Genomic DNA, 72089 nt, shown 5'->3' with positions numbered 1-72089 from the left:
AACAGGATCTGTTCAGTCTTGTTCCCCTTAAGGGGGCTGGGGTGGGTACGCAAATGCCATGTGGCTCATCCCCCTGCATCTATAGCATTTCAGCGGACTTCGAGGGAGGGCTGGTCTCAGGGCCCGCTGTGGTACTGTGGTTCCCCTTGGTTTCAGGTAATTTTGACCTCTCTCTTTTGTGTCCAGTTGCTTTCTCATGTCGTTGGCACACAGCCTGCTGTTGACTTTTGTTGCTACTTGGAACCACTCAGAGAGTTGATTTGGGATGTTGCGATATTTGGTTACCTGGGGAATTTGTTTGTCCAGGCTTGTTCTGAAAAATGCACCAACAGCCACTCTGGTAAAGGAGATAGTCTTCCAATGACCCTCTTAAATTCACAGATGTGCTCTTTGATGGGGTGGTCCCTCTGCTTTCAGCTGCTGAGTCCCTCTTCTGCATATGGGTCCTCCTCTTCCTCCTCAGATCCAGGCCTCTAGCAGTTGCAGGAAGCCATCTATGTCTTGCAGTTGTGGACCTCTTCTCTTTTGGAGGGCTGCTAGCCATACCCTTGCTTCTCCCTCTAGCCCCTCTGTATTCAACATTGGTCTGAGAGATGCAAAGAGATGCCTTTAGAGTTCTAGGTGGATATCAGCTGAATCAAGGAAAAGAGCTAGCTGGTCTGAGTCCCTGTCAAACTTTCCCCTGAATTGGGGTGGGTCATTAAGCCCTACTCCTCCAACCTCCTGAAAGCTTCTGTATTCTTGCACCTCATTTGGTTGGTCGTCTTCCTCACCTCTAGTTCAGAGGGAGGGAGTTGCCTGCCCTGGGTAGTCTGCCTGATGTATGGGAGGGGCACTGGTTGCAGCTTCGGGGTCCTTCTCCTTCTATTGGGTGAGGAGGGCTGCTGCACTCCAGTCTGCATCTCCTCCACTCAAAAGGATCAGATGTCCCTCCCCTTTCTTTTGGGTGGCATGATGGCCCCTCATCATGAAGGGTGGTCCGGTCAAAATCCTCTTCCTTTTGCTCTATATTGCACTCCCCAGGGATTCCATCTGAGGCTTTAAGAGCCTGGCTTGTGGCCAGTCCCACCTCCAGTCCACCCTTGCCAGCTCGCTTGACACCCTTCCCTGTATCTGGGAAGTAGGGTAAGGGAAGTCAATTAGCCTTAGGGGCTAATTTCCACCAGTACTCATCCTTCCTTGCTTCTGCTGATGAGAAAGGCATCACAGCTTGGCTGTCTGGAGCTTTGATGTCTGGAGCTAGCTGCATACCTCCAGCTGCAATCAGTCTCTCTCTTCAGCCATGGTTGCCTGATTTTCCCTCCAAGCACCCCAAATATTGGGGAGTGCTTGGAGAACCCGGGATTCAGGAAACCTGGAAATCTTGATAGATTTTAAAAGTCAGTTTCAGCTCTCTGTGAAGTTTCCAAAAGGTGACCTAATTAATTTATGAGCCTGAAGACAAAGTTCAAAAGAAATCCATTCATTTATTAGGATCAACATTTTGGCATGTTCTTCCGCAGAGCCGAAACTGATGTCCACTTAATGGCGTCTGAACTTTACCCCTGTAACCCCTCCCACCTGTCTGTGTCATAAATCACATCCACCAACAAGGTGCTGCAGCAGGCTATGAACTTGCACATTTCACACGCCAGCTGTAGAAATATGAGACCTGACTCTGGCCAAATGTATGCATGGCATTCTCCTCCCTTTTCTCTCTTTTCTATGTCAACTTGTTAATAGTCATGGAAACGCTTTACAAGTTGACTTTCATGTGGTTGAATTCTACTCTTTCAGATTGACATATGGTACAGTAGGATGCAATTTTACAAGCATTGATTTGGAAAACAGACAAATGACAGTTTAGTAAGCATATATCAGAGTTGGGATTGGTTTATTAGCCACAGAAAAGACGAAAAAGCTCAGCTTTGGTAAGGTCTCAAACCATATTATTCATTTAAAATTTAAATAAAGGGGAGCCAGAATCCAGTTTTATATAACTCTTTTAGAAGCTGGAATAGGGTAAGTTTTCTACTTATCAAAGATTGGATGCCAAACATATTTAATAAACAAAGAAATAAATATTTATTCTTTTCCATTATGCTTCTCTCTCTCTCTTTTTAACTAAATGATAACAGAGTTTAGGCTAATAACTTTATTGTCATTTCGAACATACACTAATCAGAATACATTAAAATGAAATTTCATTGCATGAAGCTCTCAAAAGGTCACCACCTTAAATTTACACTGCATACTCATGATAAAATAAATAAATAAATAAATAAATAAATAAATAAATAAATAAATAATACATAAATGTATACAAAATTATGTATACATCCACATACATTATATGACACAGAAAACAACACAGTTAGGTTCGGATGTTTGCATGTACCAATTGTTGTATTAAACTTAGTATTTTCATTAGTTGAAACCATCAGTAAAAACTATGACATTTCCTCTTTTAGAAAGGAATTTACCTGCACATTATTGGAATTCAAATGTCCTTAAGACACATATCGTAAAAACATCCCGTTATTTTTTTTAATTTATTAAACACTTTGTTCCATTTTTTAACACAAATATCTTTGAAATATTTCCATATGCCTCTAATCCACTCTTTTTCTCCGTACATGTATACACACAAAAACACACAAACACAAATAATTTTATATACATTTTCAACTACTAATGTGTTAATTCATATTTATTTTTATTCCATACATATTACTCTTTCAATGTGCTAATTTCTATAAAATACATTTTATATCCATCTGTGTATATATGTAATATGTACTTATGTACATATGTTTTGTGTACTTATGACTATTATTCTGTACTATTTTATATTCCATGTATCTTACATTTTCCCCTTCTTATTTATTTATGTGGTTTTATGATTGTTCTCTGATTTCTTAATCTTTCTTTCCTTTATGCTTCGTTATTCTTTGCAGCTTTCCTCTAGCCATTTCTACATAAATTCGATACTGTGATAATCTGATTCTCCTTTATCTTTTATTTCTTTTGTAAGTCTGTCCATTTAAGCGCACTCTAATATTTTTTTTATAACATTTTCCTCTTTTGGTATAATTTGATTCTTGCAATTTTATGCATATATGAGTCTTGCTGCAGTTGTTACATGTAATATTAGGTACTGAATTTTTTTTCTCATGCTTCCCTGTAATTATCCCTAATAAAAATAATTCTGGTTTTAGCTCTATTGATTGTGTAGTTATCTCTTCCAACCTGGATGGAGGTTATGAAACAAATATTATTAAAAGCCATTTAAAACAAATGGTAGGATTCAAAATGTTTACTACCACTTCTGTGGGCCTGGCTTGGTGAGTGTGACATGGCTTGGTGACCATTATCCTGAGTTGGACATTGGATGATCTGGGGTAGACCCATGTTCATTTCATTAGGGTGAGATGGTTTCTCAGATCATCTATTTGCAAATTCTTGATTAATGTAGTAATGTGGAGAAAATCTCTAACATCTACATATTACAGATGACAGGAAAATGGAAAGATTTGTTAAAAATTTCTCTTCATAAGCTGATGTTTATCGTTCAATTCAGGTCTCATCACAATGATAAAACACTTGGGAAGGAAGATGCACACCAATAAGCCAGCACTGGAAGAGATCATGGAGAAGATCTCCACAGCCAAAGTATATTTTCCCCTTGTGCTTAGATACGTTGGAATAAAGCACAGCCAAACACTGCAGAAGACCAACATGCTGAAGGTGATGAATTTGGCTTCATTGAAACTGTCAGGTAATGTCCTAGCCAGAAAAGCAGCAGAAAAACTAACCAGAGCAAGAAAACCCATAAAGCCCAAAACACAGTAAAACATAACCGAGTCTTCATTGCACTCCAAGATGAGTTCTTCAGGTGTTGTGTGTGCATCAAAATCTGGGTACGGTGGGGACTTTATCAGCCACAAAGCACAAACACACATTTGAACAAGGGAGCAGGATAGAAGAATGAAACTGACCTTTCTTCCCCCCACCCATTTCCTCAATCTGGAACCAGGTTTGGTGGCCATGAATGCTAGAACCACAACAAAGGTTTTGGCCAAGACACAAGAAACGGCCACAGAAAAGATGAAGCCAAAAGCTGGCTGTCGAAGGAGGCATACAATTGTATTGGGTCTCCCAACAAATAGAAAAACACAAAGGAAAGAGAGGAGGAGGGAAACTAGGAGAAGGTAGGTGAGATTCCGGTTATTGGCTCTGACGATGGGAGTGTCTTTGTGGTTCACGAAGATTGTGATGACCCAAGTTGTCATCAAGGAAAAGGAAAGGGAAAGAGCAGTCAGGGTGATTCCCAAGGGTTCTTCATAGGACAAAAAAGTGATCTGCTTTGGAATGCACATATTTTTCTCTGGATTTGGATATTGATCTTCTGGACATGGAGAGCAGTCATCCACATCTGAAAAAGGACACATGGATTGGAATTTATACAGTGGATTATAGACAGTGTTGTACCTTCAGGGTTTCATCCCATTAAATTTGGAAATTTCCTACCCTTCTGCTTTGATACTTTCCCCTCTGGACACAGAGAGCAACCATAGCAGCAAAATGACTTCCCTTCTATCTTCTCCTTGCTGTATCCTGTCTCACAGGGATCATTGCACAGAGATAAAGGCAATGCCTATCAATGAATGAAGAAGATACAGAGGAAAAAGAAATTGCTTGGAAAGATATTGTGTTAATATGGAATCAACTGCATAAAAATGGATTGATAAGGAGAAGTAATGTGATTGCACCATTTTAGATGGAATTGGTTTGAAATAACAATTCAACTACCCTTATTGGTATTTATGGGTTTCCATAACCATCACCACCACTCTCCAAAGAAAATTCTTGTGCCTGTCACATAAGAATAGTTGTCACAACTTCTGAATTTCCTGAAGTCACCAGACTGTGGAAATCTACTACACTGGATTGTAGCTTTCACATTGAAGCTATGAAACTATTGTATATAAATAACAGAGGGCCAAGATAAAGGGTTCAATATTTTATATCAACTATCACAAAAGTAATTATTCTTGTGGACAATTTGTCCTTCCCTACAACATTTATACTTTTGTACATTCTCAAATGATGCTGTAAGATTTTCATCGATAAAGACAGTTTTATGCAACATAAATGAAGTGAGACCAATCTAGATTTAAACAGCTAACCTGATTAAATTCTACTGGCCATGTGATTGAATCAATGGAAATATTAAAGAACTTGTCCTCTGGAGCTGTGGGATCGATCCTCCCAACTTTGATCCTAAGAAAGGATTGGTTTGAGAATGAGATCCAGTTGACAATATCATATCCACCAATGAATTGTCCATTTTTATCAAAGGAGATCTTGTCACCAACACTGTTGTTGAATCTGACACTTCTCAGAAAAGAATGAAGCTGAAATACAGAGACAGCCAGTGAGGGACAAAGAGAGGAAAGGACAGAGAAGAGATAATAAACTAATATATTGGAAACATGCATATAGAGGTTTCTTTAAACAGAGAAAATATTAAAACTTTTTTTTTATTTTAGTTGTGGGCCATTATCAAACCCTATGTTTCCCTGAAAATAAGACCTAGCATGTTTTTTACTTGTGCGCTAATATAAACTCTACCGCCAAATAAGCCCTATTTAAGAGCATGCATGACCAGCTGTCTTCCCATTCCATCTTGGTTGCTCGTACTGTAGCAGCCAAGAAGTGAGGTGTGATGGTGCTGGAGCTGCCCCACGTACCCTGCACTGGCTTACCTTAGGGCCCCCACGGCCTCTGTGAGAGTCATTGAGGAAACTTGGGGGTCTTCAAAGAAAAGGGGGGGAATCCAGTTGCCTCTTGAAAAAGCACCTTTGGGACAATGGTGATCAGGATGCCTGAGAATCACCACAGACGTACAGATATGGTTGTCTCTGCACTAATCTATTTATAGGACATACCTGCCACCATACTTGATTGTGAAACTGTTTCCTTCCTTTTTTCACTCTTGTTGCATCCCTGGATTTGGATAAATACAGAGATTTCAAAGCGTGTGCCACACCATAGACTGCGTTGTAAATATTGTAACTGTAGCCACTGATCCGTGTTTCAAACACAGATGTAGGAAGGGACCCAAGCTTCTCCTGTCCAGTACAAGTTACCTGAGATGTCTCTGTTTTTGAACTAGAAAAGAAACAATCAAATGCCTGTTCCCAGAAATCTTTCCGAAAATGATCATGATGGTCATTGTTTGGACTTAGATTGTGAAGAAATTCCTGGAAATCCTGGACTTCTTTAGTGTGGACTGCAAAGGATAAAGCTCCATGTAGGAAATGGATGTCCCAAGATCTATGAAGGGAAAGTGAGGTGAAGTCTGTCTGAGCATTTATAAGCAAAATCTTTGGCTTCTTTGGTATGTCCTCCACTTCTGAAAACCGGAGGAAAGTTCTCAGAATTGTCATGGTCTGAATTTTACCATATAGGATTATCACATTGGCCCTGCTCTTCATGAGAACATGGTATATACGTAGTCCATCATCCATCATATCTGTAAAATCATTATAGAAATCTACCTTTGGTAACTCTGTTATGAACTCAGTACAGATGCCATACTCGGAAAAGATAGGGACCACTTCTTGGACAAATTTCTCTGCTTTCTCATCCTTGACTACAATAATCCCAACCCAGATCCATCTTAAATACTTCAACAGCTCCATGAGGCCCTGATGTTCATGGGATTCTTCTGGAAACATTTGCTGGAAGAAAACTGCTTGAGTCTCTTTCTCTGTGGCTGGAGCAGAGCCATAGGTCAACTAAAGGAAGACAAATAGATGGAAATGTGTAAATGAACCTCCAACACTTTGTACATTCATTTGAGTCTTTGCATTCAGCTTATATACTGAAACATTATGCAACCAGTTGTGTTTATTTAGAAATTAACCAATATGTCCCTCTATGTCGTGAGGTTGACAAAGAGGAAAAGAAGAGGGGGGTCAACCTATTTGCCAAAGCACCTGAAGGTGCAGAGAACCAGATGAATCAGTTGCCTTCAGAATTGTTCTGTGTGCTCCATCCCTGGAGGTTTTTAAGAAGAGATTGGACAACCATTCATCGGAAATGGTATAGGGATTCCTGCCTGGGCAGGCAGTTGGACTAGAAGACCTCTAAGGTCCCTGACAATTCTTAATTTTGTTTCTGGCAGTGGGTAATGATTTTCTAGGGTCAATATCCCCACTGTCTGTTCAGACAGTTATGAGTACTCATGCTGTAATCTTATCAATCAAAAAATAATATCTAGGAATCTGAAGGTTGTCTCCTTTTCTTAAAAAGAAAGAAGCAGACAGTCCTATGGAGAGATATGGCAATATAATAATGAATATCTTCTGCTTCTCTTACCTGAGGAACTTTGTAGATGCACAATACAGCTGCCATGTGAAGAGAGATATCAGGTCCCCCAATCACTGCAGCCAAATTTTTTGGAACCCCACACTTGTAGTTCGGGAGGAATTTCCCGTGAGTGAAAGGCAGTAGCATTGAGGCGAAATAAGTCCAGCTTGGATTATAATAGCTGTTAAAAATATGGAAGCCCAGCGTGACATTGGGAAGGATCTGATGATGTTTATTGATCTCTTTTATAGCGAACACTAAGGCCAGGACATGCTGGTAATTCTGAAAACATATTCTGTAAAGAATTTTAAAAAAACATTAAGAATTGGCTGCTTTATACCATGGCAACTGCAATCCTGCACTATAACACATTTCGTGAAATGTGTCAGGGCAACATCTAGAAACATTGAAATCCAATGACAGAAAAAGAGCTAGTGCTAAATTCAAGGAACTGGAGTTATTTATACTGAAAAACAAACACTAGCTTGAAATTGGAAGTGTTATTTCCTAATAAATGAGAAAGGCCCAATATCAAACAGCAGCTTTAAGCATGGCTGATATCCAGAAGGCACTTCCTGAATTTGGTACCAGAAATCTCAAATGAAAAAGTGATCAAGGGAAACATTCCCTCCCTCCGAATCTTACTGATAATTACATCTTCATAAATGAAGCCATAGTTATAGATATAGATGTAGTTATAGATATTTAGATTGATTTATTATAATTGGAAATTTGTCCTTCTTTTGAAATTTACGTGGGTGCTGAAATTTCACTTCACATAAAATAAACCTAGGCATCTCATTTAAGAAGCTTCTTTCCGGAGCCTTTGTAATGACAGGAAAACATTTCAAGCAATGTTTGATTTAGCAGCACGATCCAGAATTGGAGAATAAATTAATGATGTACTTACACAGATCCCTCCTGAAGTGCCTGAGAAGGATGTTGATTGAAATCAATGGGATCAGAATATGTAGAGACTGCAGATATAATGCCAGCTATGTTGATGTCTCCAAGCTGGTGATATGTGTAATAAATAGGAACAGGATCCTGAAGGTCACATTGAAGGCTAGGATCCTTGCACACCACTTGAAAGATTACTATTAAGAGCAACTCCATGAAAACTAACATCTTACATGAGTTTCTTATTTCTGTATATAGACGCCTCTGTCTGCCAGATCTTTAAAAAGACTAACCTGTTTTTTGAGATGCTTTGAGGGTGCAACATATTATCAAATCAACTCAAAGAGCTTTGGGGCTGTGACCCATGGGATGGGATATCATGGGTATGATAAATAGCAGCCTTCAGAGTCAGATCCCCTGGTTTCCAAGGGGTCCCTTGGGATCCCAAGGAGACAAACTGGCTAATTTCATAATGATAGTTACACAATCACATATGTGAACATGTAAGATCCTCACAGGTTTTATCTCACATGAGACAACAATCAAACCATTGTATCCATAAATGGAAATACAAATGTAACATTAGGCATTGTTGTGTTCTATTTTATTCTATTCTGTTCTGTTCCGTCCTGTCCCGTCTCGTCTCGTCTCATCCCATTCAAACAAACAAATAAACAAACAAACAAATATTTATTATTTGCCATTTAAGAAAAGAAACCTGGGGGTTATCCACACCTCTCCCAGTCACTTTTATTTGCTCAACAATATTCAGGGATCTTTGGTTAAAGGTCTTATTTATTGCATGAATCTCCAATAGTTTCAAAGTAAATACTTATAATCCAGCAAATGTGGAAAGTCCCAAAGATGCACACTTCTCCTTTGGACAGCAGATGGCGATCAAACTTCAACTTGGTACTGCCTCTCTGCATACTGCTGATAGTCCGTTTTTCATTATTTAAAATTATAAATTCAATAAGTAGGCAAAGTTAATAAGAACAAAAATAAAGATATTAAAATTGTGTTAAATATGAATATGGAGGGTGGAATTGTTGAGGAATTGTTGGAAATGTTAAAAAATGCCCGAGCAACATTAAAAGGAAATAAAGAACCATAAATGGAGCCAGAAAAATTGTTGAAATATAAAAAACAGGGGATAGGAGAGGAAAAGACAAGGAACGCAAAGGAACAAGAGTCAAATCAGGTAGTTAAAGAAGTAGAAAAGAAGTATGTATTTAATCAAGATGTGTGTGAAATAGATTAATATTTTTAAATGTGCAAATTAATTATGCAAAATGCTTACTTTATAGAGAACTGAATTTGAAGACACACATTATTTATAGAAATAGATGGAAGGGAAGGGAATAACAACATTGCTAATGTATAAAATAAAAATTAAAAGTTGGAAAATATAAGAAGAAAAGAAGTACAGCTAAAAGTAAAATGGAAATGGAAATACAATGTATATTGGATTATGTAATGTGAAAATGTTAAAGGAGAAAACCGGTCAATACCAGTCAAAAAGAGAACTTTAATTATATAATAAAAAATAAATAAAAAACCTTTGTTTTAAAAAATGAAATTTCATTGCATACAGTTCTCAAAGCTCTCACTGTGAAGTTTCCAAAAGATTACCTAATTAATTTAAAAGCCCTGAGACAAAGTTCAAAAGAAATCCATTCATTTATTAGGATCAACATTTTGGCATGTTCTTTTGTGGAGCCGAAACTGATTGCCACTTAATGGTATCTGAACTTTACCCCTGTATCCCCCTCCCTTCTGTCTGTGTCATAAATCACATCCACCAACAAGGTGCTGCAGCAGGCCATGAACTTGCAAATTTCACATGCCAGCTGACCTGACTCTGGCCAAAGGTATGCATGCCATTCTCCTCCCTTTTCTCTCTTTTCTATGTCAAATTGATAATAGTCATGGAAATGCATTACAAGTTGACATCCGGCTCCCCTCACTTCCCGAAAGCAACCTGTCTGAAATAAAAACAATTTGAGTACAGGTATATAATTTAGGGATGCGTCCCTACCCAAGGCTTGCTAGGATTTTCTGCATGGAATTTTGCTATAAGGCGATCAGCCTGGATATTTCTTCTTTTTACCCAAGATGCCTCTGATAAGGGATAGCCCTTCCACTTGATTAAGTATTCGAGTTATCTCCTGTGCCACTTTGAATCAAGGACTTATTGAACTTCATAATGGGTTTGAACCATTATGATCCCATCGCCCATCCCGGGGTAATGGTCTCAGAATGGATCTGATCACGGGTTTAAAGAGGCTACTATGAAACGCCGGGTGTATCTTCCCCAGCAATCAAGGCAATTTCAATCGCACTGTGACTGGATTGATGATATTTACTATGGGGAATGGTCCCATAAACTTTGGCCCCAGTTTCTTGCTAAGGAGTTTTAATCTCAAATATTTTGTGGAGAGATAAACCTTCTCTCCCACCCGGAATGGCCATTGCGAAGCCCAGTGTTCATCTGCCTATTTCTTATAGGTTCGTGCGGCTTTAGCCAGAGCATTTTCCCAGGTTGCTTTCAGCATCAACATCCAATCAGTCAAACTGACTGAGGAGTGGGGATCCCTTGGATACTCAGGCATTGGGACAAAGTCCATTCTGCTCACTACTTTGAACGGCATGAGTCCTATGCTACTGTTAACAGTATTATTGTATGCAATCTCAGCAAAAGGTAAAAGGTCCACCCAATTGGACTGCTGATAGTTCACGTAGCACCTCAGGTACTGCACTACCACGGCCTTTAGTCTCTCTGCTGCCCCATTGGTGCCAGATGAAAAGCTGAACTAAGAACTTGAGATGACCTAATGGACCACAGGAACTCGCTCCAGAACCTAGCCATGAACTGGACCCCTCTGTTTAAAACCCCTCTGTTTAAAAAGATTTTAAATATGAAAAGACTGGAGATATACATTTTATTAGCATGGTTCAGATTCGGCACTTGAAAATGCTGAACAGCTGACTGTCTATTGGATATTGAGCCAAGGTGGCGCAGTGGTTAAAGAGCAGCACTGCAGGCTACTGCTAGATCAGCAGGTCAGCGGTTCAAATCTCACCGGCTCAGGGTTGACTCAGCCTTCCATCCTTCCGAGGTGGGTAAAATGAGGACCCAGATTGTTGGGGGCAATATGCTGACTCTCTGTAAACCGCTTAGAGAGGCCTGATAGGCCTATGAAGCGGTATATAAGTCTACTGCTATTGCTATTGCTATATTGTGCTTGAGTAAATTTGAAATATATAATTGGTGTAACAGCTTTTTAAGTGGCTTTTTGAGGTTGATTTTTGAGGTTGAAAAAACTTTGGTACATGGGAGTGCAGAATGCTCCTGGGGGCTGGGGAAGACAAAATCTTTTTTTTTTTTAATTTACCTCTTCAAAATCTTGGTGCGTCTTATACTCCGGTGAATCTTGAAACAGTACTTAGTTTCAAAGGCTCTGGAAATTCCAGCAAGATCTTTTGAATTTGGCCCATTTTTCATAAGTAACCCTTACACATGATGTGCACTTGAAAACTACAAGTATTTGCTTTCTTCACAAACAATCCTAAAGTCCTAAACTTGTAAATGAAAAGCTTGTTTGTATTTAACTCCATTTCTTTTTCACATTGTAGTGTGCATATGTATTAAGATGACCACTCAAGAAAAAATTACAATTCATATTTAATCTATATATTTAGTCAGAGTTCTCTATCACACATGAAATATGTCCATACATCAATTTATCTATATGCTTTTATTATCCCCATTTATAATTGCCTTCCAGAAGGAAAAAAAAACTTCTGCTTTATGTTAAATCTCAGATAAAGGACTGTATAAAAAGCCAATCTTCTATATTGCACATTGCTCTCTGGCTTAAATGTGCTAGTGGGGAAGATGTCCAATATCCACATATAAAAGATATCAGGCAAATTGAAATGTTCATTAAAACTTTCTTTTCATGAGCTGATGTTTATCATTCAGTTCAGGTCTCATCAGGTAAACTGTCAGGTAAATTCCTAGCTAGGAAAGCAGCAGAGAAGCTAACCAGAGCAAGGAAACCCATAAACCCCAAAATACAGTAGAACATGACCAAGTCTTCATTGCACTCCAGGATGAGTTCTTCAGATATTGAGTGTGCATCAAAATTTGGGTACGGTATGGTCTTTATCAGCCACACAGCACAAATACACATTTGAGCAAGGCAGCAGAATAGAAGAATGAAACTGACCATTCTTCCCCCCCCCCCCACCCATTTCCTCAATCTGGAACCAGGTTTGGTGGCCATGAATGCTAGAACCACAACAAAGGTTTTGGCCAAGACACAAGAAACTGCCACAGAGAAGATGAGTCCAAAAGCAGGCTGTCGAAGGAGCCACTCAGAGAGTTGATTTGGGATGTTGCGGTATGCAGTTACCTGGGCAATTTGTTTGTCCAAGCTTGTTATGAAAAATGCACCAGCTGCCACTCTGGTAAAGGAGATAGTCTTCCAATGACCCTCCTAAATTCACAGATATGCTCTTTGATGGGGTGGCCCCTCTGCTTACATTGCTGAGTTCCTCTTCTGCATATGGGTCCTCCTCTTCCTCCTCAGATCCGGGCCTCTAGCAGTTGCAGGAAGTCATCTACGTCTTGCAGTTGCAGGGCTCTCTTCTTTTGGAGGGCTGTTAGCCATTCCCTTGCTTCCCCCTCTAGCCCCTCTGTATTCAACATGGGTCTGAGAGATGCAAAGAGATGCCCTTAGAGTTCTAGGTGGATATCAGCTGAATCAAGGAAAAGAGCTAGCTGGTCTGAGTCCCTGTCAAACTTTCCCCTGAATTGGGGTGGGTCATTAAGCTCTACTCCTCCAACCTCCTGTTGGCTTCTGTATTCTTGCACCTCATTTGGCTGGTCATCTTCCTCACCTCTAGTTAAGAGGGAGGGAGGGATTTGCCTGCCCTAGGTAGCCAGCCTGCTGTGTGGGAGAGGCACTGGTTGTAGTTTTGGGCTCCTTATCTTTCTATTGGGTGGAGGAGTGGGGCTGCACTCCAGTCTGTGTCTCCTCCCCTCAACAGGATCAGATGTCCCTCCCCTTTCTTTTGAGTGGCATGAGGCCCCTCATCGTGAAGGGTGGTCCGGTCACAATCCTCCCTCTTTTGCTCTATATTGCACTCCCCAGGGATTCCATCTGGGGCTTTGGGAACCTGGCTTGTGGCCAGTCCCACCTCCAGTCCACCCTTGTCACCTCACTTGAGACCGTTCCCTGTATCTGGGATGTAGGGTAAGGGAAGTCAACTTCAGTTGCCTTAGGGGCTAATTTCCACCAGTACTCATCCTTCCTTGCTTCTGCTGCTTCTTGGAATTGCATCACAGCTTATAGCAATAGCAATAGCAGTTACACTTATATACTGCTTTATAGGGCTTTCAACCCTCTCTAAGCAGTTTACAGAGTCAGCATATCACCCCCACAGTCTGGGTCCTCTTTTCACCCACCTCGGAAGGATGGAAGGCTGAGTCAACCTTGAGCCAGTGAGATTAGAACCGCTGAACTGCAGATAACAGGCAGCTGAAGTGGCCTGCAGTACTGCACCCTAACCACTGCGCCACCTTGACTCCACATTGTCAGGTAGTGCATTCCAGGCATTGACAATTATGTTACTGAAGTTGTATTTTCTGCAATCAATTACGGAGTGATTTGGTTTCCCTCCATCATTCCTTGTGCTGCTCTCTGGGGCTTTGGAAAACAAATGGACCCCCCCCCCTCTTTGTGGCAGCCTCTCAAATACTGGAATACTGCTATCAAGTTCCCCTAGTCCTTCTTTTCTCTACACGAGCCAAGCCCAAATAGATAGCAGTCATCTGAAGTGGCCTGCAGTACTGCACCTTAACCACTGCGCCACCTCAGCTTGGCTGTCTGGAGCTTTGATGTCGGGAGCTAGCTGCATACCTCCAGCTGCAATCAATCTCGCTCTTCAGCCATGGTTGCCTGATTTTCCCTCCAAGCACCCCAAATATTGGGGAGTGCTTGGAGAGCCCGGGATTCAGGAAACCTGGAAATCTTGATAGATTTTAAAAGTCAGTTTCAGCTCTCTGTGAAGTTTCCAAAAGGTGACCTAATTAATTTATGAGCCTTAAGACAAAGTTCAAAAGAAATCCATTCATTTATTAGGCATCCGCCGAGCGGAAACTGATGTCCACTTAATGGCATCTGAACTTTACCCCTGTAACCCCTCCCACCTGTCTGTGTCATAAATCACATCCACCAACAAGGTGCTGCAGCAGGCTATGAACTTGCACATTTCACACGCCAGCTGTAGAAATATGAGACCTGACTCTGGCCAAATGTATGCATGGCATTCTCCTCCCTTTTCTCTCTTTTCTATGTCAACTTGATAATAGTCATGGAAACGCTTTACAAGTTGACTTTCATGTGGTTGAATTCTACTCTTTCAGATTGACATATGGTGCAGTAGGATGCAATTTTACAAGCATTGATTTGGAAAACAGACAAATGACAGTTTAGTAAGCATATATCAGAGTTGGGATTGGTTTATTAGCCACAGAAAAGACGAAAAAGCTCAGCTTTGGTAAGGTCTCAAACCATATTATTCATTTAAAATTTAAATAAATGGGAGCCAGAATCCAGTTTTATATAACTCTTTTAGAAGCTGGAATAGGGTAAGTTTTCTACTTATCAAAGATTGGATGGCAAACAAATTTAATAAACAAAGAAATAAATATTTATTCTTTCCCATTATGCTTCTCTCTCTCTCTTTTTAACTAAATGATAACAGAGTTTAGGCTAATAACTTTATTGTCATTTCGAACATACACTAATCAGCATATATTAAAATGAAATTTCATTGCATAAAGCTCTCAAAAGGTCACCACCTTAAATTTACACTGCATACTCATGATAAAATAAATAAATAAATAAATAAATAAATAAATAAATAATACATAAATGTAAACAAAATTATGTATACATCCACATACATTATATGACACAGAAAACAACACAGTTAGGTTTGGATGTTTGCATGTACCAATTGTTGTATTAAACTTAGTATTTTCATTAGTTGAAACCATCAGTAAAAACTATGACATTTCCTCTTTTAGAAAGGAATTTACCTGCACATTATTGGAATTCAAATGTCCTTAAGACACATATCGTAAAAAAATTCCGTTATTTTTTTTTGTTCCGTTTTTTAACACAAATATCTTTGAAATATTTCCATATGCTTCTAATACACTCTTGTTCTCCGTACATGTGTACACACAAAAACACACATACACAGATAATTTATATACATTTTCAACTACTAATATGTTAATTCACATTTATTTTTATTCCATACATATTACTCTTTCAATGTGCTAATTTCTATAAAATACATCTTATATCCATCTGTGTACACATGTAATATGTACTTATGTACATATGTATTGTGTACTTATGACTATTATTCTGTACTATTTTATATTCCATGTATCTTACATTTTCCCCTTCTTATTTATTTATGTGGTTTTATGATTGTTCTCTGATTTCTTAATCTTTCTTTCCTTTATGCTTCTTTATTCTTTGCAGCTTTCCTCTAGCCATTTCTACATAAATTCGATACTGTGATAATCTGATTCTCCTTTATCTTTTATTTCTTTTGTAAGTGTCCATTTAAGCGCACTCTAATATTTTTTATAACATTTTCCTCTTTTGGTATAATTTAATTCTTGCAATTTTATGCATATATGAGTCTTGCTGCAGTTGTTATATGTAATATTAGGTACTGAATTTTTTTTCTCATGGTTCCCTGTAATTATCCCTAATAAAAATAATTCTGGTTTTAGCTCTATTGATTGTGTAGTTATCTCTTCCAACCTGGATGGAGGTTATGAAACAAATATTATTAAAAGCCAGTTTAAAACAAATGGTAGGATTCAAAATGTTTATTACCAGTTCTGTGGGCCTGGCTTGGTGAGTGTGACATGGCTTGGTGACCATTATCCTGAGTTGGACATTGGATGATCTGGGGTAGACCCATGTTCATTTCATTAGGGTGAGATGGTTTCTCAGATCATCTATTTGCAAATTCTTCATTAATGTAGTAATGTGGAGAAAATCTCTAACATCTACATATTACAGATAACAGGAAAATGGAAAGATTTGTTAAAAATTTCTCTTCATAAGCTGATGTTTATCGTTCAATTCAGGTCTCATCACAATGATAAAACACTTGGGAAGGAAGATGCACACCAATAAGCCAGCACTGGAAGAGATCATGGAGAAGATCTCCACAGCCAAAGTATATTTTCCCCTTGTGCTTAGATACGTTGGAATAAAGCACAGCCAAACACTGCAGAAGACCAACATGCTGAAGGTGATGAATTTGGCTTCATTGAAACTGTCAGGTAATGTCCTAGCTAGAAAAGCAGCAGAAAAACTAACCAGAGCAAGAAAACCCATAAAGCCCAAAACACAGTAAAACATGACTGAGTCTTCATTGCACTCCAAGATGAGTTCTTCAGGTGTGGTGTGTGCATCAAAATCTGGGTATGGTGGGGACTTTATCAGCCACAAAGCACAAAGACACATTTGAACAAGGGAGCAGGATAGAAGAATGAAACTGACCATTCTTCCCCCCACCCATTTCCTCAATCTGGAACCAGGTTTGGTGGCCATGAATGCTAGAACCACAACAAAGGTTTTGGCCAAGACACAAGAAACTGCCACAGAAAAGATGAAGCCAAAAGCTGGCTGTCGAAGGAGGCACACAATTGTATTGGGTCTCCCAACAAATAGAAAGACACAAAGGAAAGAGAGGAGGAGGGAAACTAGGAGAAGGTAGGTGAGATTCCGGTTATTGGCTTTGACGATGGCAGTGTCTTTGTGGTTCACGAAGATTGTGATGACCCAAGTTGTCATCAAGGAAAAGGAAAGGGAAAGAGCAGTCAGGGTGATCCCCAAGGGTTCTTCATAGGACAAAAAAGTGATCTGCTTTGGAATGCACATATTTTTCTCTGGATTTGGATATTGATCTTCTGGACATGGAGAGCAGTCATCCACATCTGAAAAAGGACACATGGATTGGAATTTATACAGTGGATTATAGACAGTGTTGTACCTTCAGGGTTTAATCCCATTAAATTTGGAAATTTCCTACCCTTCTGCTTTGATACTTTCCCCTCTGGACACAGAGAGCAACCATAGCAGCAAAATGACTTCCCTTCTATCTTCTCCTTGCTGTATCCTGTCTCACAGGGATCATTGCACAGAGATAAAGGCAATGTCTATCAATGAATGAAGAAGATACAGAAGAAAAAGAAATTGCTTGGAAAGATATTGTGTTAATATGGAATCAACTGCATAAAAATGGATTGATAAGGAGAAGTAATGTGATTGCACCATTTTAGATGGAATTGGTTTGAAATAACAATTCAACTACCCTTATTGGTATTTATGGGTTTCCATAACCATCACCACCACTCTCCAAAGAAAATTCGTGTGCCTGTCAGATAAGAATAGTTGTCACAACTTCTGAATTTCCTGAAGTCACCAGACTGTGGAAATCTACTACACTGGATTGTAGCTTTCACATTGAAGCTATGAAACTATTGTATATAAATAACAGAAGGCCAAGATAAAGGGTTCAATATTTTATATCAACTATCACAAAAGTAATTATTCTTGTGGACAATTTGTCCTTCCCTACAACATTTATACTTTTGTTCATTCTCAAATGATGCTGTAAGATTTTCATCGATAAAGACACTTTTATGCAACATAAACCAATCTAGATTTAAACAGCTAACCTGATTAAATCCTACAGGCCATGTGATTGAATCAATAGAAATATTAAAGAACTTGTCCTCTGGAGCTGTGGGATCGATCCTCCCAACTTTGATCCTAACAAAGGATTGGTTTGAGACTGAGATCCAGTTGACAATATCATATCCACCAATGAATTGTCCATTTTTATCAAAGGAGATCTTGTCACCAACACTGTTGTTGAATCTGACATTTTTCAGAAAAAAATGAACCTGAAATACAGAAACAGCCAGTGAGGGACAAAGAGAGGAAAACACAGAGAAGAGATAAGAAATTAATATATTGGAAACATGCCTATAGATGTTTCTTTAAACAGAGAAAATATTAAAACTTTTTTTAAATTTTAGTTGTGGGCCATTATCAAACCCTATGTTTCCCCGAAAATAAGCCCTAGCATTTTTTTTACTTCAGCACCTAATATAAGCTCTACCCCCAAATAAGCCCTATTTAAGAGCCTGCACAACCAGCTGTCTGCCCATTCCATCTTGGTTGCTTGCTGTGCAGCAGTCATGAAGGGAGGCGTGATGGTGGTGGATCTGCTCCACGTACCCTGCCCCATGTACCCTGCACCTTAGGACCCCCATGGCCTCTTTGAGAGTCATTGAGGAAACTTCAAAGAAAAGGGGAAAAATCCAGTTGCCTCTTGAAAAAGCACCTTTGGGACAACTGTGATCTGGATGCCTGAGAATCACCACAGACGTACAGATATGGTTGTCTCTGCACTAATCTTTTTACAGGACATACCTGCCACCACACTTGATTGTGAAACTGTTTCCTTCCTTTTTTCACTCTTGTTGCATCCCTGGATTTGGATAAATGCAGAGATTGCAAAGCGTGTGCCACAGCATAGACTGCATTGTAAATATTGTAACTGTAGCCACTGATGCGTGTTTCAAACACAGATGTAGGAAGGGACCCAAGCTTCTCCTGTCCAGTACAAGTTACCTGAGATGTCTCTGTTTTTGAACTAGAAAAGAAACAATCAAATGCCTGTTCCCAGAAATCTTTCCGAAAATGATCATGATGGTCATTGTTTGGACTTAGATTGTGAAGAAATTCCTGGAAATCCTGGACTTCTTTAGTGTGGACTGCAAAGGATAAAGCTCCATGTAGGAAATAGACATCCCAAGATCTATGAAGGGAAACTGAGGTGAAGTCTGTCTGAGCATTTATAAGCAAAATCTTTGGCTTCTTTGGTATGTCCTCCACTTCTGAAAACTGGAGGAAACTTCTCAGAATTGTCATGGTCTGAATTTTACCATATAGGATTATCACATTGGCCCTGCTCTTCATGAGAACATGGTATATACGTAGTCCATCATCCATCATATCTGTAAAATCATTATAGAAATCTACCTTTGGTAACTCTGTTATGAACTCAGTACAGATGCCATACTCGGAAAAGATAGGGACGACTTCTTGAACAAATTTCTCTGCTTTCTCATCCTTGACTACAATAATCCCAACCCAGATCCATCTTAAATACTTCAACAGCTCCATGAGGCCCTGATGTTCATGGGATTCTTCTGGAAACATTTGCTGGAAGAAAACTGCTTGAGTCTCTTTTTCCATGGCTGGAGCAGAGCCATAGGTCAACTAAAGGAAGACAAACAGATGGAAATGTGTAAATGAACCTTCAACACTTTGTACATTCGTTGGAGTCTTTGCATTCAGTTTATATACTGAAACATTATGCAACCAGTTGTGTTTATTTAGAAATCAACCAACATGTCCCTCTATGTCGTGAGGTTGACAAAGAGGAAAAGAAGAGGGGGGTCAACCTATTCGCCAAAGCACCTGAAGGTGGAGAGAACCAGATGAATCAGTTGCCTTCAGAATTGTTCTGTGTGCTCCATCCCTGGAGGTTTTAAAGAAGAGATTGGACAACCATTCATCGGAAATGGTATAGGGATTCCTGCCTGAGCAGGAAGTTGGACTAGAAGACCTCCAAGGTCCCTCACAACTCTTAATTTTGTTTCTGGCAGTGGGTAATGATTTTCTAGGCTCAATATCCCCACTGTCTGTTCAGACAATCAAAAAATAATATCTAGGAATCTAAAGGTTGTCTCCTTTTCTTAAAAGAAAGAAGGACACAGTCCTATGGAGAGATATGGCAATATAATAATGAATATTTTCTGCTTCTCTTACCTGAGGAACTTTGTAGATGCACAATACAGCTGCCATGTGAAGAGATATATCAGGTCCCCCAATCACTGCAGCCAAATTTTTTGGAACCCCACACTTATAGTTCGGGAGGAATTTGCCGTGAGTGAAAGGCAGCAGCATTGAGGCGAAATAAGTCCAGCTTGGATTATAATAGCTGTTAAAAATATGGAAGCCCAGCGTGACATTGGGAAGGATCTGATGATGTTTATTGATCTCTTTTATAGCGAACACTAAGGCCAGGACATGCTGGTAATTCTGAAAACATATTCTGTAAAGAATTTTTTTAAAAAATTAAGAATTGTCTGCTTCATACCATGGCAACTGCAATCCTGCACTATAACACATTTCGTGAAATGTGTCAGGGCAACATCTAGAAACATTGAAATCCAATGACAGAAAAAGAGCTAGTGCTAAATTCAAGGAACTGGAGTTATTTATACTGAAAAACAAACACTAGCTTGAAATTGGAAGTGTTATTTCCTAATAAATGAGAAAGGCCCAATATCAAACAGCAGCTTTAAGCATGGCTGATATCCAGAAGGCACTTCCTGAATTTGGTACCAGAAATCTCAAATGAAAAAGTGATCAAGGGAAACATTCCCTCCCTCCGAATCTTACTAATGATTACATCCTCATCAATGAAGCCATAGTTATAGATATAGATGTAGTTATAGATATTTAGATTGATTTATTATAATTGGAAATTTGGCCTTCTTTTGAAATTTACGTGGGTGCTGAAATTTCACTTCACATAAAATAAACCTAGGCATCTCGTTTAAGAAGCTTCTTTCCGGAGCCTTTGTAATGACAGGAAAACATTTCAGGCAATGTTTGATTTAGCAGCACGATCCAGAATTGGAGAATAAATTAATGATGTACTTACACAGATCCCTCCTGAAGTGCCTGAGAAGGATGTTGACTGAAATCAATGGGATCAGAATATGTAGAGACTGCAGATATAATGCCAGCTATGTTGATGTCTCCAAGCTGGTGATATGTGTAATAAATAGGAACAGGATACTGAAGGTCACATTGAAGGCTAGGATCCTTGCACACCACTTGAGAGATTACTATTAAGAGCAACTCCATGAAAACTAACATCTTACATGAGTTTCTTCTTTCTGTGTACAGACGCCTCTGTCTGCCAGATCTTTGAAAACATCAATCTGTCTTTTTGAGATGTTTTTTAGATACAAATAGGGGGTGCAACATACTATCAAATCAACTCACAGAGCTTTGGGGCTGTGAGCCATGGGATGGGATATCATGGGTATGATAAATAGCATCCTTCAGAGTCAGTTCCCCTCATTTCCAAGGGGTCCCTTAGGATCCCAAGGAGGCAAACTAGCTAATTTCATAATGATAGTTAGACAATCACATATGTGAACATGTGAGGTCCTCACAGTTTTTGTCTCACATGAGACAAAAATAAAACCATTGTATCCATAAATGGAAATACAAATGTATCATTAGGCATTGTTGTGTTCTATTTTATTCTATTCTGTTCTTTTCTGTTCAGTTCCATTCCATCCTTTCCCTTCCCATCTCGTCTCATCCCATGAAAACAAACAAATAAACAAATAAATATTTATTCTTTGCCATTTAAGAAAAGAAACCTAGGGGTTATCCACACCTCTTTCAATCACTTTTATTTGCTCAAAAATATTCAGGGATCTTTGGTTAAAGGTCTTATTTATTGCATGAATCTCCAATAGTTTCAAAGTAAATACTTATAATCCAGCAAATGTGGAAAGTCCCAAAGCTGTGTACTTATGCAAAATGCTTACTTTATAAAGAACTGAATTTGAAGACACATGTTATTGACACCTTGAGGTTCCAGACGGAGCTTGGGGTTATTCCTGATACTCTCGCCCACAGTTCGGTGGAGACTCTGGCTGCTGCCTGGTACTCGGCGGCATCGGAGTCTCTTGACCGGATTGCGCCACTACGGCCACTCCGGGTCAGCGGATCCCGGAGACCTCCTTGGTTCACCGAGGAGCTCCGGGAGAAGAAGCGCCGGAGGAGACACCTAGAGCACTTGTGGAGGTCCGATAAGTCCGAGTCGAACCGAGCACTATTAACAACTTGCACCAAGGATTACATCAGGGCACTTAGGGCAGCAAAAAGATCTCATATTGCCACCTTGGTTGCGTCCGCTGAGTCCCGTCCAGCCGCCCTGTTTAGGATAACCCGTTCCCTCCTAAATAGGAGGGATACGGGGGAACCCTTGCAGGGTAGAGCTGAGGACTATGCCCAATTCTTAGCGGACAAAGTTGCTCGGTTTCGGTCGGACTTGGACTCCACCGCTGCAGATCCAGCCGGGACACAAGAGGATCACTTGGCAAACCATCTCTTGGTTGAGTTTCAGGATGTTGCCTCTGGGGATGTGGACAAGGCCATTCGAGCTGTGAGTGCCTCCACCTGTATTCTGGACCCGTGTCCCTCCTGGCTGGTTGCCAACAGCAGTGAGGTGACACGTGGCTGGATCCAGGTGGTCGTAACCGCCTCCCTTTGGGAGGGGCACTTCCCCGCTGCACTTAAAATGGCGGTGGTAAGACCCCTCCTGAAGAAACCATCCTTGGATCCAGCCATTTTAAATAACTACCGTCCTGTCTCCAACCTTCCCTTTGTTGGGAAGGTTGTTGAGAAGGTGGTGGCCTTCCAGCTTCAACGGGCCTTGGATGAAGCTAGCTACCTTGACCCCTTCCAGTCCGGCTTCAGACCCGGTTACAGCACAGAAACCGCTTTGGTCGCATTGACCGATGATCTCTGGAGGGCCAGAGATGGAGGCCATGCGTCCATCCTGGTTCTCCTTGACCTCTCGGCGGCTTTCGATACCATCGACCATGGTATCCTTCTGCGACGACTGCGGGAGGTGGGGGTGGGAGGCACTGTTTTGCAGTGGTTCTCCTCCTACCTCTCGGACAGGTCACAGTCGGTGTTGGTGGGGGGGCAGAGATCGTCCCTGAGGCCCCTAAAATACGGGGTGCCGCAGGGTTCGGTCTTATCCCCCCTACTATTTAACATATACATGAAACCGCTGGGCGAGATCATTCGGAGGCACAGGATAAAATACCATCAATATGCGGACGATACGCAATTGTATCTGTCCGCCCCGTGCCAACTCAATGAAGCGGTGGACGTGATGAACCAGGGTCTTGAGGCCGTTAAGAACTGGATGAGCGCTAACAAACTGGTACTCAACCCGGACAAGACCGAGTGGCTGTTGTGTTTCCCTCCCAACAATTTGGCTAATGTTCCATCTATCAGGCTGGGGGGTCATATTTTATACCCCTCAGATAGTGTTCATAACTTAGGAGTCCTCCTGGATCCACAGCTGACTCTCAATCATCATTTGTCGGCTGTGACCAGGGGGGCATTTGCCCAGGTTCGCCTGGTCCGTCAGTTACGACCCTACCTGAATCGGGAGGCTCTCACAACAGTCACTCGAGCCCTTGTGATCTCTAGGCTGGAATACTGCAATGTGCTCTACATGGGGCTGCCCTTGAAGTGCATCCGGCGACTGCAGTTAGTTCAGAATGCGGCCGCGCGAGTGATAGTGGGCGCACCGCGGTTCGCCCACATAACACCCATCCTCCGCGAGCTGCACTGGCTACCTGTTGATCTCCGGGTGCGCTTCAGGGTGCTGTTGACCACCTTTAAAGCCCTTCATAGTAGTGGATCTGAGTACTTGAGAGACCGCCTTCTGCCGATTACCTCCCTCCGACCGATAAGATTGCACAGACTGGGCCTCCTCCGAATCCCATCCGCCAGTCAATGTCGACTGGCGACTACACGGAGGAGAGCCTTTTCTGTTGCAGCTCCGACCCTGTGGAATGATCTCCCCGTTGAGATACACACCCTCACCACCGTCCAGGCCTTCCGCGCAGCCCTCAAGACCTGGCTCTCCCAACAGGCCTCGGGATAAGTCTCTAATTTGCCCCACCCGAGTGTTGAATGTTGAATGCAAGTTGTGATTTTATTACTTTATTATGTTTGTATATTGTTTATTTCGATTTGCACCCCCTCCCTGGTGATTGTAAGCCGCCCTGAGTCCCCTCAGGGAAAAGGGCGGCCTATAAACTCTAATAAAATGAAAAATGAAATAGAAATATTTATTTTATTTATTTATTATTAAAATTTATATGCTGTCCAATCCCGAAGGACTCCGGGCGGCTTACAAAAGAAGAAAGAAGAGAAAGAAAAGGAAAATAAGAAAAGGATAGCTTAAAATTCACAGGACACACACATTCCTTCTAATCGGGGCTGGACCTTAACAATGAGATCAACAGCCCCAGGCCTGCTGGAACAGCCAGGTTTTAACAGATTTCCTGAAGGCCATGAGAGTAGGTAAGGATCTCTGGGGGTAGCTGATTCCAAAATAGATAGAAGGGAAAGGAATAACAACATTGCTAATGTATAAAATAAAAATTAAAAGTTGGAAAATATAAGAAGAAAAGAAGTACAGCTAAAAGTAAAATGGAAATGGAAATTCAATGTAAAATGAATTATGTAAAACCGGAGAAAGTATGAATTATGAATTATGTAAAACCGGAGAACACTCTATTCAAAAGAGAATTTTAATTATATAAGAAAAAAATAAAAAAACATTTCATTGCATACAGCTCTTAAAGATCTCACTGTGAAGTTTCCAAAAGATGACCTAATTGATTTACAAGCCCCAAGACAAAGTTCACAAGAACTCCATTCATTTATTAGGATCAACATTTTGGCATGTTCTTTTGTGGAGATGAAACTGATTTCCACTTAATGGCATATGAACTTTACCCTTGTATCCTCCCTCCCTTCTGTCTGTGTCATAAATCACATCCATCAATAAGGTGCTGTGGCAGGCTGTGAACTTGACATTTCACACGCCAGCTGTAGAAATATGAGACCTGACTCTAGCCAAAGGAATGCATGGCATTCTCCTCCCTTTTCTCTCTTTTCTATGTCAACTTGATAATAGTTATAGAAATGCATTACAAGTTGATATCTGGCTCCCCTCACTTCCCAAAAGCGACCTGGGTGAAACAAAAACAATTTGAGTACAGGTAAATTATTTAGGGATGCGTCCCTCCCCCAGGCTTGTTGGGATTTTCTGCATGGAATATTGCTATAAGGCGATCAGCCTGGATATTTCTATTTTTTACCCAAGATTCCTCTAATAAGGGATAACCCTTCCACTTGATTAAGTATTGGAGTTATCTCCTCTGCCACCTTGAATCAAGGACTCATTGAACTTCATAATGGGTTTGACCCCTTATGACCCCATCTCCCAGGTACTCCCAGGGTAGTGGTCTCAGAGTGGATCCAATCACGGGTTTAAAGAGGCTACTATGAAATGCCAGGTGTATCTTCCCCAGCAATCGAGGCAATTTCAATTGCACTATGACTGGATTTATGATATTTACTAAGGGGAATGGTCCCATAAACTTTGGCCCCAGTTTCTTTCTAGGCAGTTTTAATCTCAAATATTTTGTGGAGAGATAAACCTTCTCTCCCACCCAGAATGGCCAAGGTGGCGCAGTGGTTAAATGCAGCACTGCAGGCTACTGCTAGATCAGCAGTTCAGCGGTTCAAATCCCACCGGGATTTGACTCAGGTGGGATTTGAATCCCACCGGTTGACTCAGCCTTCCATCCTTCCGAGGTGGGTAAAATGAGGACCCAGATTGTTGGGGGCAATATGCTGACTCTCTGTAAACCGCTTAGAGAGGCCTGAAAGGCCTATGAAGCGGTATATAAGTCTACTGCTATTGCTATATTGAAGCCCAGTGTTTATCTGCCTGTTTCTTATAAGTTTGTGCGGCTTAACCAGTGCTTTTTTTGACATTTTCGCAGGTTGCTTTCAGCATCAACATCCAATCAGACAAGCTGACTGAGGAGGGGGGATCCCTTGGATACTCAGGCATTGGGATGAAGTCCATTCTGCTCACTACTTTGAACGGCGTGAGTCCTGTGCTACTGTGAACAACATTATTGTATGCAACCTCAGCAAAAGATAAAAGGTCTGCCCAATTGGACTGCTGATAGTTCATGTAGCACCTCAGGTACTGTTCTACCATGGCGTTCAGTCTCTCTACTGCACGATTGGTGCCAGATGAAAAGCTAAACTAAGACCTTGAGATGACCTAATGGACCACAGGAACTCCCTCCAGAACTTAGCCGTGAACTGGACCCTTCTGTCTGAAATAATTATTTGAGGTACTCCATGCATTCTGTAGATATGCTCCTCTGATGTCTAGTTTGGTGAAGACTTTTCCCTTGGCCAGATGAGATAGTATGTCTTGGGGGAGGGGTATAGGCTATGTACGCACCCCCCATTTATCCCTCGAAAGTCCACACACAATCTCATAGTTCCATCTTTTTTTTCTTTGAAGAGGACTGGCGACTAGTGGCTTGGCTGCCTCGATGAACCCCTTTGTTGGTTTTTGTTTATGTATTTGCACATTTCCTGGGGTATCATGCGTGCAGTTTGGACTTGAGTAGTTTTGCCCAGGGTATTATTTCAATAGCGCAGTCTGCCTCATGGTGGGGAGTTAGATCATCACACTCGGCCTCGCTGAATACTTCTGCAAGATCGTGATACTCCCTCAGGATCTGTTCAGCCTCTGGGGTTTTGTCGGATGTGGTTGTTCTGTTGGTTTTTTGGGGGGGTTCCTCTTTTGGTGGTGTTTCTGCTTGCTGGTGTGGGAGGGATTGGGGGGCCCTTGATATCCTAAGTCTGCAGGTACCCCCTTGCAATCAGATGGTTGGTCCACACTTGTGTAGCCAGGAAAGTCCCAGTATAACTGCGTCTGTCATTTTGGGGGCTGTTAAGAATCGAATTACTTCCCAGTGATCCGCTAGCTCTAGCCTCACTGGTTCAGTCAGGTGGTTGGCACAGGCTCCTCCCATTAGTGACCCATTGACCTGTTCAAACCAGATTGGTTGGGCCTGTCTCTGATCCCCAGTTTCAGGACTTTGGTCAGGATGATCAAGCACCTAATGCAGCCTAAGTCTATTAGGGCTTGAAAATTCCCCTGGTTTCCTGGTTTTTGGGTTATGAGGCATATTGGAAAAATGAAAGGGTGAATTGGTTCACCCACCATTGGGTCATTTTCTCCCTTGTCCTCACTGTCATAGGATTCAGGTGACTGGTTGTCATTGCCCTGGGTTCCACCACTTTCATCTGAGGTGGAAGGGGCGTCTGAAGCCTGGAGGGCTTTCCGAGACATGTTGGTGGTCCATTTGGGGCCTTGTTCTCGACATAAACTTGCCGATGGGTCTGCCCTTGGTTTCACGGCTGGGGTGGATACGCAGATGTCATGTGGCCCATCCCCCCACATCTGTAGCATTTCAGCAGACTTCGAAGGAGGGCTAGTCTCAGGGCCCACTGTCATGCTGTGGTTTCCCATTGGATGGGTGGTTTCAGGTAAGGTTGACCTCCCTCTTTTGTGCCCAGTTGCTTTCTCATGTCATTGGCACACAGCCTGCTGTTGACTTTTTTTGCTACTCGGAACCACTCAGAGAGTTGATTTGGGATGTTGTGGTATGCAGTTACCTGGGCAATTTGTTTGTCCAAGCTTGTTCTGAAAAATGCACCAGCTGCCACTCTGATAAAGGGGGTAGTCTTCCAATGACCCTCCTAAATTCACAGATATGCTCTTTGATGGGGTGGCCCCTCTGCTTACATTGCTGAGTTCCTCTTCTGCATATGAGTCCTCCTCTGCCTCCTCAAACCTGGCCTCTAGCAGTTGCAGGAAGTCATCTATGTCTTGCAGTTGCGGGGCTCTTCTCTTTTGGAGGGCTGCTAGTCATTCCCTTGCTTCTCCCTCTAGACACCCTGTATTCACCATGGGTCTGAGAGATGCAAAGAGATGCCCTTAGAGTTCTAGGTGGATATCAGCTGAATCAAGGAAAAGAGCTAGCTGGTCTGAGTCCCTGTCAAAGTTTCCCCTGAATTGGGGTGGGTCATTAAGCCCTACTCCTCCAACCTCCTGTTGGCTTCTGTATTCTTGCACCTCATTTGGCTGGTCATCTTCCTCACCTCTAGTTGAGAGGGAGGGAGGGGTTTGCCTGCCCTAGGTAGCCAGCCTGCTGTGTGGGAGAGGCACTGGTTGTAGTTTTGGGCTCCTTCTCTTTCCATTGGGTGGAGGAGTGGGGCTGCACTCCAGTCTGTGTCTCCTCCCTTCAACAGGATCAGATGTCCCTCCCCTTTCTTTTGAGTGGCATGAGGCCCCTCATCGTGAAGGGTGGTCCGGTCACAATCCTCCCTCTTTTGCTCTATATTGCACTCCCCAGGGATTCCATCTGGGGCTTTGGGAACCTGGCTTGTGGCCAGTCCCACCTCCAGTCCACCCTTGTCACCTCACTTGAGACCGTTCCCTGTATCTGGGATGTAGGGTAAGGGAAGTCAACTTCAGTTGCCTTAGGGGCTAATTTCCACCAGTACTCATCCTTCCTTGCTTCTGCTGCTTCTTGGAATTGCATCACAGCTTATAGCAATAGCAATAGCAGTTACACTTATATACTGCTTTATAGGGCTTTCAACCCTCTCTAAGCAGTTTACAGAGTCAGCATATCACCCCCACAGTCTGGGTCCTCTTTTCACCCACCTTGGAAGGATGGAAGGCTGAGTCAACCTTGAGCCAGTGAGATTAGAACCGCTGAACTGCAGATAACAGTCAGCTGAAGTGGCCTGCAGTACTGCACCCTAACCACTGCGCCACCTTGACTCCACATTGTCAGGTAGTGCATTCCAGGCATTGACAATTATGTTACTGAAGTCGTATTTTCTGCAATCAATTACGGAGTGATTTGGTTTCCCTCCATCATTCCTTGTGCTGCTCTCTGGGGCTTTGGAAAACAAATGGACCCCCCCCCTCTTTGTGGCAGCCTCTCAAATACTGGAATACTGCTATCAAGTTCCCCCTAGTCCTTCTTTTCTCTACACGAGCCAAGCCCAAATAGATAGCAGTCATCTGAAGTGGCCTGCAGTACTGCACCCTAACCACTGTGCCACTTCAGCTTGGCTGTCTGGACCTTTGATGTCTGGAGCTAGCTGCATACCTCCAGCTGCAATCAATCTCTCTCTTCAGCCATGGTTGCCTGATTTTCCCTCCAAGCACCCCAAATATTGGGGAGTGCTTGGAGAACCCGGGATTCAGGAAACCTGGAAATCTTGATAGATTTTAAAAGTCAGTTTCAGCTCTCTGTGAAGTTTCCAAAAGGTGACCTAATTAATTTATGAGCCTGAAGACAAAGTTCAAAAGGAATCCATTCATTTATTAGGATCAACATTTTGGCATGTTCTTCCGCAGAGCCGAAACTGATGTCCACTTAATGGCGTCTGAATTTTACCCCTGTAACCCCTCCCATCTGTCTGTGTCATAAATCACATCCACCAACAAGGTGCTGCAGCAGGCTATGAACTCGCACATTTCACACGCCAGCTGTAGAAATATGAGACCTGACTCTGGCCAAATGTACGCATGGCATTCTCCTCCCTTTTCTCTCTTTTCTATGTCAACTTGATAATAGTCATGGAAATGCTTTACAAGTTGACTTTCATGTGGTTGAATTCTACTCTTTCAGATTGACATATGGTGCAGTAGGATGCAATTTTACAAGCATTGATTTGGGAAACAGACAAATGATAGTTTAGTAAGCATATATCAGAGTTGGGATTGGTTTATTAGCCACAGAAAAGAGAAAAAAGCTCAGTTTTGGTAAGGGCTCAAACCATATTATTCATTTAAAAATTAAATAAGGGGAATTGGATTTGGATTTGGATTTTATTCAATTTGTAGGCCGCCCTATTCTCCGAAGGGACTCAGGGCGGCTGAACAAAGCCAAGGGAGGGGAAATTACAAAAGTAAGACAAAGACAACAGACAATACAAACAATTTAAAAGCAAATTCGAGAAGGGGGGAACTCAACCCCAGGCTTGCTGGGACAGCCAGGTCTTCACGGCCATCCGGAAGGCCTGAAGGGTGGAGAGGGTCTGAATCTCCACAGGGAGCTCGTTCCAAAGGGCCGGGGCAGCCACAGAGAAGGCCCTCCTCCGGGTAGTCGCCAGCCGACATTGGCTGGCAGATGGAATACGGAGGAGGCCTAATCTGTGGGATCGAATGGGTCTGTGGGAGGTAATCGGCAGAAGGCGGTCTCTCAAGTACCCAGGTCCAATACCATGTAGGGCTTTATAAGTAATAACTAGCACCCTGAAGCGTATCCGGAGACCAATCGGTAGCCAGTGCAGCTCGTGGAGGATAGGTGTAACGTGGGTGTATCAGGGTGTACCCACAATCGCTCGCGCGGCTGCATTCTGGACCAGCTGGAGTCTCCGAACACTCTTCAAGGGCTGCCCCAGAAGCCAGAATGCTGGAATAGGGTGAGTAAGTTTTCTACTTATCAAACATTAGACGGCAAACAAATTTAATAAACAAAGAAATAAATATTTATTTTTTGCCATTATGCTTCTCTCTCTCTTTTTAACTAAACGATAACAGAGTTTAGGGTAATGACTTTATTGTCACTTCGAACATACACTAATCACTATACATTAAAATGAAATTTCATTGCATACAGCTCTCAAAAGATCACCACCTTAAATATACTCTACATATACATGATAATAATAAATAAATAAATAATAAATACATAAATTTATACAAAATTATGTATACATCCATTATGTATACGACACAGAAAACAACATAGTTAGGTTGGGAATGTTTGCATGTACTAATTGTTGCATTAAACTTAGTATTTTCATTACTTGAAACCATCAGTATAAACTATGATATTTTCTCTTTTACCTCCACATTATTGGAATTCAAATGTCCTTAAGGCACATATCGTAAAAATATCCGGTTATTGTTTTTTAAACATTTATTAAACACATTTTTCCATTTTTTAACACAAATATCTTTGCAATATTTCCATATCGGTATGCCTCTAATATACACTTTTGTGCATATATGATTCTTGCTACAGTTCTTACATGTAATATTAGGTATTGAATTTTTTTCTCATGGTTCCCTGTAATTATCCCTAATAAAAATAATTCTGGTTTTAGCTCTATTGATTGTGTAGTTATCTCTTCCAACCTGGACGGAGCTTATGAAACAAATATTATTAAAAACCATTCAAAACAAATGGTGGGATTCAAAGTGTTTACTACCAATTCTGTGAGCCTGGCTTGGTGAGCGTGGCGTGTCTTGGTGACCATTATCTTGAGTTGGACATTGGATAATCTGGGTAGACCCATGGTCATTTCATTAGGGTGAGATGGTTTCTCAGATCATCTATTTGCAAACTCTTGATTAATGTAGTAATGTGGGGAAGATCTCTAACATCTACATATAACAGATAAGAAGCAAATGGAAAGATTTGTTAAAAAATTCTCTTCATGAGCTGATGTTTATCGTTCAATTCAGGTCTCATCACAATGATAAAACACTTGGGAAGGAAGATGCACACCAATAAGCCAGCACTGGAAGAGATCATGGAGAAGATCTCCACAGCCAATGTATATTTTCCCCTTGTGCTTAGATAGGTTGGGATAAAACACAGCCAAACACTGCAGAAGACCAACATGCTGAAGGTGATGAATTTGGCTTCATTGAAACTGTCAGGTAATGTCCTAGCTAGAAAAGCAGCAGAGAAACTAACCAGAGCAAGAAAACCCATAAAGCCTAAAACACAGTAGAACATGACCGAGTCTTCATTGCACTCTAGGATGAGCTCTTCAGGTGTTGTGTGTGCATCAAAATCTGGGTATGGTGGGGACTTTATCAGCCACACAGCACAAACACACATTTGAACAAGGGAGCAGGATAGAAGAATGAAACTGACCATTCTTCCCCCCACCCATTTCCTCAATCTGGAACCAGGTTTGGTGGCCATGAATGCTAGAACCACAACAAAGGTTTTGGCCAAGATACAAGAAACTGCCACAGAAAAGATGAACCCAAATGCTGGCTGTCAAAGGAGACACACAATTGTATTAGGTCTCCCAACAAATAGAAAGACACAAAGGAAAGAGAGGAGGAGGGAAACCAGGAGAATGCAGGTGAGATTCCGGTTGTTGGCTTTGACGATGGGAGTCTCTTTGTGTTTCATGAAAATTGTGATGACCAAAGTTGTCATCAAGGAAAAGGAAAGGGAAAGAGCAGTCAGGGTGATCCCCAAAGGTTCTTCATAGGACAAAAATGTGATCCGCCTTGGAATGCACATATTTTTCTCTGGATTTGGATATTGATCTTCTGGACATGGAGAGCAGTCATCCACATCTGAAAAAGGACACATGGGTTGGAAATTATACAGTGAATTATTGACAGTGTTCTACCCTCATGGTTTAATCCCATTATATTTGGAAATTTCCTACCCTTCTCCTTTGATATTTTTCCCTCTGGACATACACGGCAACCATAGCAGCAAAACTTCTTCCCTTCTATCTTCTCCTTGCTGTATCCTGTCTCACAGGGATCATTGCACAGAGATAAAGGCAATGCCTATCAGTGAATGAATGAATGATATTTTAAGATACAGAGCAAAAAGAAAATGCTTGGAGAGATATTGTTTTACTGTGGAATCAACTGCATAAAAATATGGATTGATAAGAAGTCATGTGATCACATCATTTTGAGATTTAATTGGCTTGAAATATTAATTCATTAAATATCTACAATTATTGGTATCAATAGCTTTCTTTATCCATTAACCTCAGTCACCAAAGATATTTTTTGTGCTGGCTATATAACAATATCCTGTTTCCCCAAAAATAGGAGCTATCCCGAAAATAAGGTTTTTTATTGATGCACCTAATATATCCCTACCCCCATTATAAGCCCTACTTAAGAGACTGTGCAGCTGGTTGTCTGGCCCACACAACACATAGCAGCTTACCACAGGGCCCCTTCAGCCAGGCCATCCATGCCCTGACACCCTCCTCTTGGTGCCAGCACTGGCAGCCATGTGCAACAGGAGCCCACATGGTCCACTCCTTCTTCTTCCTCATGGCTGGAACAGAGCAGGAGGCTAAGTAGTGTGCTGGTTCCACAACCACAAGGGAATGCAGATGTCAAGGCATGGAGAGCTTGGTTGTCGGAGCCCTGAGGTAAGCTAGTGAAGGGTGCATGGGGCAGCTCCACCCACCCATCTCACCTTTTGGCTGTGGTACAGATGTGTCACTTGGCCTCGTGATCCATTGTGACCATGAGGAAGCAGAAAACCGGGGCTGGCAGTCACGTGGGGTTCTTCCAGTTGGGACTGTCAGAGCCGCTGCCATGAGGCAAATCATGTGTCAGGGCACAGGTGGCCTGACTCAGTGACCCCTGACATAAGCTGGTAAAGAGCGTGTGGCAGCTTCACGCCCCCACCTCACCATGGTAGCACAGGTGTATCATGTGGCCTCCTGCCCACTAGCAAGCAGAAGACGTCGGCCTACTGTATATGGAAAAAAAATAAGACACTCCTCCAAAATAAAACCCAGTCGTGGATAGTTTGCTCAACTTCCGGATTTTGAAGTCACCAGACAGCTGAAATTTACTACACTGGATTGTAGCTTTTATCTTAAAGCCATGAAACTATTGCACATAATTAACAGAGGGCCAAGGTAGAAGGTTCAATATTTCATATCGCCTCTTACAAACGTAATCATTCGTACGGATAATTTTTTTCCTTCCCTAGAACATTTACACTTAGGATCATTCACAGATGGTGCTGTAAGACGTTCATCAATAAAGACACTCATGGAAGGGAGACCAATCTGGATCCAAACAGCTAACCTGATTAAATCCTGCGGGCCACATGAGGGAATCTACAGAAATATTGAAGAACTTGTCTGCTGGAGCTGTGGGATCGATCATCCCAACTTTGATCCTAGTGAAGGATTTGTTTGGGAATGTGACCCAGTTGATAATATCATATCCACCAATGAATTGTCCATTTTCATCAAAGGACACCTTCTCACCAACACTGTTGTTGAATCTGACACTTCTCAGAAAAGAATGAAACTGAAAAACAGAGACAGCCAGAGAGGGACAAAGAGAGAAAATGATAAAGAAGAGAGAAATATTTTATGCATTCAAAGCACACATATGGATGTTTCTTTAAACAAAGAAAATATTAAAACATTTTTAAATATTTTAGCTTTAGGCCTGTGTCAAACAAATAACATAACAATCATTCCAACAGAGGCAAAGGTCAGAATGCTGGAAAAAAATAGAATAGCAAAATTAAAAAACCAGCAAAAAATTAATTAGCAGTTAGTTTAAATGCTAAAGCCTCATAAGGTGGATGACTTCTGATAAATACATAAGAAATACTAGGATGTATATAGCTATAAGCCATGGTGGCACAGTGGTTAGAGTGCAGTATTGCAGGCTACTTGTGCTACCTGCCGGCTGCCTGCAATTTGATAGTTCAAATCTCATCAGGTTCAAGGTTGACTCAGCCTTCCATCCTTCCAAGGTGGGTAAAATGAGGACTCAAATTGTTGGGGGCAAAATGCTGACTCTGTAAACTGCTTAGAGAGGACTGTAAAGTACTTTAAAGTGGTATGTAAGTCTAAGTGTTTGTTGCTATAAAAGTTAAATGGTATTCTTACTTATAAACAGCATTGTACTTGCTGTAACCATGCTAAGGTTTGATTTGGATTATTGCAGTTACAATCCAACAGACTAGAAACAAGATAATAACAAGATAAAACAAAATGTAATTGAAAAGGTTTATGTTTATCTGTGTATACACTCTCTCTCTGTCTCTGACTGTCTCTCTCTGTCTCTCTCTCTCTGTCTCTCTCTGTCTCTCTCTCTCTGTCTCTCTCTCTCTGTCTCTCTCTCTGTCTCTGTCTCTGTCTCTCTCTCTCTCTCTCTCTCTCTCTCTCACACACACACACACACACACACACACACACACACACACACACACACAAGCAAACAAACTTTCCAGTTACACTTATCCTATTATTGTCTTACACATTTGAATATATTATATATAAGGGAATGTAGCCCATTCCTTATGGTTCACAGAATATATTGCAAAGGTGCTTTTTCAAGAGGCAACCTGATACCAATAGTATCTGAACTGAGCCGAGGTGGCGCAGTGGTTAGGGTGCAGTACTGCAGGACACTTCAGCTGACTGTTATCTGCAGTTCAGCGGTTCTAGCCAAGGTGGCGCAGTGGTTAAATGCAGCACTGCAGGCTACTGCTAGATCAGCAGGTCAGCGGTTCAAATCTCACCGGCTCAGGGTTGACTCAGCCTTCCATCCTTCCGAGGTGGGTAAAATGAGGACCCAGATTGTTGGGGGCAATATGCTGACTCTCTGTAAACCGCTTAGAGAGGCCTGAAAGGCCTATGAAGCGGTATATAAGTCTACTGCTATTGCTATTGCTATTGCTATTAACTGCTATTGCTATTGCTATTAATAGTAATGTGGGCAGTCCTACAAGATTTTGCCTATAGATTCAAAACAATAAAGAAAGCAGTTTGGAAGAATCACTGTGTGCCACCAAGAAACTTTTGTCCAATGCTGTCAATTTCATGGATAGAAGCACATTCTAAGAAATGGAACTGTAATTTTATAGAATTCAATTTGCAATTTTAAAATACGTTTATCAATATTTCAGTTGGTTAATCCATTACTACCTCTCTGCTTTAGACATAAGGTCAATCCTCCTAGAGAATATTGTTTGTTTGAGTTTATGAGCAGACCATGCAACTACAGATATGGTTCTCTCAAAGGTGCTTTTAGAAGATTCAACTGGACTGCCTTGTTTTCCTTGAAGGGATTTCACTTCTCATCCAAGAATGCCTTCAGTTCTAAGTGAATGGTGGGGAATGGAAGGATTTCCATTCCTTGCAGTTATTTGGTCATTTGCGCTCTTTCTGACAGTCATTGAGAACACTTGGAGGTCTTCAAAGCAAAGCAAAAAGTCCAGTTGCCTCTTGGATCGGGAGGCACTTCAAACAGTTACTCACACCCTTGTCACCTCAAGTCTGGATTATTGCAACACACTCTACATGGGGCTACCCTTGAAAAGCGTTCGGAGACTGCAGTTAGTCCAGAATGCGGCCGCGCGAGCAATATTGGGTGCACCGAAGTACACCCACGTTACACCTGTCCTCCGCGAGCTGCACTGGCTACCAATTGGTCTCTGGACGCAATTCAAGGTGTTGGTTATTACCTTTAAAGCCCTACATGGCTTAGGGCCAGCGTACCTTCGAGACCGCCTACTGCCACATACCTCCCAGCGGCCAGTAAGATCCCACAGATTGGGCCTCCTTCAGATGCCGTCAGCCGGACAGTGTCGGCTGGCGGGCCCCCGGAGGAGAGCCTTCTCTGTGGCTGCTCCAACTCTTTGGAATCAGTTACCCCCAGAGATCCGGACCACACCCACTCTCATGACTTTCAGGAAAGCTGTAAAAACCTGGCTGTTCCGGCAGGCCTGGGGCTGTTGACCTCACTGTTGAGGTCCAGCCCCGATTAGAATGAATGTATGTGGTGTTGCGATTTTAAACCATTTTTTCTCTTTTTTGTAAGCCGCCCGGAGTCCTTCGGGATAGGGCGGCATATAAATTTTACAAATAAATAAATAAATAAAATAAAAAACAACTTTAGGACAGTGGTGGGATTCAAATAATTTTACAACTGGCCCTAAAGACCAACTGGGTAAGGGTGGCTGGGTGGGCATGTTACTGGGTGGGCATGTTACTGGGTGGGCATAGCCAACTCACTCACATCAAGAGGTGCCTCTCTGCGCCTGGCCCTGCCTCACCTCTCCACTCTCAGCCATTCCTTGTCACACCTGGTGTCTCCTCTCCTCAATTTATGACCACAATTGAGCCCAAAATTTATGTTGCTAAGTGAGACATTTATTAAAGGAATTTTACAATACAATACAATAGCAGAGTTGGAAGGAACCTTGGAGGTCTTCAAGTCCAACCCCCTGCCTGGGCAGGAAACAAACCCAATTAGAATTAACAATAATTTTTTTAAAAAAAATTGAATTAAAATTAACAATGATCAATAATTTATTTTGTTTTGTTCAGGCCAGGCTGGCTTGCTGGAAAAGCCAACTTTTTAGGGCGCGTCAGAAGGACCGGAGGTCGGGGATTATACGAAGCTCCGGGGGCAGCTCATTCCAGAGGGGAAACGCTCCCAGCTCTCCCCCTGGGGGTCACTAGATGACACTGTCTGTCTGACGGCACCCTGAGGAGACCAACTCTGTGGGATCGCACTGGACTGTGGGAGGCTACCGGTGGCAGTAGATGGTCTCGCAGGTATCCTGGGCCTAAGCCATGGAGCGCTTTAAAGGTCATAATTAGCACCTTGAATTGCACCCGGAAGACAACCGGCAACCAGTGCAGGCCGCTTAAAAGGAGTGTAACATGGGAGCACCTAGGTGCCCCCATGATAATCCGCGCAGCCGCATTCTGGACCAGCTGAAGCCTCCGGGTGCTCTTCAAGGGCAGCCCCATGTAGAGAGCATTACAGTAGTCCAGGCGAGAAAGTACAAGGGCATGAGTGACTGTGCACAGAGCATCCCGATCCAAGAAGGGGCGCAACTGACGTACCAGGTGAACCTAGTAAAAGGCCCCCCTGGTCACAGATTTGGGTGATCCGGGTCGAACCGGCAGCAACCCACCTCTGGTTGTTACTGTGAAAAAGTCACTTTTTAGTGCCATTGTAACTGTGAATGGTCACTAAATGAACTGTTGTAAATCAAGGATTACCTGTACAAAAATCCAAATAGCTTCTTTGCTTGCAAAAAGCTGCCCTAAATACCAATCATTAGATTAGAAATGGGGCAATACACACTGAATATCAATGACAGTGGCAGCCACCATAGAGGCCTTAAATCATGCTGTCTGAATGCTTTCCTTTTCATCAGCAATAACTGCAATCGTGTGCCTTGAGCATTCCGAAGCAAAGCAAGAGACTCCAATCCCAAAGGTGCTTTTTCAAGAGGCAAGTGGAGTTTCTGGAAACCAAAAAGGTCCAGTTGCCTCTTGAAAAAAAGCACATTTGGGACAACCATGAATGGATGACTGGAGAATCCCCATAGACAAGAGACTCCTGTGCTCAGTGAATTGACATTTCCACTCAGGAGAAGCAATCCTTAGATCCATTTGCACCACTTAAAGATACCAGCTGGTCTCTTGAAAGATTGTGTTGGAGGGAAGAGACACAACTTGAAAAATGTTTTTTTTTCTAGGCAGCATTGCTTCACTCGATCCAGCAGGCAGTGGCGGTCCAAAAAGATTATCTCATTCCTTTTCCATCAGTGGGGGTTGGGGGGAGACCTCCCAAAGCTACTTTTGGAAGAAACAAAAAGAAGCCAAAGACTAGCCAGAACCTCTCCATTTTTTCAGAAGATTACAGATCAAGGGAAGAAAGTGGCTCAAGATAACCCCCTCCCAACCTTAATTGAAGATGGAGGACACAAGGTGTGGCTGGGAGGGGATTCAGCCATGTTGGAAATACACCCCAGAAAGACAATGCCAGGAACCAGTAAAGCAGTGGGTAAAACAAGCCTTCCCCTTTTAAAAGGTCACGCCCTGGAATAAAAGTACCAAAAAAGGGGGGGGGGGAACCTCCAGAGAAGCTGCTCAGGCTATAGAATGTCTGAACCAGTGTTGGGTTGCAGGCAGTACACCCCGGTACGGGTGTACCAGAGTCTGCCCGGAGCACCAGATACCGTTCCGTTACAGTGCTCCGGAAGACCCAGCCACCCGCCCGAGGTCCTTACCTGTCCTTTAAAGCCTTCGGCGCTTCCGCACACATGCATGGCGCATACAGCACCTGCACAACGCTCCGCCGAGCAGCTGGAGCATTGCGGCGACTTGCGAAACCATCGCTGGCAGCTACGACGCATGCGCGCGCTGTGTGTCAATGACTACTTCAGCTTCAACCGCAATAATACAGATGGCATTAATTTGCTTACAGGACATACCTGCCACCACCCTTGATGGTGAAACTGATTCCTTCCTTTTTTCACTGTTGTTGCGTCCCTGGATTTGGATAAATGCAGAGATTGCAAAGCGTGTACCACAGCATAGGCTGCGTTGTAAATGTTGTAACTTTGGCCACTGATGCGTGTTTCAAACACAGATGTAGGAAGGGTCTCAAGCTTCTCCTGTCCGGTACAAGTAACCTCAGGTGTCTCTGTGTTTGAACTAGAGAAGAAACAGTCAAATGACTGTTCCCAGAAATCTTTCCGAAAATGATCGTGACGGTCATTGTTTGGACTTAGTTTTTGAAGAAATTCCTGGAAATCTTGGACGTCTTTTGTGTGAACTGCGAAGGATAAAGCTCCATGTAGGAAATGGATGTCCCATGATTTATGAATTGGTATTGCAGTGTAATCAGCCTGAGCATTTATAAGCCAGATCTTTGGCTTCTTTGGTATGTCCTCCACTTCTGACAGCTGGAGGAATGTTCTCAGAACTGTCATGGTCTGAATTTTACCATATATTATTATCACATTGGCCTCACTCTTCATGAGCTCATGATATACACGTTGTCCTTCATCCAGCATATCCGTAAAATCATTATAGAAATCTACGTTTGGTAACTCTGCTATGAACTCAGTGCAGATGCCATACTCTGAAAAAGTAGGGACCACTTCTTGGACAAATTTCTCTGCTTTCTCATCCTTGACTACAAGAATCCCAACCCAGATCCATCTTAAGTACCTCAATAGCTCCATGAGACCCCTAAGTTCGTGGAATTCTTCTGGAAACATTTGCTGGAGGAAAACTGCTTGAGTCTCTTTCTCCATGGCTGGAGCAGAGCCATAGGTCAACTAAAGGAAGACAAACACATATGGAAATGAAAAGCAGGGGTGAAATTCAGCAAGTTCATACAGATTCCATAGAACAGGGGTCTATGATTATTCACAGTTTGGAGAACTGGTAAATAGTACCACTGCCTGGCCCCTCCCCTCTCCCTCACTCTTTTTCATGCCTCGTCTGCCTAGCATCATGGCTGAGGCACAGCTGTTGCTGCTGCTCCCTGGTTCCTTTGCTTACCTCGAACATGCAGCCTAGCTGATCTCTGCCTGGGGAGACTTCCTTTGCTTCTCACCTAGCTACCAGCCCTGTTGTTTTTCTCCTCCTCAGCAGCGGGGCCCATGGGAATCAATCCTGAATTCTGGTGGGCTGGATGAAGGTATGAAGGGCTTGGCTCCCCAGTGCTTCCTCGCCCCGTTTAAAAACTTTGTTCAGTTTTCAGAATTTGCTGTACAAGGGCAGGAATGATTCCCGCAGACCCCACCGCTGTTTGAGTAGGGAGGATGATGTTGAGGGGAAAAAAAACTACAAAATTTTGCGCCAGGTGGCTGGCCGTGCAGTGGCGGCTTGAATGGCCCAGAAGTTGTGCTTGCTGCAAATCACCAATGTTGGCACAAAAGCCTTGGCTGCAGCACTGCTCCAACAAGCAAGCCCAAGACCAAGCTGGGCTGGTTGCTCCATCCCCAGCACCAGTTGGGCAATGCTGCGGGGAGGGCCATTGAGTGGCCGTCGGCTGTGCGGATCTTTGCCGGTGGCCAGCCAAGTGGGGAATCACACGATCTTGGCTCTGCAGTCGCAAAGCTGCATGACAGTGGCCTCCCTGCTCAGCCCTGGCCAGCAATCGTACGGTGCCCACACCAGCGTGCCAAGAGAAGCAGAGAAGGTTGCCCCTCGCAAGCAGATAGGTAGCAAGCGTGCACCACACCGTGGGAAAAATGACAGGCTTTTTCTCCCGCAAAGCCTGCCACAGCTTGTGGGAGGTGCGTGAAGAGATCAGTGATGCTCAGGAAGTGGAACGTTTTTGTCTCCCTTCACAGTGTAGCTTCTAAGAAGGCAGCCAGACTGCAGTGTCCTAAGGGTACTTCTACCTGGAAGAAGGAGGGACCATAAAGATACAGACTGCAAGGAGGGAGTGTCGTGGCGATACTGCAGCTTTTCTGGTTACTCCAGATTAGCTGTTGAATCCGGGTCACCTGGACGGTGTGAATCAGACCCAAGCTGTCCCAGTGGGGGGTAGGGGAAAGCCCTGTGAACCCAGAGACACCCACAAATCCTCTGGAGATCCAAGGGAAACCAAACAGCAAAGATAATGATAAATGGAGAACTGACAGACTCTACTGAAATAAAGAAAGGGGTGAGACAACGTTGTCCACTATCGCCTCTGTTATTCGTCTTAACATTAGAAGTCCTAAAGAGAAACATTAGAGAAGAAAAAGACATAAAAGGAATGAAAATTTCAAAGGGAGAATATAAATTGCAGGCATTTGCAGATGACCTGGTCTTCATCTTAGAGCGTATTTAAGAGACTTAAGGAGTTGGATAAGATTTTGTTTGGCGGGGATAAGAAAATGTTTTCGAAGATCTATCAATTTTTGACCTGCCAAGGGGTTAAAGAAGAGATGGATAAAAGCCTCCTAATAGCATGGGAGAGAAATTTTGGCTATGAGATTGAAATGGGTAAATGGTGGGATCTATGGAGTAAGACTATTAAATTCACGATATCTACAGCGTTTAAAGAAAATATATACAAGGTAGTTTATAGATGGCACTTTCCCCCAACAAGGTTAGCCAAAATGTTTCCTGGGCTATGTTGGAAATGTGGAAGAAGGGATGGCACATTCAACCATGTCTGGTGGTCCTGTATTGAGGTCACGAAATACTGGAGAAAGATTCAAAACTGGCTAAGAGAGGTTACCAGGGCAAGTATGGAATGGAAACCCGAGACTTTCTTACTAAACATAAAACCAGAAAACATGAATAAATCTATATGGCATTTGAGCCTACATATAATTGTGCCCGCAAGAATAACCTATGCGCAATTTTGGAAATTTAGTACCATACCATCGGAAGATGCCATAATTAAAAAAAGATCTATGAATATGCAGAAATGGACAGAATGACGGGTTGGCTGAGGGACAAAGGAGAAATGGAACATTATCTTAGCTGGAATCTATAGTATATGTGGCCGACAAAGAGAACAGCAGGGACTTAAAACTGGGAAAGTTAAATAGCAGCTGTTAACAATGGGAACTAAAAGTGAAGGTGGGTATTGTAATAGATCCCTGAATTTTGTAATGAGAAGATGCCGGTTAGAGACTAAACAATGAGGAAGGAAAAAAATGTTGGGCTCTGAATGACTGTCACCGGGGAGGGGGGAGGGGAGGGTTTGTATGTTTAAGGTGTATTTGTATTTGTATGTCTTATAAAAAAAATGTATAACCAATAAAGATTTTTTTAAAAAAAAAACAAGACAATGGACAACCATTGATATGAAATGGTATATGGTTACCTGCTTGATCAGGGGTTGGACTAGAAGATTCCCAAGGTCCCTGACAACTCTTAATTCAGTACCGGGCATTGGGAAATGTTTTTTCTATGCCCAGAATCCCCACCATCTGTTCAAAGTTATGAGTATTCATGTTACTACGGCAATTGTATCAAGCAAAAAATAATATCTAGGACTCTGAAAGTTGTCTCCTTATTTTAAGAGAAAGAAGAGGTATGGCAATTTAATAATGAATATTTTCAGCTACTCTTACCTGAGGAACTTTATAGATGCACAATATAGATGCCATGTGAAGAGTGATATCAGGTCCCCCAATCACAGCAGCCAAATGTTTTGGGACCCCACACTTGTAGTTAGGGAGGAATTTGCCGCGAGTGAAAGGCAGAAGCATTGAGGCAAAGTAAGTAGAGCTTGGACTTGAATTGCTGTTAAAAATATGGAAGCCCAGCGTGACATTGGGTAGGATCTGATGGTGTTCATTGATCTCTTTTAGAGTGAAAGCTAAGGCCAGGACATGCTGGTAGTTCTGAAAACTTATTCTGTAAAGAATTTTAAAAATGCATTAAGAAATGTCTGCTTCACACCATGGCACCTGCAATCCTTCACATTTCGGGGCATGTGTCAATGCGACATCTAGAAGCATTGAAATCTGACGGCAGAAAAAAAGCTAGTGGTACTTTGAATCATCCCTTGAGTTATTCCCTTTCTTGTTAATTTATTCATTAAGATAAAGATAAAGGTTCTCCTCGCACATCTGTGCTAGTTGTTCCCAACTCTAGGGAGCGGTGCTCATCTCCGTTCCAAAGCCGAAGAGCCAGCGCTGTCCGAAGACGTCTCTGTGGTCATGTGGCCAGCATGACTAAACACCGAAGGCGCATGGAACACTGTTACCTTCCCACCAAAGGTGGTTCCTATTTTTCTACTTGCATTTTTACGTTTTCGAACTGTTAGGTTGGCAGAAGCTGGGAGAAGTAACGGGAGATCACTAGCTTATGCAACAGGACATGCTGATAATTCTGAAAAAGTATTCTGTAAAGAATTTTTAAAAATGCATGATATGGGATAATTGGCATAGATGGATGGAGCAAAGAAATAAAAAAGCAATGAAAGAATAGAATAACTCTCAAAAATAATAGTTATGAGTAAAACAAGGGGGTCATGATTGGTGAAATCAAATCAGGACGATAGCTGGCATATAGACAGTAGAATGCTAGAGAAAAAGGAAATGATATGAAACAAAAATGAGTTTGTGGAAATACCATCCCCAAGAAAACATAAACTGGGATTTGAAAGAGACACCTATAACAATAGAAAAAGAAAGGAAGGGAAGAAGGAAGGAAAGGAGGGGAGGAAGGAATTAGAGAATGGAGGGACGAAGGAATGGAAAGGAGTGGAGGGTAGAAGAGAGAGAAAGAGAAGGAGAGATAGTAGGAGAGGAAGAAGAAGTGTGGAGGAGAGGTAGGGGAAGAAGAAAGAGGTAGGGAGAGTTGGGTGGAAGGGAGAGAAAAAGAAGGAGAGGAGGGAGGAAGAGAAAGAAAGAGAAGGAGAGAGGGTAGGAAGGAGAAGAAAGAGGATAGGAGTAGGGGAGTGGTAAGGGAAGGAAGAAAGGGATGGAGAGGAGGAAGGAAGTAGAGAAGGAAGGGGGAAAGAAAAGAAAGAGAAAATAAGGTGGTGTCATAGCAGGTGCGAAGGATGGTAAACAAAGCATTCCAACTATACCTTATAACCTTTTAAATGGAATAATAATAATATAAAAATGGCAAAGAAAAAGAATAACTATGTGAATGTATACCTATAACTATGTAAGAGAATAAATGACAGTAAAAATATAAAGCACAATATAGGTAAATAATATTTGGTCATAAGTAGCTAAGTATAAATAAATAAAGAATTGTACATAAAAATGGATAACGAACAAGGATATTATGAACGCAAGATAGAAATGTATAGTAGGGAAAACACTAACTGCAAAGAAACCGATTCGGAACTGCTGTATGATAAACGATGGAACTTATTGTTCCTATGTCGTTTTAAAGTCATGTGTTTGTTTCTGTTGATGTGCTTATGTGTTTAAAATAAAAATTTATTAAAAACAAAAAAAGAATAGTCTGCTTCATACCATGGCACCTGTAATCCTGCACTGCAACACATTTCGTGGAATGTGTCAGTCCAACCTCTAGAAACATTGAAATCCAATGGCAGAAAAAGAGCTAATGATACTTAGAATCACCCTTGGGGTGATTCAGTTTCTTGTCAATTTATTTGTTAATTTTATCTTATTTCAGTTTTTGTCAGATGATGGACGTGTATTTAGCCCAAGCATGTTCAAACTCGGTTAAGGATGATTGATCAATTACCTTTGCTTGGAAGTTCCTTCCAAGCTTCCATGAATTAATAGAAGTTCCTTCCAACTAAAAGTGAACCTAGGTATTGTAATAGATCCCTGAATTTTGTAACAAGAAGATGCTGGTTAGAGATTAAACAATGAGGAAGAAAAAAATGTTGGGCTGTGAATGACTGTCACCGGGTTGCGGGGAGGGGGGGAGGGAGGGGAGGACTTGTATGTTTAAAGTTGTATTTGTATGTCTTATTTAAAAAAAAAAGTTCTTTCCAAGCTTCCATGAATTAATAGAAGTTCCTTCCAAGCTTCCATGAATTAATAAAAGTTCTTTTCAAGCTTCCAGTACACTTTCTATGAAGCAATACTTTCTAAAATGACTTTTGAATTTCACTCCAGTCAGTTTGAGCCGAGGTGGCGCAGTGGTTAAATGCAGCACTGCAGGCCACTTCAGCTGACTGCAGTTCTGCAGTTCGGCTGTTCAAATCTCACCGGCTCAAGATTGACTCAGCCTTCCATCCTTCCGAGGTGGGTAAAATGAGGACCCAGACTGTGGGGGCAATATGCTGACTCTGTAAACTGCTTAGAGAGGGCTGAAAGCCCTATGAAGCGGTATATAAGTCTAATTGCTATTGCTATTGCTATGTATCACTATGCTTTTGATTTTTGCTTAGTATTGAAAACACTGCCTTCTAAACCTTATTCACACCCTTAATCTGTTTAAAGTGTTCCATCATGTCCCCCATTTCCCTTCTGTCCTTCAGTCTGTAGTACACATTCAATTCATCCAAACTCCCTGATAGGTTTTATCCCTCAGACCCTGAATCATTTTTGCTATCCATCTCTAGAATGACTCAATCTTATTTTATTTATTTATTTAGTTTGTCAAACATGTATGAGATATAAACATGGAGACAAATGAATGGGTTCAAATAAATGGGGACAATAGGAGAGGGACGGTAGGTACGCTGGTGCGCTTATGCACACTCTCTTACCGACCTTTTAGGAATGGGATGAGGTCCACGCTAGACAGTATAAGGTTAACGTTTTGGAGGTTTGAGGATGTAACAACAGAATCGGGTAGTGCATTCCAGGAGCCGAGGTGGCGCAGTGGTTAAATGCAGCACTGCAGGCTACTTCAGTTGACTGCAGTTCTGCAGTTTGACTGTTCAAATCTCACTGGCTCAGGGTTGACTCAGCCTTCCATCCTTCCGAGGTGGGTAAAATGAGGACCCGGATTGTTGGGGGCAATATGCTGACTCTGTAAACTGCTTAGAGAGGGCTGATAGCCTTATGAAGTGGTATATAAGTCTAACTGCTACTGCTATTGCTATTGCTATTAACTACTCTGTTGCTGAAGTCATATTTTCTGCAATTGACTTTGGAGTGGTTTACCTTTAGTTTATACCAATTGTTTGTCTGAATATTATTGCAGTTGAAGCTGAAGGAGTCACTGACAGGTAGGATGTTGAGCAGATAATTTTGAGTACTATACTTAGGTCAGACCTTAATCAGCATAGTTCCAGGTTCTCCAAGCCCAAAATTTCAAACCTGGTGGCATAAGGGATTGTATTGTGAGCAGAGGAGTGGACGACTCTTCTCGTGCAATATCTCTGGACTCGCTCGAGTGTATTAATGTCCGATATACAGTGCAGATTTCAGGCAGATGAGCTACAGTATATTCGAGAATAGGTCTGGCAAAAAATTTGTATACTTTAGTTTGCAGTATAATGTTACCAGAGAAGAAGCTTTGCAAAATTAGATAAAGAACTCTTAAATACCTCTTTGGCAATGCTGTTACAGTGAGCTTAGTGGCTTAGATCGTCTGGGGCGAGCACTCCTAGGTCTTTGAGTGAGTGAGGGGCAGCTTGTATTTGGCGTTCTGATTTTTGTTGCCAACGTGTAAGACAAGAACATTTGTTGGTTGAGATTTGGAGTTGCCAATTGTTTGACAAATTCAGACACATAGTCAAATTTGCTTTGTAGGACAGAAGTATTGTCAGCAGTGTTAAATAGTTTTGTGTCCTCAGCGAAGATATCTTGTCAATATCTTTTTTTTTAAGTCAGAAACTGTATTTATTTATTGTATTTATTACGGGCTCTTGGTGGTGAAGAATTAAAACAGAAGTACATATATAATGAAACAATAACCCTTAAAACCAGTGGTGGGATTCAGCCAGTTTGCACCGCTTCGGGAGAACTGGTTGTTAACTTTCTGAGCAGTTTGGTGAATTGGTTGTTGGAAGAAATCATTAGGGCAGAGAAGCAGTTGTTAAATTATTTGAATAGAGAGATAGATGATAGATGATAGATGATAGATAGATAGATAGATAGATAGATAGATAGATAGATAGATAGATAGATAATGATAGGTAGGTAGGTAGGTAGGTAGGTAGGTAGGTAGGTAGGCAGGCAGGCAGGCAGGCAGGCAGGCAGGCAGGCAGGCAGGCAGGCAGGCAGGCAGGCAGATACCAAATGTTATCAACCCTCCAAAAACCAGAGAGAAAAAAGCAACTAGGTGAACTAATTCTACATTGTTACTAGCTACATCAAAAGAATGTTGAAAGTCCAAAAGTACAAAACCAGTGGTGGGATTCAGCCAGTTTGCACCAGTTCGAGAGAACCAGTTGTTAACTTTCTGAGCAGCTTGGTGAACTGGTTGTTGGAAGAAATCATTAGGGCAGAGAACCAGTTGTTAAATTATTTGAATCCCACCACTGCTTAAAACTATCCAAATTTTTCATAAATTACTACAAACAAAATTCCTAATGGATATATTGGTAGCTAACCTTAAATAAGTACCCTGTGAAACATCTTCCCTCTTAAGGTTTTTCTTTTAAAAATATCTTTTTTTAAGTGAGGTGTCCAAAACTGGATATACCATTCCAAATGGCATCTGACTAAAGCCCTATATAATGGGATTAAAAGTAAAGGTTCCCCTTGCTCATATGTGCTAGTCGTTCCCGACTCTGGGGGACAGTGCTCATCTCTGCTTCTAATCCGAAGAGCCAGCACTGTCTGATAACAATTCCGTGGACATATACAATATAATACAATACAATAGCAGAGTTGGAAGGGACCTTGGAGGTCTTCTAGTCCAACCCCCTGCCTAGGCAGGAAACCCTATACCGTTCCAGACAAATGGCTATCCAACATCTTCTTAAAGACTTCCAATGTTGGGGCGTTCACAACTTCTGGAGGCAACTTCTGTTCCACTGATTAATTGTTCTAACTGTCAGGAAATTTCTCCTCAGTTCTAAGTTGCTTGTCTCCTTGATTAGTTTCCACCCATTGCTTCTTGTCCTACCCTCAGGTGCCTTGAAGAATAGTTTGACCATTCTCTTTGACTGTATGGCTGGCATGAGTAAACCAAAGGTGCACAGAACACTGTAACCTTCCCACCAAGGTGGTCCCAATTTTTCTACTTGCATTTTTACATGCTTTTGAACTGCCATGTTGGCAGAAGCTGGGGCAAGTAATGAGAGGCTCACTCCATTACACAGCACTAGGGATTTGAACGGCCAAACTGCCGAGCTTTCTGATTGAGAACCTCAGCGTCTTAGCCACTGAGCCACCATGTCAAGGGGATTAGGATCTACTTTTCCCTGCTCTTGTTCCTTCTAGTGATGCATCGATCTTTACTCTTCAGCCCAGATCCTGGAAAATGCAAGGCAAAATACTAGCACACATGCACAAGTGCAAACACACACCCTCTCCAGGAACTGGATATATTTATACTACAAAACAAACACTGGTTTGAAATTGGAAGAGCTATATCTTAATAAATGAGAAAGGCCCAGTATCAAACCGCAGCTTTTAAGAATGGCTTATATCCAGAAGGAAATGGCTGGATTTTGATACCAGAAATACCAAATGAAAAGGCTATCAAGGGAAATATGGTCTCCTCTCCAGATCTTAGTCATCATCATCATAAATGAAGCCACAGTTACAGATATCTGATACATGTAGTTATAGATATTTAGATGTTGTTTGTTAGAATTGGAAATTTGGTCTCACTTTGAACTTTACGTGGGCGCTGAAATTTCACTTTACATAAAATAAACCTAGGTGTCTCATTTAAGATGCTTCTTTCTCGGGGTTTTGTCATGAGAGGAAAACATTTCAAACATCACGGTCCAAAATCTGACAATAAATTAATGATGTACTCACACAGATGTATCCTGAAGTGCCTGAGAAGGATGTTTTGTGAAATCAATGGGATCAGAAAATGTATACATTGCAGTAATAATGCCAGCGATGTTGATGTCTCCAAGCTGATGATATGTGTGACGAATCGGAAGAGGCTCCTTGTGGCCACATTGAAGGCTCGGATGCTTGCACACCACTTGAGGCATGACTATTAAGAGCAACTCCATGAAAACTAACATCTTCCATGAGTGTCTTCTTTCGGTGTACAGAGGCCTCTGTCTGCCAGAAGATCTTTGAAGTACATCAGATCAACCTGTCTTCTTGAGATGCTTTTCAGACAGAAATAGAGGGTGCAACATACTATCAAATCAACTCACAGAGCTTTAGGGCTGTGAGCTATGGGATGGAATATCATGGGGACGATAAATAGCATCCTTCGGAGTCAGTTCCTCCTTTTCCCATGGGATCCCTTAGGATCTGGAGGAGACAAACTGGCTAATTTTATAATGATAGTGAGACAGTCGCATATGTGACCATCTTAAAAATATGTAAGGGCCTGCTGCGGCCTCTTGGGACAGGAAGACATGAGCAAGAAGACAAAAATAAAACCATTGTATCCGTAAATGAAAATACAAATGTAATATTAGGCATTGATATTGTTCTGTTCTATTCTATTCGATTAAATATTCTATTCCATTCCATCCCATCCCATCCCAAAACTTTTATAAAAGTTTTATTTTTTATTTTAATACATCTCATTGCGTGAATGGTTTGATTCCTGGGTGTCATACATTTGAATACATATAAACATAACATAGCTTCATCACTTCCGGGCTCTTTCGCTCTGTTCAAACTTGGCGAAGGAGCGCTGGGAAGCCTTCCAAACAGACCGCAAAAAAACTTTTGGAAAGGGACCCTGGAAGAGCTCAAGATCTGCAGGGCCTGAGGAATTCCAGATAGCTGGGGGCTAACACTTCGGAGGTTCGTTTTAGCCCCGCAACGCTTTGCAGCCTTCGACCACCCGGCTGCGCAAGGACGGCGACGCTGACGCTGACGGTCAGCGTTTTTTCTCTTTACCATCCTGCACGCCTGGATGTTCCTGGCGCTGCCCGTCCGACCTAGTGAGCCCCCTGATGAGATAAGGCTTCGTTGTTTATCTTGGCAGCCGTCTCCTGAGCAGCAGAGCGGCAGTAGTTGAAACTGGAAGGAAAACGCGGAGGGAAGATGGCGACTTCAAACAGCTGATCCGCAGCACTTTTACATCTCGGATGCCTCTTCCCTAGCCAGCCTGCTTGAACTTGTTCGCGCTGAAGGACTAGTGAGCCCTGATGAGCCCTAGTGACTGGTGAGCCTGGAGGGTTTTAATTTTAATCAACTTCTCCTTAAAGAAGAAAGCGTTGGAAGCTTATTGAGACCTTAAGCTTTGGCTGTGCTTGTTGCTGCCTCAGACGCCCCCCCCCCTGGTTCTATCTTGCTCACCCTGCTATTTGCTATCTGCCCCTACGGCTTTAGGAAAGACCTGGCCGTTTCGACTGACTGGTGTGCTTGCTAGGGTGGGGAAGAGGACGACCCTCTAAACCCCCTGAACTGAGCCCTGTGTCACTGCGGCCTTCTCCGGACATTGCCCTTTGCATCCCGCTCCAGCCACTAGGGGAGTAGGATTGTGGCTGAGTTGGTGTGAGAGTAATGGGGGATGGCGACCATGGTGGCAGAGACTGGGCTCCAAAAACATCAGCACTTCCCTCCTCCTCTGCTAAAGTGGCTCAGGCTAGTTCCAAACCTTGGCCCCCTGGATTGGGACACTTACTCATCGTTAAGACTGCCATCTATGAATTACTGGACTTTCTACTTTTTACATCTTGCCCTGCCTGCATACGGCCGCCTTGTATATTATCCATTTCTGATCGGGCGGCCAAGAACGTTTCCCCAGGACATAGGAGGGGAGAGAAACGGAGTACCTCTCCCCCCCCTTTTCATATTGTTACACATCTAATTGCGCAATTTCTTTAAATAGTATGATGAGTGTATGGGATTGGTTGTGATTGAATGAATGGCCCACTTTTACTATCATATTGTTGTAAATTTTTGTGTTTTTTAACTTTTACGTGGGGACTGTTTGGGGGAATGCATGGGTATGTATGATTCGGAGGACCTGCCGGGAGATGCGGGGGCCATGGGGGTGGTTGAGGGGACCAGAGACACGGGAGAGGGTCGGGGTATTACGGTCGTAACAGGGAGGGGCAGATATGGCGGGGACTTTAGGGCTGGCCATTACCGGGGAAGGAGGGTTCGCTACATCACAGAGATCCCTCCTTCCGGCCCTATGAGTCCCACTCCGAGACCAGATGGCGCAAGTAGTCAGGACCCTGGACTCAGGCTGCTGTCGCTAAATGCCAGGTCTGTGGTACATAAAGCTCCTCTCGTCCGGGACTTAATTTTAGACGAGAGGGCAGACCTGGCATGTATTACTGAAACCTGGCTGGGCCCAGAGGGAGGAGTCCCCCTTGTAGAGCTGTGCCCAGAAGGATTTCAGGTGCTGCACCAGCCGAGAGCCCAGGGAAGGGGTGGGGGTGTGGCCGTTGTTATCCGGGAGTCGTTAGTTCCTCGTAGGGTCGCTGCTCCGGAGCTTGTCGGGTGTGAGTCCCTGCTGATAAAGTTGGACCTCAAGGGTCAAGTGGGTCTGCTGTTAACGTACCTGCCTCCCAACAACGTTGCAGCAGCCCTCCCCTCGCTCCTCGAGTCGGTAGCCGAGCTGGCAATTGAGTTCCCTAGGTTGATGGTCCTGGGGGACTTTAATTTGCCTTCGCTCGGCGAAAACTCTGATGGGGAGCAGGAGTTCATGGCTTCCATGACAGCCATGGGCTTGACCCAAGTAATTCGGGGCCCAACCCATTCGGCGGGTCACATGCTCGACCTCGTATTCCTCTCGGAGCAGTGGATTTGTGATCTTGGTCTGAGGGGTAACGACATCATACCCCTGTCGTGGTCAGACCATTACCTACTGAGGCTCGACTTCCGGAGACCAAACCCCCACTGTAGGGAGGAGGAACCGACCAGGTGGTTCCACCCCAGGCGACTTATGGAACCGTTAAGGTTCCAGACAGAGCTTGGGGTTATTCCTGATACTTTCGCCCACAGTCCGGTGGAGACTCTGGTTGCTGCCTGGCACTCAGCAGCATCGGAGGCCCTCGACCGGATTGCGCCACTACGGCCCCTCCGAGGCGGCAGATCCCGGAGACCCCCTTGGTTCACCGAGGAACTCCGGGAGATGAAGCGCCGGAGGAGATGCCTAGAGCACCGATGGAGGTCTGATAAGTCTGAATCGAACCGAGCAATGGTAACCACCTGCACCAAGGAGTACACCAGGGCACTTAGGGCAGCGAAAAGATCTCACATAGCCACCTTGGTTGCGTCCGCTGAGTCCCGCCCAGCCGCCCTGTTTAGGATAACCCGCTCCCTATTAAATAAAAGGGAAGCGGGGGAACCCTTGCAGGGCAGAGCTGAGGATTATGCCCAATTCTTAGCGGACAAAATTGCTCGGTTTCGGTCGGACTTGGACTCCATCCCCGCAGTTCCAGCCGAGGCACAAGAGGATCAAGTAGAACATCTCTGGGTTGAGTTTCAGGATGTTACCCCCGGGGATGTGGACAAGGCCATGAGGGCTGTAAGTGCCTCCACCTGCGTACTGGACCCGTGTCCCTCATGGCTGGTTACTAACAGCAGTGAGGTGACACGAGGCTGGATCCAGGCGGTTGTGACCGCCTCTCTTCGGGAGGGGAACTTCCCCGCCGCACTGAAAGCGGCGGTGGTGAGACCCCTCCTAAAGAAGCCATCTCTGGGTCCAGCTGTTCTTAATAACTATCGCCCAGTCTCCAACCTTCGCTTTCTTGGGAAGGTTGTGGAGAAGGTGGTGGCCTTCCAGCTCCAACGGTCCTTGGAGGAAGCAAACTATCTCGACCCCTTCCAGTCCGGCTTCAGACCCGGTTACAGCACAGAAACCGCTTTGGTCGCATTGACCGATGATCTCTGGAGGGCCAGAGATGGAGGACATTCCTCCATCCTGGTCCTCCTTGACCTCTCAGCGGCTTTCGATACCATCGACCATGGTATCCTTCTGCGACGACTGCGGGAGGTGGGAGTGGGAGGCACCGTGTTGCGGTGGTTCTCCTCCTACCTCTCGGACAGGTCGCAGTCGGTGTTAGTGGGGGGGCAGAGATCGTCCCCTAGGCCCCTAACTTATGGGGTGCCTCAGGGCTCGGTCTTATCCCCCCTACTATTCAACATCTACATGAAACCGCTGGGAGAGATCATCCGCAGGCACGGGATCAGATACCATCAATATGCGGACGATACTCAATTGTATCTGTCCGCCCCGTGCCAACTCAATGAAGCGGCAGACGTGATGAACCGAGGCCTTGAAGCCGTTATGGACTGGATGAGGGTTAACAAGCTTGTGCTCAACCCAGAAAAGACCGAGTGGCTGTTGTGTTTCCCTCCCAAAGATTCCACCAATATTCCATCTCTCAGGCTGGGGGGTCAAATTCTATACCCCTCAGAGAGGGTTCGCAACTTGGGAGTCCTCCTGGATCCACAGCTATCGTTTGACCACCACTTGACGGCTGTGACCAGGGGGGCATTCGCCCAGGTTCGCCTGGTGCGCCAGTTGCGACCCTACCTGAATCGGGAGGCTCTCACAACGGTCACCCGGGCCCTTGTGACCTCTAGGCTGGAATACTGCAATGTGCTCTACATGGGGCTGCCCTTGAAGAGCATCCGGCGACTTCAGCTAGTACAGAACGCGGCTGCGCGAGTGATTGTGGGTGCACCTCGGTTCACCCACATAACACCTATCCTCCGCGAGCTGCGCTGGCTACCTGTCGAGCTCCGGATGCGCTTCAAGGTGTTACTAGTCACCCATAAAGCCCTACATGGTAGTGGATCTGGATACTTGAGAGACCGCCTTCTGCCAATTACCTCCCTGCGACCAATAAGATCACATAGATTAGGCCTCCTCCGTATTCCATCGGCCAGCCAATGCCGGCTGGCAACTACAAGGAGGAGGGCCTTCTCAGTAGTAGCCCCGACCCTTTGGAACGAGCTCCCCGTGGAGATTCGTACCCTCTCCACTGTCCAGGCCTTCCGCACAGCCCTTAAGAACTGGCTAGCCCGTCAGGCCTGGGGACAAGGATAGCCGCCCCTCCCGAATGATGAATGTATGTTGTTTACTATTTTATTATATGTTCTATGTCAATGTCTGTATTCCCCCTCCCTGATTTTATGTGAGCCGCCCTGAGTCCCCTCAGGGAAAAGGGCGGCCTACAAATATTAATAAAATAAAAAAAAAATCAAATCAAAAATTATTCCTGATAATTACATTTCATTTTTCACTTTTGATTTTACTAGCCTCCCCTTTCCCCCACTTCCCCTATCACTCTAATATTCAAAGACATGGTGTTTCCTTTTTTCATTATTCCATACTTCAGTATAGACTTCTAGCATCAATCATGATATTTCAAGCATTTAGTGCATATCCATTCATATCCATATTTTTCAATTTCTTCAATTCTTATAATTCTACTATTAATGCTCATATTTACATTAAAATATAGATAGATAGATGATAGATGATAGATGATAGATGATAGATGATAGATGATAGATGATAGATGATAGATGATAGATGATAGATGATAGATGATAGATGATAGATGATAGATGATAGATGATAGATGATAGATGATAGATGATAGATGATAGATGATAGATGATAGATGATAGATGATAGATGATAGATGGATAGATGGATAGATGGATAGATGGATAGATGGATAGATGGATAGATGGATAGATGGATAGATGGATAGATGGATAGATGGATAGATGGATAGATGGATAGATGGATAGATGGATAGATGGATAGATGGATATGGATATGGATATGGATATGGATATGGATATGGATATGGATATGGATATGGATATGGATATGGATATGGATATGGATATGGATATGGATAGATATAGATATAGATATAGATATAGATATAGATATAGATATAGATATAGATATAGATATAGATATAGATATAGATATAGATATAGATATAGATATAGATATAGATATAGATATAGATATAGATATAGATATAGATATAGATATAGATATAGATATAGATGATATAGATATAGATATAGATATAGATATAGATATAGATATAGATATAGATATAGATATAGATATAGATATAGATATAGATATAGATATAGATATAGATATAGATATAGATATAGATATAGATATAGATATAGATATAGATATAGATATAGATATAGATATAGATATAGATATAGATATAGATATAGATATAGATATAGATATAGATATAGATATAGATATAGACAGGGACGTGCAGTCACTGGAGGCAGGGGAGGCTGGTCCCATGAGGAAAAGGAAAGAATTTTTAAAATAATTAAAAAGGCCAAGGTAGTTGCTGCCAGAGTCCAAGTCACAGTGACTCTGAGTCTGCTTAGTGCTAACTGTAGGGGGAGGCGAGAGAACTATGGGCCTCCTTTGCATAAGGAATTTTTTGCCTTTAGAAAGTTAAGCAAGGGTTAAAAAGCAAAAAATTCCTTATGGAAATGAGGCACGTGATTCTCTCGCTTCCTCCTGCAGAGGGCACTTTGTTTAGAGGCTTTTTTAAAACATTTAAGCAGAGTCATCCACGTGGTGACTCTAGCAGTAACTATCCTAGCCTCCCTGGCCCTGGCTAGACCAATTCTTGCATTTTTGATGCAGCTGGAAGGTATGTGAGTCAGAGGGAGGGGGCAGGGGGCAGGAATTCAAAATTATTTGTAATGTAAGTAATTGTAATTTGTTTTTATTATGTGTGTGTGGTTTTTTTTTTACCCGCCTCTGCTGGCACGTGGGCTGGCACATTTTTTTATTATTTTTTTTTTCATTTTTCATTATCTTTTTTTTTTTTTTTTAAAGTGCTGGCATGCCTTCCGGGCCGGCCATTCAGTGGGGCATGCTTGATGTGCTCCATCCGAGCAGGCAGAGCGGGTGAGGGAGGACTGGAGGTGATGGGCGGGTGGGCGGGCTCAGCAGTGCCACTGCACCGGCAGAGCCAGCCTGAGGGACGAGGGATGGCTGAGCCTCCAGGGCGGCAGGGCCCCAGCAGCAGGGCTTTAAAGTCCCGGCGCCATCCACCATACAACGGGACCAGCGTTGGGACTTTAAAGTCCTGCCACCGGGGCCCTGCCGCCACTTTAAAGCCATGCCCCCCCCCGGGCACCAACTGCTCCAGTGAGGCTTCCAGCTCCATCTCGGCGGGCGGAGAGGGCGAGGGAGGACTGGAAGCAATGGGTGGGCGGCGAAGCGAGGCTGCTCAAGCGGCTGAGGACGGCGTTGGGACTTTAAAGTCCTGCCGCCGGGGCCCTGCCGCCACTTTAAAGCCATGCCCCGCAGGCACCGACTGCTTCAGTGAGGCTTCCAGCTCCATCCCCGCGGGCGGAGAGGGCGAGGGAGGACTGGAAGCAATGGGTGGGCGGTGAAGCGAGGCTGCTCGAGCGGCTGAGGCATGGCTTTAAAGTGGCGGCAGGGCGCCGACTGCTCCAGCGAGGCTTTCAGCTCCATCCCGGCGGGCAGAGAGGGCAAGGGAGGACTGGAGGTGATGGGCGGGCAGGCTCAGCAGTGCCGCTGCACCGGCAGAGCCAGCCTGGGGGACGAGGGGTGGCTGAGCCTCAGCCACCTGAGCAGCCTTGCATCGCTACCTGCCCTCCAGTCCTCCGTCGACCTCTCCACCCACCGGGATGGAGCTGGAAGCCTCGTTGGAGCAGTCGGTGCCCGGGGACATGGCTTTAAAGTGGTAGCAGAGACACGGCATCAGGACTTTAAAGTCCCGGCACCGTCCACCTTAGAGCGGGTCCCGGTCCTGCTCTATGGCGGACGCGGCACCAGGACTTCAGCGGGGCTTTCGCGCTTGCCTCACCGGCCATGAAGCTCACTGGATATAGATATAGACAGACAGACAGACACACACACACACACACACACACACAGACACACACAGACACATAGAGACACACACACAGAGATACACACACAGAGACACAGAGACACCCACACACACATATATTCATAGATTTTCACGGGTGTAGGTATGGTGGTCTTTTCCCGTGTAAGATTGAGATTGTCTTGGCAACGTTTCAGCGAGGTCTCACTCGCCATCTTCAGGCTGGGTATATATAGCCTGTCTTTATCTAAACTCAATTTTTTTTCTTTCTAGCTTTTCACTGTTAATCACATTTTTACATGGGTTTTTTTTTGGGGGGGGGTAATCTTTCACTCCTTATAATTCTACTATTAATACACTTATTTTGATTGGTATGTATCCTTTCTTTATCTAATCTAATCTATTCTATTTTATTCTTTCATTCTATTCTAATTTCTAAATTCAATATTCTCTTCCAATTTTATACTCTACTTACAATTCTTTAGTCTGGAGTATCTAGTCTAACGGGATGAAATTTTCCTTTCTACTACACTATGCTGCACTATTTTCTACTCTCCCTTGCTTTGCTTTGCCTTGCCTTGCATTCCATTCCATTCCGTTATTTTTTTTAATCCATTCTTCCAGAAATGTGGGTGCTTATTGCACCATTTGGTTTCCATGTTGTTGAATTCTACTTTTTCAGGTTGGCACATGATGCCGTAGAATTCTACTTTAGAAAGACAAACGACAGTTTAGGAAGCATATACAGTATCAGAGTTGGGATTGGTTTACTAGCCAATGAAAAGAGGAAAAAACTCAGCTTTGATAAGGCCCCAAACCATAATATTAAAAATTAAATAAACGGAAGCCAGAAAGCAGTTTTATTTAATTCTCTTAAAAGTTGGAATAGTTTGAGTCAGTTTTGTACTAATCAACCGTTGGGTGGCAAACAAATTTAATAAACAAACAAACAAACAAATATTTATTCTTTGCAATTCTGCTTCTCTGTTTTGTTTTAATGAAATGATAACAGAGATGATGTTAATCAACCAGACTTCTCTGCAGCCTTAGAAGCAGCATATAAAACCATAGGACTTCCCACAGAGATGCGAGAAAGCATCAGATAAACTACCATACCACAATAGAATAGAGTAATAACTTTATTGCCACTTTGAACGTACACAAATCAGCATACATTAAAATGTAATTTCCTTGCATACAGCTCTCAAAGGGTCACCACCTTCAATATACACTACATGAACATGATAAAGTACAATGTGTGTCAGTGGTGGGATTCAAATAATTTAACAACTGGTTCTCTGCCCTAATGACCAGCAGGGTAGGTGGGGCTTGGTGGTCATGTTACTGGGTGGGCATGGCCAATTCAACATCACTCACGTTGATGGGCGCTTCACCTTAGCTGTTACAATGTAATAAGGGATAACCAGAGAGGCAATTTCTGTAAGCAGGGCAATAAAGAGTAGGCTAGAAACAACACCAGAATGTGTCCCTGCCTTCCTTATAGGATTAGCCCTGTAAAGTGGAAAAAAACAAAATGAGATTTCTTCCAACAACCGGTTCTTCGAACTGCTTAGAAAGTTACCAACTGGTTCTCCCGAATAGGTGAGAATTGGCTGAATCCCACCATTGGTGTGTGTGTGTGTGTGTGTGTGTGTACACACACGCAAAAAGTATGTATATATCCATACATAATATGACACAGAAAAACAACACAGTTAAATTCGGATGTACGCGTGAAGAAATTTTTGTATTAAAATTAGCATTTTCATTAGTTGAAAGACTAAGTAAAATCTATGATATTTCTTCTTTTAGAAAGGAATTATCCTGCACATTATTAGAATTGCAGATGTGCTTAAGGCACGTAATCTAAAAATACACCATCATTGTTTAATGCACTGTCAACAAAGAGAAGACCAATTGGATGGAGGTTATGATACAAATATTATTAAAAACCAGTCAAAACTAACTGGTTAGAATGGAAGAAGCCGATGACATCTCATCCCAGGGTGTTGGATAATATCAGCAAGTGCAACATCGTTCTTAGTTTTCCTACAATGGCACTCTACCATCTTTTGGCACTTTTCAACACCTTCTTCTTCTTTGTATACCAGGGGGCGTTTCAGGACCAATGGATCAGAAAAAGGCACACAGAGTGGTCCTGTCTAGGGCCTTGCTTGCTTTCTGATTCCATTTGTGACAAAATCCTCCACATTGCCATGAAGCAGAACCTCCGGGATATCTTCCAGCTCCTTCAGAAACCCAAGTTAGTTGTCAAGGGTGAACTATTCAAATAGGTGAGTGTTCTGTCCCCCCCCTTCACGGCTCATTAACAAGCGCAGGCAGGCAACTTAAAAGGAAGTCTTTCTTTATTAGTTCTCAGTTCAAACTGGCTTTGAGCCCAGAAATAACATAAATACAAGTCTCCGACAAGAATGCAAAACAAAAGACTCTTACAAGCACTTCACTTCTTCCACAGTCTTCACGGATCAGGTTTACATGAAACACCAAAGCACTTATACAAGTGTAATAGGCATAAATCACGATTAATCATCAAGCAATGTTGTACCAAACAAGAAACACACGAAGGAACGACGTTGACTCCAGCAACTGGAGCGTGGCAGCATCCGTCCTTTTATCTCCAAACTTCCTCCCACAAGCCCCAGCTGCATACTGAATCTTGTATCCCGAAAAAACGCACAGCAGAACTGCTGAGTCACAACAGGTAAGCATTGGAAAATCTTACAGCCACCAGGGCCTAGTCTGGCCATGACAGGGAATACTGAGAGATCCACCAGGAGATGAAGTTACTATTGCTCTGAAAAGAAAATAATATCTGGAGTATGACCATGATCCCGAGTTGGGCCTTGGATGATCTGGGGTAGACCAATGGTCATCTCATTGGGGTGAAATGGTTTCTCAGACCACGTATTTGCAAACTCTCTGGAAATTCCAGCCAGATCTTTTGAATTATCCCATTTTTTATAGGTAAGCCCTATGCCATGTTCCGGCAGTCATGTTGAAGAAACCAATAAAGAGACAAGTTTGTTTGATGCAAGGTTTTTATCTCTCTCTAGCAATCAAATGTTAACCAGCACTGAATGACAATGATACAAAGGTAAAAAAAAAAAAAAAGTCAGTTCTAACCAAGTTAACACCATCACCATATATATATCATAACCACATCCAGTTCCACCCACAAATCCACCCAGATGACACCCCTAACCATCAGCACCAATCGCCATCACCCTCAGCCACCCCACCCCCACTCAATGTCATCATTGCCTCCTTCTGTATCTGCTGCACCCAAGCAGAAGAGTTACTTCAGAGTAGGCAGTTGCACCCGAGTAGAAGAGTAGGCTCTGAAGTGCAGCTGTTGTCCAGGAGGTGCCCATGCAGAGTTGTGAGGGAAGCCATGAAGAGCCGCAAGCAGCTACAGGCTCCGCTGACATCAGAGAGAGGAGGGGAGGGGCTTCGGCAGCGGCATTAGCAATGTGTAAGCATGGCCGAGTGGGTGTGACAGTGGCAATGGATGTGCTCCCCCCTGAATGGCAGCCTGAGGGCTGACACTCTATACAATATAGGCATTAGAAAACTACAAGTGTTTGCTTCCTTCAGAAGCAATCCATAAGTCCTACTGTATGTTTTTAAATGAAAAGCTTGTTTGCATTTAACACTACTTCTTTTTCACGTTCTAGTGTGCATATGGATTAATATGACCAGCCAAGACAAATTTTCCGTTCATATTTAATCTATATATTTAGTCAGAACTGTCTATCATACATGAAATATGTCCATACATCAATTTTTCCATATGCTTTTATGATCCCCATTTATAATAGCTTTCCAGAAGGAAAAAAAAGTTCTGATCTATGTTAAATCTCAGGTACAAGGCATTATAAAAGGCCGATCTTCTATATTGCACATTGTTCTCCAGCTTAAATGTGCCAATGGGGAAGATCTCCAACATCTACATATAAAGGATATCAGGCAAATATTCATTAAAACTTTCTCTTCATGAGCTGATGTTTATCGTTCAGTTCAGGTCTCATGACAATGATAAAACACTTGGGAAGGAAGATGCACACCAATAAGCCAGCACTGGAGGAGATCATGGAGAAGATCTCCACAGCCAATGTATATTTTCCCCTTGTGCTTAGATAGGTTGGGATAAAACACAGCCAAACACTGCAGAAGACCAACATGCTGAAGGTGATGAATTTGGCTTCGTTGAAACTGTCAGGTAATGATCTAGCTAGGAAAGCAGCAGAGAAGCTAACCAGAGCAAGGAAACCCATAAACCCCAAAACACAGTAGAACATGATCGAGTCTTCATTGCACTCCAGGATCAGTTCTTCAGTTATTGAGTGTGCATCAAAATCTGGGTATGGTGGGGATTTTATCAGCCACACAGCACAAATACACATTTGAACAAGGGAACAGGATAGAAGAATGAAACTGACCATTCTTCCCCCCACCCATTTCCTCAATCTGGAACCAGGTTTGGTGGCCATGAATGCTAGAACCACAACAAAGGTTTTGGCCAAGATACAAGAAACTGCCACAGAGAAGATGAGTCCAAAAGCAGGCTGTCGAAGGAGACACACAATTGTATTGGGCCTCCCAACAAATAGAAAGACACAAAGGAAAGAGAGGAGGAGGGAAACTAGGAGAAGGTAGGTGAGATTCCGGTTGTTGGCTTTGACGATGGGAGTGTCTTTGTGTTTCATGAAGATTGTGATGACCAAACTTGTCATGAAAGAAAAGCAAAGGGAAAGAATGGTCAGACTGAACCCCAAGGGTTCTTCATAGGACAAGAAAGTGATCCGCTTTGGAATACACATATTTTTGCCAGGATTTGGGTATTGATCTTCTGGACATGGAGAGCAGTCATCCACATCTGAAAAAGGACACATGGGTTGGAATTGATATAGTGGATTATAGACAGTGTTCTACCCTCATGGTTTAATCCCATTATATTTGGAAATTGCCTACCCTTCTCCTTTGATATTTTCCCCTCTGGACACAGACGGCAACTATAGCAGCAAAACGTCTTCCCTTCTATCTTTTCCTTGCTGTATCCTATCTCACAGGGATCATTACACAGAGATAAAGGCAATGCCTATCAATGAATGAAGAAGAATATTTTAAGATACAGAGGAAAAAGAAAGTGCTTGGAGAGATATTGTGTTACTATAGAATGAACTGCTTTAAAATGGATTGATAAGGAGAAGAAATGTGAGTACATCATTTTGAGATCTAATTAGTCTGAAATAATAATTTATTCAATATATACAATTATTGGTATCAATGGCTTTCTATATCCATATCAACCTTAGTCTCCAAAGATAATTTTTGTGCTGGTTAAAGATTTTTTTTCCTCAATTTCTTAATTTTGCAGTCACCAGATGATGAAATTTAGTAGATTGAATTGTAGCTTTCACTTCAAAACCATGCATTGCTAACAAAGGGCAAAAGTAATGAATTTACTTTGATATGATTACAATATTCTATGCCAGCGGTGATTCGACCAGAAGTTCTCCAGCTGAACAGATGTGGGGAGGGTGTGTGAGCTCTCAAGAGCCTGACATGAACCCTGTGTGACAAACCAATTCTGAGATCCTTTGGATCAGAACCCTCCTGGAGGGGGGGCGAAGAAGGGGCAGCACCTCACCAGACCCAGGGGGAGGCAAAGGGTCCCTCGCAGGTCAGAGATTTGCCCTCTGAATTGGACTAGGGGCGGCAGCATGACAATATGGCTGCACAAGAAGCTGGCTTCCAGCCAAAGCAGCTGAACAGGAGTGTGAGGACGAGATGGAAGACCAGTAAGAAGATTCATTTAACCCACAGCCATAAATCAAAACTTGGGAAAGGCAAAGAAACTTGAGAATACAAATAATATTAATAGACAGATCTGGATTTTGGCAAAGGAAAGAAAGAAAGGGAAAATTGAGGATTAAAATACTAGCCTCCCCCCAAAAAATTGTTTGAAACAATTCGGACAGAAAGGGAGAAAGCAGAGAACTGACAAAACCACTCAAATACAAACTCTAAATTTGGTTTTGGATTTGAAATAGAAACCAAACATTTGGAAGGATTTACTTCATCTGAATTTCTGCCAACTAATATATCTTAAGCAACTCCAATTAAGGAGAGGTAGAACAACAAGGGAGAAAAATTAAGGAAAAAAAGCACTATTTTCTCACTGATAGCCTAATCTTCCATGTGCAGTGAATGGAAATTCTGAGCAGGAAGGTTTAATTAACTAATTGCTATAAATCAGAACTTGAAAAAGCAGGAGTGAAGAGAAACTTACCGGAGTTTGGCTGCATGCAAGAGAAAAAATAATAACAAAATAAAGAACTGGGAAAATACAAAGGTTTTTCTTTTCTTTTCATTTTCTGCAAAAGATCAAGATGGCTCCAGCTTCTCTTCCATTTTCACATTAGTTGCATTAGCTAAATTTAAAGTGGACCAGAACTTTGAAATAAGATCTGTATAACTAACTGCAATTTTGGAACTGGACATTAAGGAAGAACAAAAGACCAAGATGGCTCTTGTCGTCCTTCCCCACAGCAGCTGAAGTAAATAAATTTAAGGTGGACCAGAACTCTGAAATAAGAATTGTATAATTAACTGTAACTTTGGAACTGGACATTATGGAAAGGTGGGAATTTGAAGAATGAAGAACTATGTGAAATTATAAAAAATATGCATAAATCATTAAATAGATTTCTGAACTCAGAGAAGCAGGTATTTAAAGAAGAAGGGAAGAAAGAAGGGGGGAGGGATAATGAAGAGGTAGAAACAGTGAGAAATAAAAAGCAGACAAAAAACTCCATTAGGTTTGGCAGTGGTATAGGGAAAATTGAAAAGGGGGATGTGTCCCAACAAAAAGAAATTAAAAGCAGACAAAAGATGTTTTGGAGGTTGACAATGGCATAGGGAAAACAAAGGGAAATATAAAAGATTTATTTGACGGTGGCTTGGGGAAAATTGAAGCGAGTGGACATGTCAAAACAAAGAAAAGGGAGAAGACAGGAATGGAGAAGTGGGACAAAAGACTTACTAGGAAAAAATCAGACAACTAAAAATTGTTATATGGGAAAATATAAAGCTGAGATAAGGGGTTTACTCCTAAATATGACAATAAAATTGAGTTGCTAATTGATTGAATATGATAATGGAAAGATAAATAAAGGTTAAAATATATGGAATATGGACAAATATGAAACTGATATGGTAAGATTGTAAAGTAAAGGTTTGTGATCTACTTTTATACATGATAATTAAACTGAGTTGCTAATTGATTGAATATGACAGTAGAAGGACAATTAAGCATGGGTTAAAATATACAAAACATGGACATATAGAACTTCTAAGATGATGAAAAAAGTGAGATACATACTCTTGTTATTCTATATGGTAGATTAAGGGAATTGTAATGAACATTGAACAGTAAGGATTGCTATTTATAGACAATTAAGGGTAATCTAAACCAAGATATGGAGAAAAATGGAGAGAGAACATGAAATATGTTTACAATGGGAAACTATTGATATGTAAAGACAGAATCACAAAGGGGGGGTAGGGATGCATAATTATATAAATATAATGATGAGAATAGCTGGGAATAGTAACCAGGTCTACATCTCGGCCAAAATTAGGCTGGGGGGGGGGGTTAAAAGCGCAATGACTATATATGTATACATTTTTTTCTCTTTTTAAAAAAGGAGGAAGATATATGTTAAAATTAAATATATATATTGAAAAGGAATTATAAATACCATCAACATAAAATGAAACTTGTTCAGAGGCTGAAATACACCAAGTAAATGAGATGAAGAGTGTGGAGTACAGGAGAGAGGGAAGGGAAGAAGAGAGGGATAGGAAAGAGGGCAGGTGGGGAAGAGGAGAGAAAGAAGGAGTTGAAAGGGGAGAGAGGAGAAGGAGAGAGGAAGGGGAAGTAGAGAAGAGAAAGGTGACAGAAGGAAGAAAGGAGGGAGGGAGGGAGAAGAGAGAGGGAGAAGAAAGTGATGGATAAGGTACAAATATGGTGTATGGAGAGCAGAAAAGCCAATAATTGTTTTTGGGAGTTGATGGTAAGGTGAATTGATGTCAACATTTAATAATACAATACGATGTTGGCTATGTAATAGTACACATGTGGTTCAGTGGTGGGTTCCAGATCCGGACACTGGTTGGAACAGGCCCGGTGGAGTCCACATGAATGTGTGCAGTGCACGCACACATGTGCGCAGTGTGTGCATGCATCTTAGCCCCTCCGCGAGCCTCCGTGACACTCCAGCTGCTCCACAGAGCATCACATGGGTGCTGTATGTGCCATGCGTGGAAGCACAGAAGCCTTAAAAGACAGGTAAGGAGCTCGGGCGGGTGGGAGGGTCCTCCAGAACACCATACCAGAATGGTATCTGGTGCGCCAGGCAGGATTCGATACACCCATATTTATGTTATGAAAATGAAAAATAAAAAAACTTTATATATATTTAAAGAAAATATGCCGGTGGTGTCCAACTCAATTTCATTGAGGGCCACATCAGGGTTCTGCTTGATCTCAAGGCAGCCAGATTGATTCCACTTGTTTCTGGGGCACCTGCGGTGACCTGGGTGATCCTCCCAGGCTCCATTTTCAGCTGGGATGATCTTGGCTGGAATGACCTCCATATTCACTATCAGAGGCACCATAGCCTGGTACTTTGCTGTTTCCAGGGTGGCCCTGTGGCCCAGATCTAAGCACCCTGGGGCTGGATCTGACCTGCGGGTCCTCAGGTTGATACCTCTGTTCTATACCAACTATTAGAAAAATAAACATTCTTAAAAGATAATTTTTCCCTTCCCTAGAACATTGGTGTTTAGGCTAATTCAGAGAATATGCTCTAAGACAGGGGTGTCAAAGTGGATTTCTTCGAGGACTTGATCAGCATTGTAGTTCTACTCCACCGGCCATCGGAGAGGGTAGCATGGAGGCAGTGGTGGGTGGCAGGTGATACGCCCCGGTACAAGTGTACCGGAGCACCAGATACCGTTCCAGTACAATGTCCCGGAGGGCCCACCCGCTCTAGCTCCTTACAGGACTTTTAAGTCTTCAGCGCATGTACACGGCACATACAGCACCTGTGCAATGCACCGCTGAACAGCTGGAGCATCGCGGAAGCTCGCAGAGGCGTGAAGATGCATGCACGCGTTGTGTGTGTGTGCACGCGCCCTGAGTACATCCATGTAGACGCCGTGAGGCCTGTTCCAACCATACCAGTTGGAACGGGATTCAGAACCCACCACTGTGGGACGGATGCCTCCTGCAGCACCCTGCCATCCAAAACGAGATGCAGGAGGTCCACGTGCAGCCCCCCCACCATGCCTTGTTTTCATCCTCCAAGGCCTCTTGCATCAATTTTGCCAACTGTTTTCGACCTTGTTTTTGGACTGTTTTTGGCCCTGTTTTCAGCCCATTCTTCACCCTGTTTTTGCCCCATTTTCGGCTTTCAGAGTGCTACAGGAGGCCACGGAGGGTGAAAATGAGGTGGCGAGCCCAACAGACAATCCATTTTAGCTGCCAGAGGTACCGTGACCCAGTCCTTTGATATTTCCAGGCTGGCCTCATGGACCAAATGACAAAATACTTTTTGGATTTCAAGCCTGCCCCTAAGCACCCTACGGACTGGATCCAGTTTGATACCCCTGCTCTAAGACTTTTATCAATAAAGATTTTTTTAATCCTACATAAATGAAGGCAGACCAGTCTACGTTGAGACAGCTAACCTGATTGAAGCCTACTGGCCAGGTGATGGAATCTACAGAAATATTGAAGAATTTGTCTGCTGGAGCTGTGGGATCGACCATTCCAACCTTGACCCTAAGAAAGGATTGGTTTGGGAATGCGACCCAGTTGATAATATCATATCCACCAATGAATTCTCCATTTTCATCAAAGGAGATCTTCTCACCAACACTGTTGTTGAATCGGACACCTCTCAGAAAAGAATGAACCTGAAATACAGAGACAGCCAGAGAGGGATGAAGAGAGAAAAGGAGAGAGGGAAGGAGAAATCATTTATATGTTCAAAACATACACATAGATATTTAAACAAAGAAAATATAAAAACTTTTATTTTAGCTGTAGGGTAGAATCAAACAAATATCACACACCATCATTCCAACATAGAGGTAACATATCAGGTTACTGAAATAAAATTCACATAGAATTGCAAAATTTTTAAAAAAATACCAGCAAAACAATGTTCACATTAAACTCTGTAGTTTAATTGCTAAAGCCTATTAAGACAGGTGACTTCTGATAAATATATATGAAATAATGAGAAGTGTATAAGTCCAAAAAAAGTTTAATACTTACTTAGAAAGAGATTTATATTGGCTGGAGCCATGTTAAAGGTAGCCTGTATTTATTGCTGCTACAATCCAACAACTTCAAAACAACATACTAACAAGATAAAACAAAATGTAACTGAAAATAAATAAATAAAAGGTCTATGTTTATGCATATATGTATATACACACACACATGCACACATCCCATTCCAGTTACATTATGTTTTATCTTGTTATTGTCTTATATATTTTAATATATTGTGTTATATTCAAAAGAGAGAGAAAAATGATAATTAAGGCAGGGTTCAGGAAATGTCTCCTTAGTTCTACATTGATTCAAACTAGAAGGAAGTGGGAAGTTGTGATCACATGAGGTAGTTTGGATGAGTCATAGACCTTCAATCATGGAGTCATATACCTTCAAACATCATACAGATGTTTGCTACAGATGTCTGATATATCTCGAACCTGGCAACCGGCCTGAATTTCTGATTGTCATGGTATCCCATAGTTACATAATTGCCATCTTCAACCCTTCCTTGCTGGCTCTTCCCATGCAAAGCAACATGGGATACCATTTCAGACAAATGGCTCTCCAGTGTCTTCTTAAAAACATCCAGTGTTGGAGCATTTATAACTTTTGGAGGAAATTTGTTACACCGATTATTTATTCTAATTGTCAGGAAGTTCTCCTTAGTTCTAGATTGATGGAAGCTGGAAGGAAATTGGAAGTTGTGATCACATGAGGTCCTTGCTTAAAAACCTGTGCAGTCTTCAATTAACATGGTAACTGCGCTGATGCTGAACTGCTACTGCTAAGCTCCCTGGTCAAATAACATAACACTGTGTATAATTACGTCAGCTGACAAGGGAAATTCAAAGCTAATTATCATAGTTAAGGAAAGACTACCGGTACCTACAATATGTATAACATAATGGAAGACAGAGTCACTCACTTTTAGAAAAAGGTAAAGGTAAAGATTTCCCTGTAGTTGTGTCTGACTCTAGGATGTGGTGCTCATCTCCTTTTCTTGGCTGAAGAAGCCAGCATTATCCAAAGACATTTTTTATTTGGAACTTTGTTACTATATATCCATGATGGCGAACCGTTTTAGCACCGAGGTACCAAACAGGAACATGGGTACATGCACGTCAGTGGTGGGTTGCAGGCGGTACGCCTTGGTACGGGGAGACCGGAGCCTGCCTGAACCACCAGATACCGTTCCGGTACGGTGCTCCGGAGGGCTCGCCTGCCTGCCCGAGCTCCTTACTGGTCTTTTAAGTCTTGACTATTTTGATTAAAGACAAGAATGTTCCATATTTTTCAGAATATAAGACACACCTTTTTCCCTCAAAAAAGAGGCTGAAAATCTGGGTGTGTCTTATACATTGAATACAGCATTTTTTGCCTCCCAAAACCCACCCCCTTCACCAAAATGGCTGTGCAGAGCCTTCAGGAGGTTTCCAGGGTGCTCCTGGAGGCTGCTGAGGGCAGAAATGAGCGAGAAACGGGCCATTTTCTGTTCAGCTTTTCCTCCTCCCCAGCCCCCAGAAGCACTCTATAAGCCTCCTAAAAGCTATGTCTGCCCTTTTTGATGAAAAAAAGCCTTCAGGAGGCTTCCAGAGTGATCCTGGGGGCTGGGGAGGGCAGAAATGAGCGAAAACTGGGCCATTTTTTCCTTGTCCCCCGCCCTTCCAGAAGCACTCTACAAGTCTCCTAAAGGCTACTCATATTCTTTTTTTAAAAAAAATACAGGCCCTTTTCGTAAAAAATGGGCCATTTTTGGGAGGTCTGCAATTTTTTTTTTTTTAAAAAATTGCCTCTTCAAAATCTTATAATCTGATGCATTTTATAATCTGATGAGTTTTAATTCTCCGAAAAATATGAGTAGAAAATACAAGTACTTTTATTTCCACATGGAGACCACTTTTGATCTTTGTACATGAAGTGGAAAAGAATGAAACTTTAATTTTGGGTTTCACCTATTAGACTGATAGATTTTTAGAGAAATGGCTTGTTTATATTATTATGAAAAATACCAAAAAGTTGTAATTTGCAACAGAATGAGTCAGAAGTCAATTCTTCTTTTTCTTTTTTTCTTATCCTTCCTCACTTCTCTTCCCCCTCTTCCTCTCCACCATTTTCTTGTCTTTTGCATTTTTATCTTATTTTACCTTATAATCCAATAAAAATATTAAACTGAAGTTACAGCCAGGATAGTTTCTTACCTGCCACCACATCGGATTGTGAAACGGTTTCCTTCCTTTTTTCACTCTTGTTGCATCTCTGGATTTGGATAAAAACAAAGATTGCAAAGCTTGTGCCACAGCATAGACTGCATTGTAAATATTGTAACTCTGTCCACTGATGCTTGTTTCAAACACAGATGTAGGAAGGGACCCAAGCTTCTCCTGTCCAGTACAAGTTGCCTCAGATGTCTCTGTTTTTGAATTTGAGAAGAAACAACCAAATGCCTGTTCCCAGAAATAGTTCCTAAAGTTATCGTGATGGTCATTGTTTGGACTTAGATTGTGAAGAAATTCCTGGAAATCTTGGACTTCTTTTGTGTGAACTGCAAAGGATAAAGCCCCATGTAGGAAATTGACATCCCAAGTTTTATGAATTGACATTGAAGTGTAATCTGTCTGAGCATTTATAAGCCAGATCTTTTCCTTCTTTGGTAGGTCCTCCACTTCTGAAAACCGGAGGAAAGTTCTCAGAACTGTCATGGTCTGAATTTTACCATACATAATTATCACATTGGCTGTGCTGTTCATGAGAACATGGTAAACATGTAGTCCTTCATCCATAACATCAATAAAATCATTATAGAAATCTACGTTTGGTAACTCTGCTATGAACTCAGTGCAGATGCCATACTCAGAAAAAGAAGGGACCACTTCTTGGACAAATTTCTCTGCTTTCTCATCCTTGACTACAAGAATCCCAACCCAGATCCATCTTAAGTACTTCAATAGAACCATGAGGCCCTTAAGTTCGTGGGATTCATCTGGAAACATTTGCTGGAAGAAAACTGCTTGAGTCTCTTTCTCCATGTCTGGAGCAGAGCCATAGGTCAACTAAAGGAAGACAAACATACGCAGAGGGAAAGTGTGTACATTCATTTGAGTTATCTTGGTGACCTTTTGCTTATGTACTGAAACATTATACAACTAGTTGGATTTATTTAGGAAAATCAACCAAGATGTCACTTTTAGGGCATTAGGAAATGCCCTTTTCTGGAAATAGTTTCATTGTGAATATTTCAAATTTAAACCTCCATTTGGATGTGAGGGCGATCTGGCTGCGACATCTGTCACCCCATTGATCGCCAGGGTTGATTCGGCTGATCTGGATGGCTAGGTGGGTGTCCCCTTCCTCCCTCACCGCTCCATGTGCGTCCCTCCCGAAGCTGCGTGCTCGGTGGAAGAGGACAACCATCCCAGATAGAAGGAGTGTACCAATCTTCAGTCAAGGGTATACGATAGGTGCCCTCCCCTGCTAGAACCTCCAAACAAGCTCAAACCTCCATTCAGTGTCTGGAATTGGGGAAATAAGACCTTGAAGGTCTTCTATTTCTTCTTTTTTTGAATTCTTTTTTTATTTTTTTCCCTTTCAAATACATTCACAAATATACATTCTTATAAGTACTATTAACATTTATCTATTAAATATTAATGTTTATCACTATCTTGTACAAATATAGAAAATATAGTTTGGGTCATTTTCTTATCACCCGGAGTCTTTATCTTGTTTTCCAACAACTCTGCTCCTTCCATCATCTCAACCTCCCTTCTCTGCCTTCTTCGCTCCTCTTCTCCTTCCTCTTTCCTTCTTCCGCTCTCTTTCTCCCACTCCTTCTCTCTTCTCCTCCTTCTTACCCTCTCTCCTACTCTTACTTCCCCTCCCTTAATTCCTCTGCTTTACCCTTTCTTCCTTTCCCTCCCCATCCTCCTTCCTTTCCATTGTTGCCTTTCCTTATTTGCTTTCTCTGATGGGTTCTCGGGGTGGCATTTCAGTGATCCCAACTTTATATTTCCATAAAAATAATGTCCTCTGTTAAATTTTACTTCCCAATAATAAATCCACTTATACCATTTTTTAACTTGTATACTTGTATTTTAATACTTTTCTATCTCCCCCCCCCCCCCGGTATAATAATGTGTCATCTGGTTTATTTATTCTATACTTTGTTCCTTTTTCTTTCTCTTTGTATCTCTTTTCTAACCAGTCATAAAATCGCCTCCATATCCTGAAGTACACTGATTCCTCTTTGTCCTTTATTCTCAATGTCAACCTGTTCATTTCCGCACAATCTAATATCTTCTTTAGTATCTCTTCTTCTAATGGGATTTTATCTGTTTTTCAATTTTGTGCAAATACAATTCTAGCTGCTGTTACTATGTGTACAATCAACTATGTATGTTCTTTGCTATATTTCTCTGCTATTTCAACCGCCTGCTCAAGCAGACCATTTCAGACATATGGTTATTTAATCTCTTCTTTAAAACCTCCATTATTGGAGCAGCTGCAACCTCCAGAGGCTTTTCCATGATTAATTGTACTGACTGTCAGGAAATTTCTCCTGTTTTAGGTTGGTTTTCTCCTTGATTAGTTTCCATCCATTGTTCCTTGTCTGGCCTTTGGGTCCTTTGGAAAATAGATTGTCCCCCTTTCAGATTCCTAGATATTATTTTTTTCTTTGATAAGATTAACATAGCAGCACCAG

General features: G+C 42.4%; 3 protein-coding genes across 3 annotated transcripts in view; all 3 read right to left on the bottom strand.

Annotated features, from left to right (window-relative positions):
* Positions 1 to 17893: 17893 nt before the first annotated feature.
* On the bottom strand, positions 17894 to 21326 carry LOC148046673 (vomeronasal type-2 receptor 26-like). Its single transcript, XM_087714878.1, has 4 exons — positions 21109 to 21326; positions 20208 to 20493; positions 19005 to 19655; positions 17894 to 18271 (listed from the first exon to the last, which is right to left on the bottom strand). Exons 1-4 carry the CDS (start codon positions 21324 to 21326, stop codon positions 17894 to 17896), a joined length of 1533 nt encoding a protein of 510 aa, XP_087571004.1.
* Positions 21327 to 31643: 10317 nt separating this feature from the next.
* LOC148046672 (vomeronasal type-2 receptor 116-like) lies at positions 31644 to 49206 on the bottom strand. Its single transcript, XM_087714877.1, has 8 exons — positions 49022 to 49206; positions 42767 to 43052; positions 39266 to 40021; positions 34000 to 34227; positions 32598 to 32724; positions 32270 to 32502; positions 31883 to 31999; positions 31644 to 31790 (listed from the first exon to the last, which is right to left on the bottom strand). Exons 1-8 carry the CDS (start codon positions 49204 to 49206, stop codon positions 31644 to 31646), a joined length of 2079 nt encoding a protein of 692 aa, XP_087571003.1.
* Positions 49207 to 61013: 11807 nt separating this feature from the next.
* The window catches only part of LOC148046671 (vomeronasal type-2 receptor 26-like), a 13469-nt gene continuing 2393 nt past the window's right edge, over positions 61014 to 72089 (bottom strand). Inside the window, exons 3-6 of the mRNA XM_087714876.1 lie at positions 69589 to 70440; positions 66793 to 67020; positions 62008 to 62134; positions 61014 to 61912 (exon numbers count right to left, since the gene is read on the bottom strand). Of these exons, the coding sequence (XP_087571002.1) occupies positions 61014 to 61912; positions 62008 to 62134; positions 66793 to 67020; positions 69589 to 70440 (2106 nt within the window). The remainder of the gene's footprint in view (positions 61913 to 62007; positions 62135 to 66792; positions 67021 to 69588; positions 70441 to 72089) is intronic.

This window comes from Thamnophis sirtalis, unplaced genomic scaffold (genome assembly GCF_051295495.1).
Source record: "Thamnophis sirtalis isolate CommonGarterSnake01/CBP01778 unplaced genomic scaffold, rThaSir2_p1.2 scaffold_4, whole genome shotgun sequence".
In the NCBI taxonomy this organism is placed as follows: domain Eukaryota; kingdom Metazoa; phylum Chordata; class Lepidosauria; order Squamata; family Natricidae; genus Thamnophis; species Thamnophis sirtalis.
This window is presented reverse-complemented; position numbering and strand designations above follow the sequence as displayed.

Bases quoted from the DNA above. Each gene is read 5' to 3' on its own strand.
- LOC148046673 (XM_087714878.1), bottom strand. From the start codon at position 21,326: ATGTTAGTTTTCATGGAGTTGCTCTTAATAGTAATCTCTCAAGTGGTG. The intron at 20,494-21,108 runs GTAAGTACATCA...AATTCTTTACAG, and splicing joins GCACTTCAGGAGGGATCTGT to AATATGTTTTCAGAATTACC. The intron at 18,272-19,004 runs GTAACTTGTACT...TCTGTATTTCAG, and splicing joins CAAAAACAGAGACATCTCAG to GTTCATTTTTTTCTGAAAAA.
- LOC148046672 (XM_087714877.1), bottom strand. From the start codon at position 49,206: ATGCCTCAAGTGGTGTGCAAGCATCCGAGCCTTCAATGTGGCCACAAG. The intron at 43,053-49,021 runs GTGAGTACATCA...AATTCTTTACAG, and splicing joins GCACTTCAGGATACATCTGT to AATAAGTTTTCAGAACTACC. The intron at 32,503-32,597 runs GTAGGAAATTTC...GTCCTTTTTCAG, and splicing joins AAAAATATCAAAGGAGAAGG to ATGTGGATGACTGCTCTCCA.